Here is a 72,089-nt window from a genome sequence, read left to right on the forward strand (position 1 = left end):
AAGTCCCCGCCGATCCTCGATTTTCAAAACCCCCTTCTCAATTTTCAAACACCCCCACAGGGTAGGCCTCTCTCAAGACTAAGGGCGCTTATAGACCGAAACAAGCCTGCCCAATATGTTTTGGGATGGGTGTGCATGCGTTACAGACCACGTCCACTGCTCATCTGGTGCAAAGACTGAGCTGGCATGCGTGCAGCCAATCATCAACCGATCGCAGCTCCCACCCAAGCTTGGACAGGGGGTCTCCGCTGCCTAGCACCTTGTCCACCCCGGTATACCTACAGCCAATCGTACTCCGCCTCTTGGATTCAACGCACGCACACGGCCCTGCTGCCCAAGTTTGGGCAGCCGATGTGTAAGCTCCCTAAGTGGCACGAGCATGGGAGGGTGGGATCTACGACGGGGGCATTGTGGACTGTAGATCCCAGTGACGACGACGAAAGTAAATTAGGGTACCCTAGATTACTTTTTATTATGGCCGTAGATCCTAGTGGTGGCACCGAAAGTATATTAGGGTACCGTAGATTGGTTATGTAGGCTTTGGAGATGAATCACTTCATTATTTTTGGACCAAGGCTAGAAAAAATACAATTTTCCTAACCGAAGAAAATAAGGGCAAGCTTGAAATTCTCCCGGTTTTTAGGTCAAAAATTAAATCTTTTGCTGGTAGTTGCACTAAAGTTTGTGAAAACTTCTCAATTTTCTTCAAGGCAAGCTCAAAATCTAATAGGGATTTTAGGATTTCAACTGGTTAAAATACATTGGACCCCGGTTTTTTTCTAACACTATTTTGGACATAATCGCTTGTTTTGTGAGGTAATATGTGACAAATTACATGCTAAGCACTCAAAAATGCATCTCAATTGTCAAAAAGGAATAAAAAGTAGAAAAGCTTGAACAATCTTACCAAAGTAAATACATGGGTACTTTGGGAATTTTAAAAATTTGAAGGGTATTTTGGGAATTTCAACAATTTAGAGGGGTTTGAGCTTGGCTTGAAGAAAACAAGGAAATTTACAGAAGTTTTAGTGTATTTAGCAACAAAAGCTTCTAATTTTGACCAAAAAACCGAGAGAATTTCAAGTTTGCCCTTATTTTCACCACGCCATGAAAGTACTTTTTGATGCGCACACACACACACACACACATAGAGAGAGACTTACTAATGTATTTAAGGTGGCTCAAGTAGTTGAATGTAGCCCCAATGTAACCCCCCTCCCCCCCTCCTTTCCTTATGTGTACGGTATGAGTATGAAATAATGAGGGGCTAGCCCTATTGTATACGCTTATGTACAAAATCCAAAAACCCCCCTATTGTACACTCACGTGGTACTATACGGAAAAACACAGTGAATCCCCCGGGTGTGCACCCAAGTTCAACAATACCAAAAAGTACCAAATTTGGTACTTTAATGCACATATAGTGAGGACAACGGAAACACTAATGTAATGAAAGGTAACATACCAACACAGAACTAGATAGAGAGAACAGATAAATCTCAAGGCCAAAAAATCAAGTTGACTCAGTCACTAAAAGCACATAGCGTGGAATACACTTGGTACTGTTGACTACCAGATTTGGTACTATTGACTACCGGATTTGGTATTATTGACTACCGGATTCAGTTGTTCAATCAGGGCTTCTCATTGCCCTCAAGTAACATGGACGCACCTTCGTCGCTCTCATCATCATGATATGGCATGCTATTGTATATCCTCTCATATACTTCAGTAGACAACTTGTATTGTAAAATTTGACCTAGGGATCCTGCAATAGGCTCCATCGGGAAACGTATGGCCCTAACAAGATTTGAGTAGATCATTACCGGAGATGTGTGATCCAATAGCCGGTATGTATCAGCTTTTCCTTCAACTTTGCCATAAAAAAAGCCTTCAACAACCTTCCCTCCTCTAACAATTTTGTTATGCCACTTATCCTTTTGTGCTTTCACCGTTTGGTACAACACTTCTATGCATTTGATAATGTAGAAGTCTTGGTTTGCCTCAGCTGCTTTCACTGCAAAATTATCCCCTATGGACAGCATGCCACTTAACATTTCAGGGCATCCTTCATATAGTGGCAGGTTGGACACTTGGCTCATCGGAATCGATGTTGAATCTCCACCCTCCTCCTCGTCATCTGATCCGTCATCCGTAATTGTATCTCCGGGCTCTGGAAATGGTTTGATACAAACATATTTACATTCTTCAATGTGCATTCTGTTCTTGCATCTTCTCCACAACCCATGCATACACGGATCACAAAAGCATGAAAGTGATCGAAAGCGTATGGCGGTGCGGTTGTCCTGTGAATAGCCATCAGCACAATGAAATCAGCGGGATCCAATGATGCGCTCACAATCCCATTGCAGATTGTGTTGCACTTCATCCGTGCCAATAAGCCAAAATACTCTTTGCGTATTACACCTCTAAGACTGTTCTCTTGGCTGAAAAGTTTCTTTCAAAAAGTTGACAACATTGGTTGCACACTTTATACGCCAGCCATCTGGTTTCAATTCCTCATGCGTCAAAGTTCTCTTGATGACTGCCCCTTCCCCATCATGCTCACCTTTTCCATGGCCGGATGCAGAGAAGTTATGCATCATGTGCAAGCCTATCATTTGATAGTATCTGGCCACAAAATAGTAAGGTCTACGGGCCTTGAATTGTGAAGCAGCACCATCTGACCAAACCCAATGTTGTTGCAGAGAATGTCCTCGTTCTTTCATCCACTTGTCATGCAGCAAGAAACAATGTTGTACAAACAATGTGTCATGCTGCTTGTCATCCGATATGTAGAAGTGTAGCATCTTCTGTGTACCACCTGCTGCATTTCTTAAATAAGTGATGTGCACAAGTATTGTGACTTGGGTAGACCACCCATGCATTGACTGAATTTCATTCTAAACTTTAAAGGAATAATTCTTCGCAAAGTCAATAATAGATACTACAACGTTGCTAGGAAAATTCTGCAAACAGTCCTTGAACTGTTGGGCTTGCCAGCGGAAGACAAAGTTGTTCCTGATGAAGCCTGTCAGATGGGCTGAAAATAGGCTAAGAAAAGTCCCACTTTTCATCCGTTGCACAATCAAGTCCTTTCTCTTCTTCTCACTCCCACCTTCGTGAACCTGTCTTGTTACAACCTCCATGAAAACCTTCACAGACACCTCCTTGCTATCCTTTGCTATCTCATCGGGACAAAATGTCAACCTCCGTACTCCACATTGTGAGTAGTCCCCCATCAAGCATTTCTTTGCATGGTATTCACAATTTGGAGGCTTTGGGCACATGGTGGATTCCCACATATCGGTGATGTGCTGACACATTGCTTGGTTTGCAAAACAGGTTCCTCTCTCATCACCTCTGCAACAAACGGAGCAAGTGCAAAGGTGACCTTTCCCATGGTGCCCAAACTTTTTCTGCCGCATTTGATTAAGGGCCTCTTTGAAATAGAGCATCTGCACATGAACCACACAGCAGCAAGTATTTATGTCCTTCAACTTCCATACAAAGTATGGCTTCAATGCCTCGAAGTATCTAAGAGACACTACCACTGTTGGGTGAGCCTTCTTGAATCTTTGGTACAGCTCAACCTATGGCACAAAAACAAAACGATTCAGAAAAAAACCAACTTCATGGTACTGGTAAAATTCCACTACTGCAGTAGTGCCAAAACTGGCTTTAGACAGTTCCAAATATGGTGCCGTAGATTTGGTACTGTCGGTAGGCTTTGGTACTCTATAGATATTATTTGGTACTCTACATATAGGCTTTGGTACTATCAGAAGTGTGGGGTACCCTATAAATAGACTTTGGTCCTATAGTGGTAGGCTTTGGTACTCTACAGATAGGATCTGGTACTCTTCAGAGAGGATTTGGTACTCTACAGATAGTCTTTGGTGGTATCCGATGAGTTTGGTACTCTACATATAGGCTTTGGTACTATCAGAAGTTAGGGGTACCCTGTAAATAGACTTTGGTCCTATAGTGGTAGGATTGGTACTCTACAGATAGGATCTGGTACTCTTCAGAGAGGATTTGGTACTCTACAGATAGTCTTTGGTGGTATCCGATGAGTTTGGTACTCTGTAATAGACTTTGGTTCTCTATACATAGGCATTGGTACTGGATAAATAGGTTCTGGTACTCTGTCAAGAGGGTTTGAAACTCTATGGATAGGCTTAGGCACTCGATCGCTAGGATTTTGTACTCGATATACCGGATTTGGTACTCTACAGATCTGAGTTGGTACTCCATAGATAGGCTTTGGTACTCGATATACCGGATTTGGTACTCTACATATGTGCTTTGGTACTCCATAGATAGCCTTTGGTACTCGATAGACAGTATTTGTTACTCTACATATAGGCTTTGGTACTATCAAAAGTGTGGGGTACCCTGTAAATAGACTTTGGTCCTATAGTGATAGGCTTTGGTACTCTACAGATAGGATTTGGTACTCTACAGAGAATATTTGGTACTCTACAAATAGTCTTTGGTGGTATTCGATGAGTTTGGTACTCTGTAAATAGTTTTTGGTTCTCTATACATAGGCATTGGTACTGGATAAATAGGTATTGGTACTTTATCGAGAGGGTTTGAAACTTTATGGATAGGCTTTGGCACTCGATAGCTAGGATTTTGTACTTGATATACCGGATTTGGTACTCTATAGATCTGCTTTGGTACTCCATACATAGGCTTTGGTACTTGATACACCGGATTTGGTACTCTACAGATGTGCTTTGGTACTCCATAGATAGCCTTTGCCCGGGGCCCGTTGCCCGGGGCCCGGTCACTTATCAAAAGCTTCCTATATCATGTGCGTTCAAGAGTTTATTAATAATACCTCAATATACATACTATATTTACACTACGTGCCTATTTAAAAACCCCCACCCCCCTCTGTATGTATACATTTTGATACATTTTGATCTTTTAATAATCCTCTCCGGTTAACTCATGTGATAGCATACACATTCTAAAAAGTGACCGCCCCGAGAGCCTTTGGTACTCGATAGATAGGATTTGGTACTCTACATATAGGCTTTCATACTATCAGAAGTGTGGGGTACCCTGTAAATAGATCCTGGTCCTATAGTGATAGGATTTGGTACTCTATAGAGAGGCTTTGGTGGTATCCGTTGAGTTTGGTACTCTGTAAATAGACTTTGGTTCTCTATACGTAGGCATTGGTACTAGATAATTAGGTTTTGGTACTCTAGAGAGAAGGTTTTAAACTCTATGGATAGGCTTTGGCACTTGATAGCTAGGATTTGGTACTTTATAGATATTCTTTGGTTCTATAAACACCCTCTACCGTACAGCAGACTACCAAATTTGGTACTGTCTGGACCAAATAAGTCTTAAGTAGCACCAAACAAGATGTACAATTACTAGAAGTTGTTGGTACTTGAGATTCGTCGAGTAGATGTATAGGATGTTTGACGACACTTTCCTTCCAATTTTCATCTTGCATATGTCTTTCTTGTTGGGTGAAACTCTGCTCTCTGATGTCCAAAAGGCATATACCAAATCTCTTGTTTCATTGGTAATAACGGCTCCTTGTGGCAATTGTCTCTCATAAGCACTCTATGGCAACACTTCATCTTCATCTTAATTTTCTAGCCGTGATCTTGCTGCAGCTATATTCCTTCGATGGATCCCCAGGATACTAGCCATTTTGGATTGGTTTACTGATTGTGAGTTTGCACTATTGTTCAGAATCATTGCCAAAGAGCTTCTCTTTACAAAAAGTTCACTTGCTGAATGAGGGACCTTGATTTGAGTCAAAGTGTTGCACACACCCGATACAATAGTGTCTTCGACTTTGCTGAAATTTGATTTGCAGCAAGGAAAATGTTTGGTGGTCCAGGAGTTGCCAGAATATTTTCTTCTGCTCATTCTTTGCAATACCTACTGTTTGCCTGAACCAACATCGAGCCACCGCTGCACAAATGTTCTATCTTGACCTAGCTTCCGGTAGTCCAAGAGCAGACGTAGGATGCCTTTCCTTGCTTCTTTGTGCGCGTTTCTTTGCAACCCAATAATCACGAAGAAAATCCTGATTACCGGTACATGTAGCTGGAATACTAGTGCTAATGGAATTGATGTGCATCTGCTGAACATTGCTTAGGCCACCTTGTACCTCGTCAAAAGAGAGGAACTGTGCGTCACCTTCCATCTCGTCAATAGAGAGGAGCTGTGTATCACCTTCTACCTCGTTGAAAGATAGGCCCTGAGCATCACCTTCTATCTCATCGAAAGAAAGGTCCTAAGCATCACCAAGCCAGTAATCTCCTGTGCTACTATCCATTTGCAAATAGAGAGAGAGAGAGAGAGAGAGAGAGAGAGAGAGAGAGAGAGCTCTCGAACACAGCAGCTTGGTGGCTATGGAGGCGGCAAGGAAGGCGATAAGGTTCAAAACTAAGAGAGAGACACATGGAGAGGGACGTGAGAGGGACGTGAGAGAGAGAGAGAGAGAGAGAGAGAGAGAGAGAGAGAGAGAGAGAGAGAGAGAGAGAGAGAGAGAGAGAGAGAGAGAGAGAGGTGCTAGAGTGAAAGCTCCCAACCGTAACCCCACCCCCCGGCCCCGCTGTCACCCCCCACCTCTTCTTACGATTGCATGCTTCTAAAGTTAAAAAAACGTCCACTTAAAAAAGAACTTTATTTGCCCTCCCCAATTCCAAAAAAATGCCCATGGTTTTTACACACAAGAATCACCAAGCATATGTTGTGTCAAGGACACTCCTTTTTGTACCACCAAACCATGCTTTGACCCAAATGTGAATTCCAATGAGGCAAATGTATAGCCTATTGGGGTTTCTAAAAATGTTAAAAATTAGCTTATTACTGATGCAGATGTACATGATGTACTTGTTGAGGAAAGGGTGAAAATGAGCAAGCTAGAGGTATGCCTAGATGGCTGGTGCATACTTCGCGTGATAGTAAAATGGATGCACCTTTGTCTAGTAGTACTTGTTCAAGTTCTCACCATGCATCTATGCATCGTATTGTTATGCTTTGGCTGTCTGTAGCTTATGTGATGTTGAAGAACCTCTGTCTTTTGATGAAGCACAAAATTCAAAACTGGATGGCTACTATGCATTCTAAATATAATTCATTTATAGAAAATGACACATGGACTTTACGTGATTTGCCTCCTGGAAAAAAGGCCATTGGTACAAAGTGGGTTTACAACTTGAAACGCAAGCCGGATGGTGAGATTGATTGCTATAAGAATCAACTTGTTGCAAAGGGTTATGCACAACAAAAAGGCATAGATCATGGAGAGACTTTTGCTTCCACTTGTCGTATGAATACTATGTTGTTTCTATGTGCACTGGCGGCTCATTTTGGTTGGTATGTACATCAGTCAAACATTGATAGTGATTTCTTGAATGGTGACATATTTGAGGAAGTTTATGTAATGCAGCCTTGCAGTTTCGTCACTAAAGGGCAGGAAGATAAAGTGTGCAAACGTAAGAAAGCTTTATATGGGTTAAAGCAATCTCCTTGTGTTTGGTATGAGAAGGCTGACACTCATTTGGTCAAACCAGGATTTCGTAACAGTCCAATTGAAAGCACATTGTATGTAAAGTGTGAGGGTGATGTACTTCTCATTGTTGTCTCTATGTGGATGATATATTACTGGACCAAATGAGAGACATATTGTTGAATTTAAGACTGATTTGAATGCTACCTTTAAGATGAAAGATTTGGGGATGTTGCATCATTACTTTGGTATACAACTTAAGCAATGTGATGGTGGTATTGTCATTAGGCAGAGAATGGGGTCTAGGAGGGCCTCTTTATTTGGTAGTTCAAGGAAGTCAAACCTTTCATATTAAGAAAGTAATCAAGGAACAACTTTTTGATTTAAACATGCAAAACGGCTAGTTTTTTTGAATTTAAATTTTCCTCCAAAATGAAATTTAAAGTTTACCGGGTTAAACCATATCATATAGCATATCTATGGAAAGAGCTCGACGAGTAGATTACAAATCTATGATCTCCGATCAAATTGGAGATAATGTATGGGAGTTATGAAAGGCAAAAAATCATAAAATTGTCCACCTTTTTTTAGGGAGGGGAGGGGGGGGGGGGGGGGGGCGGGGGGAGTGCATGCTTTGACCACTCTTACACATCTCTTACACACCCACCATTCTTGCACACATGGAATATACCTATTTTTCAAGATGTTAATCACCTCCATAAGCTCATGAAAAATAAATAGGCCCTCCTAGACCCCATCCTCTTCCTAATGCGCTACATAGAGACATTGCTATGTAGTTTTGACTTGAGGATTGCAAACCTATTGCCACTCGCATGGAAACAGGTTTATATTTGAGTCTTCATGATGTTGGTCATCCTGCCTAGGGTCTAAGCATTGATAGGCTGTCAAGAGGATTTTTTTATACTTGAGTGGCACTATACATCTTAGCTTGTTTTATCCCAAGGGGGATCATTGCCAACATATTTACATGCTCTTTTGGACTCAGATTGGTGGGCTGGTTGTTTTGACACGCGAATGTCTAGAGTGGCTTTTGTTTCATGCTCAACAATTCATTCATATCATGGTTGAGCAAGAAGCAACCTACTTTGTCCACATCTAGTTGTGAGGCTGAGTATAGGTCAATCTTCACAGCTACAATTGAGTGTGGCTTAGATGCCTTATGGCTGATTTGGGTGTTGGGCACGACATTGCCAAGACTATCTACACTAATAGTCAGAGTGTATTGGCAGTTGAGAGGAGCCTAGTTTTTCATGCTTGCACAAAGAACATTGAGGTGCATTACCACTATGTCAGGGAGAGGCTCTCAACAGGAGAGATCATCTTAGCTTATGTGCCAACACAAGACAACCTTGTAGACTTTTCACAAAGGCATTGTCTTGTGAGAAGTTCAAAGCTTTCTGCAAAGCTTTGGGCTTACTTCCCTTTGTGGACTGATCATGGGGCCTCACAAAGCATGTCACTTCCCTATACTCTATGTGCCACTTCTTGTTCACTGCATCACTCCCCGGGGGATTTTTTACCATATACATGTGGTAGTGATGTGTGTGAACACACTTAGGACCGTCGAGGCATTTTTCCCCCACTAAGAGGTTTTCCCCCGTGCATTATACATATGCCCATCACTCTAGGGCTATTTTATCTTTCCATTGTACACTAAGTGACACACTCTATTGTGTGTCACTCTAGGGCTAATTTATCTTTCCATTGTACACTAAGTGACACACTCTATTGTATCTTTCCATTGTACACTAAGTGACACACTCTATTGTGTGCCTTGAGCTTCCTTCTTCTTCTCCAAGCTCTGTGTGTTTTCTTGCAACCCTAAGTCCAACATTATTAATACTACTATGTAAGCCTAAATTTGAATATGGTTCAATCTAAAGGTAAATTAAACATAAAAACACATACATATCCTTTATTGAATATTTTGTGTACTAATAATCAATCTCATCAATTATTAGAGTGGTTTAAAGAAAACTTTTAGCACCCAATGATGACAAAGTCCCATGCTCATATCTTTTGACCTAGAGAAGCTCAACAACTGTTCCTATATTTTAAATTCTAAAGAACTTTTTGAGTCAAAAGATATGCTCATGAGTCTAGATTTAATAAAATTATTCTCTAAGACCTAGTGATGAGTAATGTGATTCTATCATTTTGGAATTGGAATTTCTATTATGCAAACATACTCTTATCAATGGTCCCTACAATCAAACCTATAAAACTTTTAAAGAACTTTTTGAATAACAAACCTATACTTAAACCATGCCACATTCGAGATGCTAAGATATAGAGCTAAAGTATCAAAGATAAACTCAAACTTTGATCAAAATGTTTTATATCCTCTGATGACATAGCCTCAATTTTTTTTTGCTTTTGATATGGTGTGATATATATATGGATTTATTTCCATCATAGTTGTTCAAATGGACAAAACTTATTCAAGTGTTAAGGTACACATTTTGCAACCATGAAATGGTACTGTATAGAGCTAAAGTAGATAGAATACATAACTTAAGAGAATTATGCTAGCTAGTGAGAATTATGACCAAACCCCAACTTTGAAATTTATTGTTAATACAAGGTAACAAATCAATCTGAAGAGCCAAAAAATCCATAACAAATTTATGGATTATGAAATTTTGATATCATTCACAAGTGGAGATGATCATTTGAGCCAAAAAATTAGCCAGAATTTGAACTCACTTTTGAGCCTTTTAGGCTATAAAGTGTTCCATATGGACCAATGAGGATAAGGTTTCCTTACAAAACTTCTAAATTATGGGAGAAAGCCCATAATTTTTGCATGAAAGCTCAAACTTTTGTTAGATGTTGGCACGTTTGAATCTTTTATATAATATGATATAATTTTTGAGCAAAAAAAAGTATATTTTTCCAATACTTTATGATGAGATAATACTTTATGACGAGATTGAGCCTAATCAGAGGAATTACTAATTAGAGGAATTACTGAAATGAGATAATACTGTATGATGAGATTGAGCCTAATCAGAGGAATTACTGAAATGGAAAATTTGGAGCAATGATACTAGACCTAGAACACATTTTGAGGCTATGAATTGACATTTTTATGCATAGAGGCACGATCAAAGTTCCTTGAAGAATGAAAACTGTATAATGTTACTTCACATAAGGAAGATTAGGATGTGCCAATGCAAAATAGTCCTAGCAAGTTATATAGCAAGTAGTAGAACGATTCCTATTCCTAGAGTAAAAGATCCTAAACTTAATAGAATTTGTTGTAAAGTTGCACCATTTAGGGTTGGAAAAAAGGCCATCATTTGGCCTTCCAATGGAAAAGAAATGATGATGTGTCATTAAATTAGCCAAATAGAACATTCAATTTAAACATTTGTTTCTGTGAAGAAGACTTCAAAATAGTTCTTTATGCATACAGTAGATGAAAAACTGGATCTGAGTAAGGCCTTTACGTTCTAGACTCAATTTTAAAAGATGGCTATCAAAAATGGAAAATAGTCCACCTACATGTAACTTCATGAAGGAAAAATGGAACTATCAGATTACTCAACAAGTTTACATGCCTTTATGTCTTCGAACAAAAAGTTTCGGTTACTTCTAATGTTCATGCATCCATTTGTTGTTGTAGAATTTGACCTAGAAAACCTCGACTACTCTCACATTTTACATCATAAAGAATTTATGGAATTAAAGGACAAGCTCTTGAATTTTTATCCATCAGCAATGTTTTCTAAGACTAAGTGATGAGTTATGTGAATCTAAACTTTTGTAATTGTCATTGCTATAATGCAAGCATAATCCTGTCATTGAGCCACCTCTTAAGAAGAAGTAATATTTCTTAAGAAGAAGTAATAGAGCACAAACCTCGTACTTTGCTTGATCTAAGGAACTTGTAAAACTGTATCTAACCTAAGCAATTTTTTTCATTAAAAAATCTATAATGCAAGCATCCCTGCTAAGATTCAGGGTGAGATGATTTGAAAGATGGGATTAGTATACGAAATTTGAAAAAATAATTTCAATTTTCCAAGTGATATATTTTCAATTTTTTTGCTTTTGAGATGGTTGATATATCTATGGATTTATTTCTATCATATACAGTTGGTCAAATGGAGTGTTTTAGCTAACTATTTGGAAAAAGTTGTTCAGTTCTTGAATTACACATTTTGTAACCATGAAATGGTATTGTATAGAGCTATGCTAGCTAGTGAGTGCAGAGACCAAACCTCATATTTGACATTTAATTAAAAACTTTTGGTGTCAAGAGAAGGTAATACCATAATATTAAAACCCCAAAAATCAGGATGATGCACTCTATAGCAAAAACATGAGTGGATTTTAAAAGTTTGATTCTATCATAAGTGGAGATGTACATTTGAGTCAAAACATTTGGCAAAGTTTGGACTCACCTTTGGGCCTTACAAGATTCTTGAGATTCTATAGAGTATTCTCGAAATTTGAAGTTTCCTATCTACCAAATTTGTAATAATATGGTTAGCTGAAGAGAACTTCGCCAAGAGAGAACCACATTATCAAATTTAGCATGGATATATGTGTAGAAATATTGGAAAACGTTTTGGTATCCATTTCACTCAAAGTGTTTTATTGAGAAGCTCACTAGACCTCTCTTTACTAAGCTTCTCTTAATTGTACTAGATAATACAAGTCTTAATAACTCTGAGCAAAAGGATTCATGAGGATGTATAGCACTTACGTTACAATTCTTGACAAGCTCCTTGATCAATGAGATGCTGCAAATTCAATATTTCATGTTAGTGTGATGAGCATATATCCCTTGTGATAACCAAGGGAAGTCACAAGAGAGGAACAAGTCATTTGAGGGTTACTAAACACACACAATGGACCTCTCATGTGTATGCTAGGTGTGCAACAGACATGTGTAGTGCTCATAAAGACACTCCCTCTACCACTTTCTCTTCCTTGCCTCTCTTTGGCCATTCTCTATTTAAGAACTAGTCATATTGCCAATAAAGTTACACACCAATCTAAGCCCCCCTTTGCAAGGCTAAGTAAGGCTTCTAGTACTCACTCATAAACTAGCAACAGAAGGGAGAGAGCACAACCCTTAACTAGTGAGCAAAAAAGTAACAATATCTTGATCTTCTAGATAGAAGGTCGTGCTCTCTCTCTTCAGTAGCTAGTCATAGTGTTGCAACTCTTGTAAGCTATGTAGGTTCTTTGTTCAGTTTCTACAAGCCCTATGAGCAATAGCTTGGAGTTTTGAGCCCTTATATAGGTCATCAGGCCTAGAAATGGTAAGGATTGAAAATTTATAGTGGCATGATATTCAAATGTGTCTTTTCTCCGATGTTCCAAAAAGCTATAATGAAGAATCCTACATAGTGATAGCTCATAAGATAACAGAGTCGTTCCAAAATCTTGGATCGATGATATAGTTGTCAACATCCACTTTAGCTATCTACAAATAGAAGCAAAGGCTCCTTAAACTACAAAAAAGCAATATCTTCTCAATATCTTTGTGATAATCATACCATAATAAGACTAAAATATTAGTAGTCCCTCATCCCCTCTCAATAATGCTCCTAAAAGGAAAAGAAGAACATAGAAATGCTTACCAAACTTGTCCAAAAAATGGGGCAAAAGGAAAATATGATGGGGCAATCATTGAGGCAACTTGTATCAATTGTAGACCAAAGGATGGCTCTACCATATGTAAGGCCTCCATAGTCTTGCCCTCTACAGGAGCTCTTTCTTGTAGACAAAGGCTAGCTTTGATAGTTGTGGCCCACAACTTTATGTAGAAATGTAAATGCCTTATTGTGTGTGAATCTCAGCCAACTTTTGACCTCTATACCTTATGGCTCCATGATGGGACCAAAGAACATACATCTACTTGCACATCTCCACATGAATCTATATGAAACTTTATATGAAGCTTAATTGAGCTCCATTTTGATTGTCATGGGCTACTTAGTAGCAAGAAACGAAGCTTCCTTCAATGCCCCATTGCCCCTCTATGCTTTTGATTGAAAAAGTCACCAAAAGAAATGTATAGTTGATGAGAGACACATGGCAAGCATAGATTAAAAAGCAATCAAGCACATTATCATTGGCTTAAAAAATGAACTTAAAGGACTTTCTCATGTTCTTTTTTAGTTTTTGTAGTCTCCCAAAATATGATTTTGGGCTCTTGTATGTAAATATCTCTCATGAAAGCTTATGGTTCACTCTGATGTGCTTTACATGTGCTTCACTTTGCACAATCATGATGGGATGTTTACAACCATTAGCAACTCTTCTTTCTTTCTAAAAGAGAACTCTTTGTTTAATTTCCCTTTCAGGAAAAACATGTGCCATGGGAGAGCCAAAGTCTAAAGGTTTGTTGTGCTTCTTTAGAATCTGGTCAAATTATTGACCAACATTGATCATTGGCCCTTCAATATCTATTTAATTATGTGATTGTTAAAATCTTTGTATGTTGATTTGAAATGTGTTGGTGGTACTCAAGAAAAGATGAAAGTAGGTGGTTTTGAAATACATATCAAGTACACAATATGTCTAATTCTCAAAGAAAATGATATTCTTGATTGCAAAGACCCTTTTTGCTAGTGTTTCTTATAGTCTCTTTTTTACTTGGCTTTGGTAAGGTGCTATAATCAAATTGGTTAAGGAAGCTTCTAAATGACAAAATCATTCCATAAAGTCATGATGTCCTCTTTGAAGTTGCTACTAGTAAGAATATATCAGACTAGGAAGCTTTGATCAATCAGCAATCAGGAGTCCATTTTATTGATTTTTTTAATGCCGCTACATTTCCTTAACTCTTTGTTTTAAGTACTCTTACATTTTGAACGGCAATCGTTATTTTCCCTTTTGATTAGATGAATGCGATGTATGTGATTGTTAAAATCTTTGTATGTCGATTTGAAATGTGTTGGTGGTACTCAAGAAAAGATGAAAGTAGGTGGTTTTGAAATACATATCAAGTACACAATGCTTCTACCCAATATCTCTAATTCTCAAAGAAAGAAAATGACATTTTGATTGCAAAGACCCTTTTTGCTAGTGTTTCTTATAGTATCTTTTTTACTTGGCTTTGGTAAGGAAGCTTCTAAATGACAAAATCACTCCATAAATTCTTGCCTTGCTATTCATGTTGTCCTCTTTGAAGTTGTTACTAGTAAGAATATATCGGACTAGGAAGCTTTGATCAATCAGCAACCAGAGTGAATGTTTTTAATGCTGCTGCATTTTCTTAACGCTTTGTTTTAAGTACTCTTACATTTTGAATGGCAATCGTTATTTTCCATTTTGATTAGATGGATGTGATGTTTCCTTCACACTTTTTTTGCCAACTGCACCTTTTTTAGGTGTAGTTATTTTAGAAGTGGGGAAGTGGCAAAATGTGCTTTTTGAAAGATCTAGCCTGCATTTTCTTACTTACTCATACCGGCTCCCAAAGTGGCAGTCCTATTGGAACGTCCGTGACATGATTATTATTCTATAAAACATGCTTTTGTTAGAGAAAAACACTCCTACAAACAGAAAATGATGAAAGTGATGAGTGAAGAAAAGAGTAAAATAGAAGGCTTGTTTTTCAATGGAAAGAAAACTATTTGGAAATTAGAAAGTGTAGTAGCCTTCATCATGAAGTTTAAAAGGCATTTGTTTCTTTAGGCTATATTCACATCATGATGAAGAAGAAGGTGGAAGTACAAATGAATACTTCATGAGCTCATTTTGCAAAGGTGAGCACGTGGGAAATTACACAAAATGGTAAAGTTCTAGCATTGGCAACACTTACCAAATGATTTTTGACCCTTGCTCCTCGTATTTGCAAGATTTTATGGCATTTTATTGTATTTTTTGATGGTAGCTCACATTTTCACCCTTTAAAAACTGACAAAATATCCCCAAATTGATAAAATGCCCGTGGGGAAGTTTACCAAAATGAGGGATTAGAGACTAACAAAAGGAGTCTAAGCAAGTGAAAGTGAAGGCTTCTTTTTTTTGGTATTTTAAAACATAAAGCTGAAAAGTGAAGACCCATTTGGAAATGAAACTGCGATTTTAAAACAAAAAGTTGAAAAGGAATCATGGGGTACCTACTTAAACGAAGGATCCTCTTTAAAACTAAACAAGGCCTTCATAAGGCTATTATTGAGAGGAATTTAATATTGAAAGGTTTTTTTTGAGAAAAAAAAAGAAAGTGATATTAATATTTTAAAACATTTGTTATCATAATAAAATATTTTATTTTTTAAAAACAAAGGTAACAATAAACTATTTGGATTACAATAAATTTCAAAAGCAAGGTGAAAATTCATTATGGCTTACATAAGGTTATTGAAAATAATTTCATAACAAGAGTACTTTTTGCGAGAGAGAAAAATAGGAAAGTACACTAGCATTATATGTTTTTCTGGAAAAATTTGTAACAATGAACTTTTAGATTACAATATACTCCAAAAGCATAAAAAATAATGTTTGACACAATATTCAATGCCCTTCTCACAAGTACCTTAATGAAATAAATTATTATCAATTAGCTTGCCATGTGGCACTAATCCGCAAGATTTATCCAGTGGTCCAGAGATGCACCCAAAATCCAGCCCATTACTAAAAACTACTTGTGTAGTTTGTTTTTATGTGGGACTATCGGCTAGCTTTATCCAATGGTCCACAATTACAACCAAAATAGAGTAGCCCACAAAGTGAAAATATTTCTTTAACAAAGAGGCAACACATATCTAATGCATCATAAATTTTCCTAATGGGCACCAAGTGAGATACTTTGATGAACATGTCTAAAACTTGGCATGATGGAAATGTATCATCCTTGAACAATGGGAAGGCCTATAGCAAAGTCCATGCCAAAGAATCCCACTTCAATTAAGGAATGTGTAGTGGATGAAGTTCTTTTGGCATCATTACTCGCTCACCCTTAGTCCTTTTGACTGAAACGCTTTGCCAGATGTAGTGGAGTACTTTTCCTTCATTTCCTCACCAAAAATAGCTCCATCTTTGCATAGCGAGGGTGTCCTACTATGGGAATGTTGTGTCCATCATGTAAGATTAACTCCTTCAAGGTTGAATCCTTAAGAATGTATAGTAGATGCTTATAGCTGAGGTACCAATCTTCAATGAAATAGTACTTGATCATTTCCTTCTCCTTTGCGATTGGTCCCTCTTGACCAAGGATCTATAGAAGTTGAAGATAAATCTTATCTTCTAGGGAGGCTTCCTTATCTTTATCCAAAATTTAATTGCTAACCATAGAAATGGCCCCAAGAAAGGCTTTCCTACAACATTGTTCTTACTTGGTCCATATTTGATATCAAAATCATATTTTTCTAAAAGCTCTATTTACCTTTGTTGCCTCATGTTGGGAGAGTGAAGATTCACTTTAGTCTTTGATGGTCAGTGATTCCCTCAAACTTGCATCCCAAAAGATAACGTCTTCACAATTTGAGAGAAGAAGTGACAATCAAAAGTTTTAGATAACTAGACAATTCAACTCATGAATTCTTAATTTTTGAGAGGAGGTAAAGGCGATTGGTCATTCTTCTTGTTTTAGGACTCCTCCTACAACAAGACCGCTTGCATTAATTATGACTTCAAACTCGTGTGTGAAATCAAGAAGTTTGAGTACAGTTAATGTGAGGTATGGTTTCAACCAAAGGAAAAAATATACTCTCTCTATGTGCCACATAAGATTAGATGATGTCATAAAAATCTATATCTAACCAACCCAAATGACTTTTCATATTAAATTGATCATTTAATGTGGGAGAATAAACGGGAAGAAGGGTTAGAATATAGACATGTACTTACGGATCTGTATCAACACGGGGCCAAGGTTAAAGAGGTCCAAACAAGAGATGATCTGTTAATGAGAAATGCTACCTAATGGAGCTTAAATACCTTAGGTTTAGCTTCATTAAATAACTTCAAAAGTTATTGTTAAAAAGTCATTTGACCTTAGGCAATCTAGGGCTGACCTTGAGGTGGGAATCCTACCCAAGCATGAGGTGCTTCTTGTGCTTGCTAGCGAAAGTGCTTAAAGTGTTTGTGGGAACCTTTCCCAAGCTTGAGGTGTTTCTCATTCTTAAATGACTAAGGTTCTTGAAGTGTTCAATTCAAGCATAAACTCTCAAGAGGCATAAATAGTTTCGATGCTTAAATGACTAGGTGCTTAAAGTGTTCAGTTCAAACATGATACTTAAGAGACATAAAAGACACATGTCAAGATCTTAGCCCTGATGACGTGCTTGAATCCTATTGGATAGGCTCTAAAGTGGTCCAATGAGATGCATAAAAAGAACTAATTAAGCTCTTTCTCTCAAAGAGAAAAAAGGGGACACATGTCCAAATGATATAATGAAATAATACACACACACACACACACACACACACACACAGAATGAGCATGAGAGGGGGTATACTCTCCCCCACACGCACACACATACTCTCATTGTGTGGAGTGCAAAGTGAAAGAGCTCCATCTCCTTCTCTAAGCTTGTTGAGAAGTTGAGAGCCTACATGAACACTCTTAGCTATGGAGTGCAAATCCAACCAAGCGCCATGCTTCAATGCTTAAGCTTGCCATCTTCTTCATCTTCATTACTATGCTATTATACTATGCTAAGCAAGAAGAGTGATGATAAGTGAGGAACGTTTTCTTTCTCCTATGGATGATTCTTCTTCCTCTTCCCTACCCTCATTTCCCGACGCTAGCTCTCTCCACCTTTGAAGGTGTTTGAGGCCTTGGGACTGAGGCTTGGGATAGTTAATGCTTTTTGAAAATTTTATACTATGCTTTTCATGCATGAAGCTTTCCATATTCATTGCATCACCTAGGTCACAAGGAACACAAAAAATGTATTGTATCAAGTCTCTCTTGATGAGAGAATCTATAATATAAACGTCTTTTGGAGAGGGGACAGGCTCCAAGTAAATCCGGTCCTCAAAGACTCTCATGTTCTCTAATACTCTCTCTCTTGCAAAAGTATTGTTCATGCCAAGTTAATTAAGTACTATTTTTATGTTGCTACCATCAATTAAGTTCACCCTCTACGTTCTCAAAGTAATCTCACAAAAATGCTCATTCTAATTCTCTTAATTTCACTATTCTCAAAGTTCATAGGACATTTCTATTACATTGGTATCAGAGCATTTGGTTTCTCTTTTCTTGCTTAAGAAGAGAGGTCCTTAATGGTTGATTATTAATGGTTGATTTTGTTAATTATATTAGGATAAGTGGGATTGGAACGATTATTGGTTTTATTGAGCCCACTATGTGGGATACGGTGCACACCTCGAGAGCTTTCTTCTTAATAATGGGGTCTTTTTAGACTTTCATATGGCTTTACCATTGAGCCATAAGAAGTCCGAATGGAGCTATCCCTTGGTAATTCCGGTATGCTAGACCCACCCCACTACTCTCTATAATACACCAATTTGAGCCATGGGTGTAGATACTTAATTGCTTATTTTCAAAGTCTAAGAGGAGTAGCAACTAAGGTTTTGAATTTCCAAAGAATACACTAAGTAAACACATAAGTATAGTTAGCATGGATGACAATAACCAAGAGAGTAGAATGAACATTGATAATTTTGGTTTTTCGTATGAAGGTGCTAATGATGATGCCCCCATGTTTATCAATTATCTTGTTACTAGGTTGCATCAAGCTATGGGCAACCCTACTTTGCAAGCCAAAGTTACTCAACAACTTCGTACTTATGGGATTTCCCTTCCTCTCCAAGAGGAGAGAGAACTTAGGAGACCTCTTTATGAGACCCCCAAAATAAGACTCTCTCCCATACAGGAGGAGGAATCCAAAGAACAAGAAAGTAATGAATCCCTAAGTTCCTTTGAAGATCTGGATCCATGAAGACGGAAATCTAGACGATCGCCAACTCTTTCCATGAGGAAATGATCAACACACAGTCCTTCTCCTCGTCACTCCCTAAGGGAAGAGAGGAAAGGAAGGAAGAAAAGGTCAAGAAAGAGGTCACCCTCTTCTCCTTATTCTTCACCTTCCTCCTCTTCCAACAAAAGCTATGGCTATTCTCTTAGATTATACAAGCAGGGAGGACATCACAAATCATACCCTGCATGGCGAAGATCACAAAATCTCAAGAAGTTCAAAGAGGAAGGAAAGAGTATCTCTTTTCTCACCTATGGTGGAACCTTTGGTGCCACCGACAAAGTATCGGCCTTCATCCAGCAATTTGATACAGCCTTTGGAGATGAGGGCTTCACGGAGTCCTCCAAGCTACGCCATGTAGCTATGCACTTCCAAAAATTGGCTCGTCAATGGCAGACTAGCCTTTGTGGCAACGGTGAAGCCCCAAAGACATGGAAAACTCTACGAGTTTCCATCATGAAGAAATTCCTTGCAAGCGATGTAGAGGACAAAGTACTTACCGAATGGCGTAGTTTGAAGCTTCTCTCACATGAGTCTATTCACAAATATGTGGACAAGTTTTGGGATTTACATCTCAAGGCTACTGTCTTCTAAAAGATAGACTTTGTCAAGAAAAAGCAATAATTTTGTGCAGGATTACTTGAAGAAATGACCGAGTATGTCAACTCCCAACGGCCTAGTTCTATCACCGAAGTAATCCACCACACCATGGTTGCTTTGCGCATCAATTTTCAACAAGGGGCTCGATGGAATGTCAAGCCCATGGAAAACAAAGACAAAAGTGATGCAAAGGGAAAAACCAATACCCAAAATTCTTTCCAAGGCAATTTCAATGACGACAACAACAACAATAGGTCCAAGGAGAAGGGAGTTTACAATGGTAAAAACAAACTCTCTCCTGAAAATCTTGAATCTTTTTGCAAGGAACATAAGTGTTTTAAGTGTGGGGAGCAAGGACATGGCTATCGTTCTTGCCCCAAGAGAAATGCCCGCAGTGAGACTCTTAGAGCTTCCACCATCGAATCCCCAAAAGAGGATGCTCATTGCAAAGGATCACCTCTCTCCTATGCTTGGGGAAAGGTAGGCAAGATGATGCCTTCATCGTGTTTGACCCTGGCTCTACTCACAACTTCATATGAATGAAGTTGGTCCCCAAGTTGGGCATTTAAGCTTAAGATGGGAGATACTCCAACTGCTAACATAGGTTTCAAGGGACATCAAGCCTCCATTACTCCCTTGATTGGGAAGTTGAGACTTCATGTCCAGAGCTATGTTGACAATGAAGACTTTTTCATCTCTCCTCTCCAACATGAGGATGCTATCCTAGGGGCACCATGGTTCAACCACATGGCTGCCAACATGAAGTTCCCGGAAAGGAGAACCTACTTCACCTACAAGGGAAAAATCATGTATATAGATGCTATTGAGTCTAGTTGTACTATACCACTTGTAAATTCATCGGCTTTTGATACGTCAATGAAAAGCTCGATTTTTGCATACATGATTTTTGTCAAAGAATCCACTAATGACGCTAATGACTTATCAAATGAAAATGGTAGGAATGAAGAAGAGTTAGACTTGTCTACTTTTCTAAATGGATTCCAAGATGTTTTTATCGATGATATCCCTATGGACTTACCTCCAAAACAAGGAGATGATGACCATCGAATTGAGCTCCTACCAGGAAGCTCACCGCCTAACAAGCCTCCTTATCAAGTTTCCCAAGCTCAACAATATGAGATCATGAGGCAAGTACAAGATTTGGTTGACAAAGGGATGGTGAGGCCTAGCTCCTCTCCCTTTTGTTCTCCAGTCCTTTTAGTGCAAAAGAAAGATGGTACATATCGTATGTGTGTGGACTATCGAGCACTAAACCATATCACTATCAAAAATAGATTTCCCGTGCCTCGAGTAGAAGATCTGTTTGATAAGCTACATGGCTCTACCTAGGCTTCAATAGGATTGACCTTAACAGTGGCTATCATTAAATAAGTATAGTGGGTGAAGATATCCTAAAGACCGCGTTTTGTACAATGTTTGGTCTTTATGAATATCTAGTCATGCCTTCTGGCTTGACCAATGCACCAACCACATTCAATTTTTTGATGGAGAAAATATTTAGACCCCACCGCAAGCTCATTGGAGTGTTATTTGATGATATCATCATCTACTCCAAGTCCTTGGAGGAACACAAGCAACATCTCCAAGTGATTTTTCAAGCAATGAGAGAGAACAAGCTTTTTCTCAACCAAAAGAAAAGTGAATTTCTCCTTCAAGAGATTCAATACTTAAGATGATATCTGTATGGATCCATCAAAGTTAGAGGTAATAAAAGCATGGCCTAATCCAAGGAATCTACATGAGCTAAGAAGCTTTATTGGTATGTTTGCATACTATAAACGCTTCATAGAAAAATTTTCTCAAATAGTAGGACCATTACATGACTTAACAAACAAGAATGTTAAGTATTCATGGACTGCTAAGGAGAAGAATGCTTTTGACAAGCTCAAAGAGAAGCTTACCTCTCAACCAGTCCTCATGCTTGCGGATATCTCAAATCCATTTGAGGTCCAATGTGATGCTTGTGGTGATTGTCTTGGAGCAGTCTTGCTTCAAGAAGGGGATGCCATAGCATATGAGAGGCGAAGGCTCCATACGGATGAACGGGTCTTGGGCATTTATGAGAAAGAGCTTTTAGCTATTCTACATGCCCTAGACACATGGAAGCCGATGCACTTTCAGGACGACCAAAATGCAATGCGATGTCTATAGAAACTCACAGTGATCTATCTTCTATGATAGATGAGTGTGCTATTGACCTTGAGTTTAAAGATGTAATGTCAGCCCTTGCTTTAGGGAAGAAAGAGAAACCATTCACCTTGGAGGATGATTATCTTCTCCATGGAAATAGGCTGTGTGTTACCCACTCCCTTCGTGAGAAGGTCATGTATGAATCCCATGCTCCTCCCTATGCAGGGCATAGAGGCATTCAACCTACTCTTCGAGGAGTAGAGACATACTTCTATTGACCTACTATGGAAGTAGACATACAAGAGTATGTTTCAAAATGTGCGGTATGCCAAAAGACTAAGTATGATAAAGGGAAGAAACCTGGATTACTCCAGCCATTTCCAATCCCTAATTCACCATGGGAGAGTATATCCATGGATTTTATCTTTGGATTACCCAAGTATATCCATGGGAATATGGGAATATGGACAATAATTGATAGGTTTAGCAAGCAAACACACTTTATTCCTGTGAAAAAGACTATTAAGGCACACCAAATGGCAACCATCTTCATATCTCAGATTTTCAAACACCATGGATTACCAACATCCATTGTGTCGGATAGAGATCCTAGAACGACTATTAATTTTTGGAAAGATCTCTTTGAGAATCTAGGTACAAGATTGAATTCCTCTTTGGCCTATCCCACAAATGGATGGCCAAAGTGAGATAGCCAATCTTACGATACTCGGTCTACTAAAGGCTTATGTTACAAAAGTAGATCAACAATCACAATGGAAGAACTACTTACCCCTTATAGAGTATGCATACAATAATATTTTCCATACTACTATAGGAAAAGCACCATTTGAGATCATAGAGGAAAGACCTAAAAGTCCCTTGCTACTTAAAGTACATGGAAAGATCTTCATTTGCTGATGAGGATAGCCATGACCTACAAGAATCTTTTCAAAAGGTTAAGGAGGCTATATCCATCCCTCAACAAAGGCAAAAAGCTATTGCTGACAATCACAAATGGGCCTTAACGTTCAAAGAAAATGATTGGGTCTTACTTAAGTTTCCCAAGGCTTAGTTGAGACAAATGACGATAAAAAATCCTACGGGCCATCAAAAGTACTATGCTAAATTAGCAAAAAGATACTATGGTCCTTTTCAAATCTTGAAGCCACTCAATGACATGGCTTATCAACTCAAGTTTCCCAACCATTGGCTTATACACAATGCTTTTCATGTGAGCCTACTTAAGCCCTACAAAGGAGATCCACCAAGAGAAGCAATTATAAAGACCCTCCATAATTCAAAGTCCAAGAAGAGATGATACAACTTGAAGCTATCCTTCAGCATGAAGACAAGGTACTACGGCATGATAAGATTATCCGACGGTATCTTATTAAGTTCAAAGATTTTCCTTTTGAAGATGCTAGATGGGTGCAAGCAATATAGCTTAAGGATAGTATGGACCTTGTCAATGCTTACAATGCTACAATAGAGTAAGCAAATGTAAATGCTTTGTAAATGAACAATGCTTTTTTCTTATATGACTAATCCTCTTTGTGCAGAAATTTAAATAGTATGCATGCTTAGAATCATGTTTATGATGACAACGTCACTCAAACACCAAGTAGAATTTGTCACTCTACTTTGGGTATGATATAGACCAAAGAGCAATATGCATGCGGAAGCTACGTCTGCCAAGCACCAAATGGACAAGTCATCCATTTTGGAATGATGTCGTAGGGTGAAAAGGGATCCTCTACCCGCTAAGAAACATAGACTAATGACTAAAATTTTATCTCTTCTATCTCATAGTCTAGGACGACTATGATTTCAAGACACAGGTAATGTCATAAAATGTAATATCTAACCAATCCAAATGATTTTCTCATATTAAACTAATCATTTAATGTGGGAGAATAAACGGGAACAAACATTAAAATATAGACATGTGCTTACGGATCTGTCCCAACACGGGGCCAAGGTTAAAGGGGTCCAAATGAGAGATGGTATGTTAAAGAGAAATTCTACCTAATGGAGCTTAAAGACCTTAGGGTTAGCTTCATTAAATACCTCCAAAAGTTAGTGTTAAAAAGTTATTTGACCTTAGGAAACCTTAGGCAAGCTAGGGATGACCTTGAGGTGGGAATCCTACCCAAGCATGAGGTGCCTGTCGTGCTTGCTAACTAAAGTTCTTAAAGTGTTTGTGGGAACCTTTCCCAAGCTTGAGGTGCTTCTCATGCTTAAATGACTAAGGTTCTTGAAGTGTTTAATTCAACATAAACTCTCAAGAGGCATAAATTATTTCCATGCTTAAATGACTAGGTGCTTAAAGTGTCCAATTCAAACATCATATCTTAAGAAACATAAAAAGACACATGTCAAGATGCTCCCCATGTGGACTTTATGATGTGCTTGAATCCTATTGGAGAGGCTTTAACACTAGGTTGGTAACCTAACAGGACATAAAAGTGTCCTTTCAGGGTTTTGAAAAAAACCTTCAAAACCATAGTAGATCCACTCATTTTGTAAAATCCTTTCATGAGGTTATAGTACAAGGCCTACTACACATGGAAAAAATAAGAAACTTGTAAAATTTCTCATCTTTTGGTCACACCAAGCCTCCAAAGTTGATGGACCAGTACATTTTCACCAAAACAGTCATTTCTTACGTTTTGTTGCATAAAAATAAGATTAGGGATTTTTGTAGGACTTGAGATAAATTCCCTAGTTAACTTCAATGGGTTGGTGATTAGAACATATGATTGCTTGTCACTCACTTTTTTTTGTTTTTCCAAAAGAAATAGGTACGAAAAAGTTGAATTTTTACCATTCTACAAACCTATCATCAAAGTTTCTATAGCCACGCTCAATACAAATAATATATGCATGTTTTCTTAGTCCCCTATTGTCCTTTAGGTTCATAAGGAGCCATGAAGCATGTCAAAAGAATAATACATCTCTTACCAAGGGGAATCTTGGGGACAAAGATGAAGTGCCAAATACAGCAAACATGAAAAAACTGGGTTTAACATTATGAGTTGTAGAATCCCATAGAAACTATTCAATATCTAGCCAAATTTGATCCTTATGACTAGATATGGTTACTACCTACAAAATGCATGTAGTTGTCACAAGAAACTAACAATATTGGAAAAGCTATACTTGATATACTAGAATGTTTCGTTTTCTTCTATAATTGAAAAAATCAATCATCGTTGTCTACTATGCAAAATAGGGTATTAGGTGCCCCAAAACTCAAGGAATATTAGCTTTATGTTACAATATGAGACATAGAAAATCAAAAATGCATTTGGATATCATGAAAGCCACCAAAAAAATCATAGAAGAGCTAAAATTGGCTAAAAAACAGGATTTGATAATTTTTGTAATTTGGTCATAACTTACGACTTTAACATTTATTTTTCCCTAGAAGCATCAGGACATGTTGAGGACTACTAAAGATAGTTCTCTAGCATTATAGACCTCACAAACATAAATTCTAGAGTGGTATAGTTGCAAAATTTTGAAAAAAGCCAAAAACAGGACCTGTTTTTTCACACAGATTAGGTTGTGAAATGTTGTGCAAGGACAAGGTTAAAGATGGAATTGATATTCCAAAAAAATGTCGAGTTTTTTTCAGCTCATGAGACAACTTTCTAGACAGATAGCACCTCAAAATCCATTTTGAAACTCTTGACATAATTCAAGGAAAATGGTCACTTAGCAGGACATAAAAAGTGTCCCAGGACATAAAAGTGTCCCATTACCAACCTAGTGTTAAAGGGGTTCAATGAGAATTTAGATGCATAAAAATAAATAATTAAGCTCTTTCTCTCAAAGAGGAAAAAGAGGACACATGTCCAAATGATATAATTAAATAATACAAAAGAGAAAGAGAGTGTCTAAGGAATTATACAACGGGCACCCACCTAGCCGTACATGTAGCCGGACACCATATTTGTAGTTTATTATTTTGCCAAGCTAGTGTAGTGATACTCTATGTAGATCCTGATTCCGGAGTAGTGATTCCGGAGTAGCAGGTCAATTCCCTAAGTTGTAATGCTGTCATGACATTTGTAAAAGTCCTTGTGAACAAGCCATTGGCCATTTAGAAAGCCCTAGGTATAAAGGTCAATAACCTTAATGTGAAAGGGAGGCTTATCTTTAGAGAAAAAAGAGCTCTACTGTACGTACGCTCGAGCTACAAAGCTGCTCCAACTTGTAATCGTCGCAACTAATGATTGGGTAATCCATTTTCAGTTTTGAAACTTGCATTGTGTTCCTCTTTCCTTGCTCTTCCAATTAAGTGTAAGCATTGTCAGTTTACTTGAGGTTCATGACTACACGTTTGTGACCCTAATCTTCAGATTTGAGTGCTTAAATCATTGTTTATCATCGTTTTGACCATAGGAAAGTGTTTTTAGACTATAGAGAAACATTTCTGGACTAAACAGGTGCAATTTTTAGGACCTTTTTCATGATGGATCGTGATTTTGGTACCTTGTTGGATTGCAACCAAACTTGGTAGGATAGTGCTCCTAGGTATCCTAGACCTCCTCCTAAAGTTTCATTGCATTTCAAGTCCGTTCAAGTGCCGAAATGGTGTGATTACCTAGAACTGTGAGAAAGGACATAGGCAAATTTCCTTGACCATTGAGTGTTGATTTTCTTGTTGAGTTAGTGTGTTTGCTTATTAAGGTCCACATCTTGAGGTTGACGATCTCAAGGAGTCTCCGTGCCCCATCCAAGTCACTTCCCTCAGTATTGACATTATGTTAATGCTCGATAGCTATGCTACAAACGTCTGTCGTGGCGACCCGCTAACATTGGCGTCGCTGCTGTCGGGGGATATGATCCCTAGATGGTGAGTGACCTACTGGTGTATTTAGAGCGTTCTTTTTCAAATATTTGCCTGTCATTCCATTTACACTTTAGGAGTGAAGCAGCTAGATACGAGGTTTAGTGTTTGGTAGAGTCTAAAAGTTGAGGACTTGCTAGATCTATTCTTGAGAAGTAAAGAGGATTGTGAGTGAGATAGCCAAAAGCATTTCATTCTCCAATTTTCTCTATGCTTTTAGAGTGCTATTCCATTTGCCATTTTGACTTTATTTTGTAACGTTTTGTTTCATGTATTATTTCAGTACTTAAGAGTAGGGTAAGTAGAAACTACCACCATCAAATTTGGGCTAAAAGATTGAGGGGAAAAAGGGTGAAAACCATATTTTGGCTGAAATGATCATAACTTTGAAATTCTAAAATTTTTATGGTAGAGACCTCAAACGTGATCCAAATTCAAAAATTTGTGGATCAAGGACATCAACAGACTCTCTAAAAGCAATCTGGAAAGTTTGGCCAGAATTTGTGGAGGAACATGGATCGCGATCCATGTACCCTAGAGACCACTTTTGGGAAAAAGTGGTCAGTGACACTATGCATCAGTGGAACATTGCTCTCATCAAGTTTTCTTGAAAGAAAAACTCAAAAAGCACATCAAAATTGACTATTAGTGCAAAAATAGTAAAACAGACATTTAAGACACAAAATTTAGGATTTTTTAACTTTTTGGGATCCAAATTCAAAAAGGGGTGAGATTTTCCTTCTAGAGGGCATAGAGAACCTGCAGAACAAAATTCATTAAAAAAAGGATGTCAAACATGGATCATGATGCATGTAGCTTTTGGCATTTGGGTCTGATATTTGATAACTACATCCCTGATAATTAGTGAAACAACTTTGTCAAAAGGAGCATAGCAAGAAATTAAAAAAAGTTGATCAAAATACCAAAATTTTACTAGATAGCCAAAAACCACAAGGCAGACAAAAAAACTCAATTTTGACTAGAAATAAGTTATCCAAATTCAAAAAGAAGTGTTGGAATAGATTAATGATACTGCTAGTAATCAACAGGCCAAATTTAGTATTCAGATTTGATGGAGCATGGATCGAGATCCATGTACCTCATGGAGAAAATTTGGAAAAAATTTTGCTAAGATTTGAGCAATAGGTAGCTGTTGTCATTTGGAACAACTTTCCCAAAAGAACTATATGCAAAAAAGTTACAAAAAGTGGTCAAAAGAGCCAAAAATAGAACACTTTCAAAAATGTCACAGCAAACTATAGAAGTCAGTTTTGTTTGGGCAAAATTAATCCAAATCTAGAAATTATTTGTGGAGCAAGCTACAAAGATCATAAGCTATCACCACACCAAAAAATCAGATCCAAAAGGAGTGGAACATGGCTGAAAAGTGACAAAAGAAGTTCAAGGTGAAACCCTTAAAACAGACCTAGGGATTGACTTTTACCTGACCTAAACAAGTCCAAATCATACAAAAACCATATAGCAGGGATTAGTGGGCCAAGGGGAAGCTGTGTGCCAATTTTTAGTGCAATTTGACACATAGGTACATGGATCGTGATCCATGCTCCTCTGCCACAGACTGATACAAAACTTGCACCATAGTTAGAGGACATCACAAGGAGTTTAGTGGTCTTTTCATAAGTGAATTTTGATATAAAAAACCAGATGAAAAGCCTAAAACTATCAAGTACTCTCACAAAGTGCCAGAACTGACCTAACTTGCAATCTAAAGGTCCATTTTCAAAAAATTTAATACCACAGGACCTCCAAATCATGCTGAATTTGATGGTACCAAGAGAAGTCATTTTGGCCTCCAAACATGGATCGTGATCCATGTACCCATGGTGACAGCTTGACCTACAAATTTCTAGATCAATAGTGCATACACAAGGAAACATATCCCCAATCCTAGTTGTGAAAAAATCTAGCAAATTTGGGTCAACAAGGAGCAAAACAGATGACATACTAAAAACCGCAGTGCAAACCTTGTATTGGGCATTTCACCTATCACACCAAGTCCAAATCCAAAGAGATTTGAGATTTAGCTTATGGACATAGTCTGCAAAAAACTCATAAGAGATGAAGTCCAAATGTGGTTGAACATGGATCGCGATCCATGTATCTCAACCTCAGAATTTGATGAAAATTGGTACATACCGTGCAGATGACCCTATCTACATATTGTCAAAATTTGGGAAAATTTGGAGAGAAAAAATTGACAGAGGAACATGGATCACAATCCATGTACCTCAGCATAGTGGGGGTATCTGAGTTGGTGATCTTGTAGCCATACATGAGTACATCCTAAATCTCAAGTTTGAGCTAAAAATACCTTCCGGAGACCAAGATACTAGCAAAAGCTCCATTGTTCTAGTCCTAAGAATGTATTGAGTGTTGTTTCAAGTGCAGTTCACCAAAATTGCTCAAACTTTTGATAGACAACTCCAAATTGAGTCAGCTATAGCCAGGAATAAATCTTGTGGGCAATAGGATACACCTAGACCTGAATTTTTATAGGTTTCTTCAATCCAAACTTTTAGGGTACCTATAACCAGTTTTCAAAGACCAAAAGAGTAGCAAGTTCCTGACTTGTGAGGAGAGACCTGATCAGGGGCAACAAGGGATAAGTTGCCCTATGCATTAGTGGGCTTGTAAAAGAGTACCTTGAGAGTTTTGAGCGATCCTTAACCATGAAAAATATCCACCACTAGGGCTCTATAATCTACTCAGAGACATGAAAAACGCTACAATGTTGCCAACAGGGGGATTGAGAGAATACATAGAGGAGAAGCATCCTCTGATCAACAAACCAAATGTGAGATTCATCAGAACCAATAAATCCATGTGCGTGCTTACAGATTACACTTATGAGGGCTTATATATGTTCACAAACAGGGACCAATACATCTTCTATAGGTGTGTAGAACCCAATGCTGGAGAGTTGACATTCCATAAGAATCTCTATGCATTCACGTATACAGATGCTCACGGAGTGCAAGTTTTGATGGTAGATAAGTATGGAAGAGAGTACAAACTTGTTGACCCAATTGACTTAGAACGATACACATACAAAGGTACTCCAATCTCTACTTACTTTCAGACAAAAAAGATGCTAGAGTACACTTCAGAGAGGATTTCACCGGGATTTTCTCGAAGACTAGAGTAGAGGACGAGAGACGTCTTTCCAAGAGACCACAAGTTGGTTAGATTGGTGGCTGAACCATAAAGATTAAGACCATATCAAGTGGCTCAATGTGTCAAGACAAATTACAGTGGGTTAGACAGGGGATCCATATGCTCATGTCTCACTCTTCAAACAAGTTTTGAGAGCTAAACAAATTACGGATTTCCATACTCGGTATGAGGGATTTGGATTGACATTAGAAGGGACGGCTTTGACGTGGTTCCAACTTCTAAACAGAGATGATTTTCCAAACATAGCACAACTCTTACAAGAGTTTGTAAAGGAGTTCTCAAAAAGGGGGATCAAGCACAACACAATGTCATAGATCTATGCATTCAAACAAAAAAAAAGACAAAAAGGTTAAGGAAGCTCTTCTTCACTTAAAATGATACATAGAGAGATGTCTTGTGAGAGAGTTACCACAAGACCAATTCTCTTCATAGAGGGCTTGGTGAATGAAACTCTCAAAAAGGACCTAGATTTGAAAGGATGGGCAACATTTGAGCAAGTCATTGGAGAAGCTCTATATCTAGTTGACAATTACAAGGCCTACAGAGAGGTGAGTGAAGATACAGATAATTCAACTAGTAGCACCTCATCCTCAAAGAGTGAACCCACAACAAAGCAAGATGTTCAAAGTCCTTGGGAACCAATCATTGATCAAGTAGTCAAGTCGGTGATTAGAAGAATAAACCAAGGCTACAAACAGAACCTCAATGTATGACAACCTCAATTGAGGAGATGTAATACTTGTGGAGGGGATCACCCTACTCCATGGTGTAACATTCAACCAAAAACACAATGTATGCTAGGGAAACAACCGCCTCTTCTGAATGATGGTAGAGTTGTATTCAACTACACTCAACCAACACGTGTGCCACAACCTACAAGAAATCACTAATCCATGGATAAAAATACACATCCATGAAAAGCTAAACGAGACAAAATGAAAGCGAAAAGGCTGTAGGAGAAAATAGATTCAGATCCTGAAATGAATCAGACAAGAGAACATTTTAGACGAGAGCAAGAAAGCCAAAAAAATGCAAAGGGATCTAAAGAGTCAAAGACTAACTCAGGAGGTTCAGTCTTGGTCGACAAAGTCTTTGAACCCTTAGATGCAATTTTGAAGGCCTATGAAGCTAGGCTAAAACCCAATCAAACTCGAGAGAATAGATGGCTGACGTATCGTCATCCAGGGTATGAAAAAGAGAGGTTTCAAATGTGCAACGAGCTCATTTGGGCGGCCCAAGCTCTTATGAAACCACATGTTCTAGGTGCTCCAAAAAGGGAGATGCTAATCCGCAAAAAAATATAGGAAATGGAGATTCATGGTATTGTAAACAAAGACGAGGAAGAGCCAGGATTTGAGGCACCTTTAGATACAATGGAAGTAGCCAATACCACAGATGGGGTGGGATCACAAGCAGTGATGCCTATTCCGGAGGTAGAAGAACCATGGCCACAATCCTTATGGGAATTGATCAGAAACCAAAAAGATGGTAGTGCTACCTTACAGTCAGCACCTATCCCTGATATAAACATGGATCATGTATTTTTCCAAGGGATATACGGTCTCTATATGGGGATGTTGTGTCTGTCGCATCTGAGGAGATAAAACCACACTCTTTATAGACTTTTCCATCTTTCATAGGAGAGCTAGAAACAAAATTTGAGGTTTAAAATGGTACCTTCTCAATGGAAAACCACAACAAAAATGATGGACACCCAGAGCTTGCATGAACTGATGTCTTCTCCTATACAATGTACACTTTATCTCTTAGAGCTACTAAAAATTAGACCGCACCTATGGGGCCAAATGGACAAATACCTGGAAAATATGGGGTTGAAAATCCCTTCACATGACTAGCTTGCGGACAAAAGCATGGAGGATACCTTGCCTAAGAAGCCACATACAAAGCTAGTACCAGTAAATAAGGTGGGTGACTACTGTGAAGGAGAAGCAGGAAACACCACCTTACTACTTGAGTATAAAGGAGTAAAGACAGTTGCTATATTAGATAGTGGGGCAAGAATTGCCATTGCAACCAAATAAATATGGAAAAAATGGGGAAAGCCTTCTCTTACAAAAACTCGATTGAAATTGCAATTAGCGTATGGATACGTGGAGAGACCGATAGGAATATTAAAACAATTCATTGTATCCTCGTGTGGCATAGAGTATGAGCACACCTTTGCCATAATAATTTTTAACAAGAGCAACAACTTTAATATCATATTGGGTCCATTCATACATCATCTCAAAATGGTACAATATTGGGGCTATGACTCTATCTACTTGAGACACAAAGAGGTCACAACAAAAATCAGTGTCAAAGATCAAAGTTATAGAGATGTAAAGCGGATCCCAAGAGAAGAACTAAACTTTACTACAAATTAGGAAGATGATATATCGGTCAAGCTGCAAGATAAAGCACATATTTATAAGTATGGAGCTTCCAAGAGTGTAAGTCTAAGAATGGAAGATTGCATCTTAGAGCGTTCAATAGAAGATGAAGCTTACATTAAGGAACCATTTCCATAGGAGTTATTTGAACCTTTTGGATGGGAACAAATACTGGTGACTCTTGATGTTTGTGTAAATGAGGTAACCATTACCAAATTTTGCGATGAAGATGGCTATGATATAACTCCCTTATTTACCATAAAGTTGTTGAAGGAAGCTAATGAGGTTTTGAGTGTGAAAGCACAAAATGTGAGACAGATGGCTACATCGGAGAGCATGGTGCCAAAGTGCAAACGAAGGAAGGAGAGAAACCACAGAATATGTCATCAGTGATATACATGAAGAATTGACAAAAGTTATTTCAAAGAATCCAACTCCAAAAGAAGCACAAATAAAAGCAGATGAAGAAGCAAAGTTTCCAAGATTAGCATCAAATGTTAAGAAAATGCAAGATCAAAAGAAGAACAGAGACAAGGAAGAAGATCTACTATCTCTATGACGATCAAATTGAGCATATACGAAGAAACAAGACTCAAAACCACATGTTTAGCTGTGATAGATCCAGAAGCAACAAAGAATCTAATGAATTATGGAGCATGGATCATGATGGGAAAGCCACAAATCACCGAGCTAGAGGAGATAGTGTACACAAGTTCTAAAATAGAAATTTCTAGCTTTCTAGAGTGATAGAAGTTGTACTCAAGTTGAATACCGGAGAGTATAAGGATACTTTCCACATCATTGACTCCCATCACATCAAGGAGAGTCTAGTCCTGACAGAAAGATGGAGGAACATCTTCTTTCAACCACAAGGAAAAGCTTCAACAACACCAAAAGCCCCAGAAAAAACCTAAAATCCATGCGGAAAAAAATTTCCAACCATCGTGGAAAAGGATAAAGAACAGGTAAATACTAAAGTATACCAACCTTGCTAACAATTTTACCTTCAACGAGCCTCCATCAAACTTCACATGAAGCCTCTACATCAAGAACCAAACATCCTTGAAGCACCCATCAACTCCATCTCTTACACTACATGCTTTTGTTTGACAAATTTCTCATATGCATATAGAGTGTCCCATAATTGACACTTTCATTAGGTACTCTTCCTTTGTTTCTCCCAAGAACTCACCATGCATGATAGGTACTTCAAGTCAAAATGCTCAACTCCAATAAGAGCATATACCAAAGGTACTTTTTTCCCACCGGGTTTTTTTCCTTAAGTCATCCAGGTTTGTAGACACTAATCTTGAAAACCATCATCATCATCTTCTTGTATATATTACTTCTACATCAGCAATATGGAAATGGCTACCCAAATCAATTGACAATGACTTGGAGAAAAAATTGAAGGGCTCCATATGCATATCAAACGAATCTTTTATCTCCAAGGTTGACAACAAAGCTCCATTACAAAAAGAGACAACAATGGCAAGTTAAAAAATGGTCTACAACAACAAGCAATGAAAAAATCAGCAAGCAAGCTATCCACAACAGCCACACGTAGCTCACACAGTGCTTCAACATTGGCTACCTGTTGTGGAAAACTCAAATTGCAGTGGACCTTGAAAGAGAATCCATCATAAAGTCCATACCACAAAGAGGATTAGTTCTACAAGCTCAAACACATTAACATTCATCTTTATGGTGGCTAAGATTAGCAACAAAGAGGCGAATACACAATAAGAAGAAAAGTTGCCTCAAAAATGAAAGATCAAATCATGTATCAACAACATGGCAGATATGAATCACTCAAGGAAGGGGGACGTCATCAACGACAACACACTTCCCAAGATGAAGACCAACCTTGAATCCAAAGCTGAGAAACAACCTACGACAATACTGCACAAGGTCGTGTCAAGGGACGACAAGATCTAGGAAGGGGGAAATGTTTGAGGATTGATCAAATGGGTTCCCACTTGGTCGGACACGTAGCCGGACACCACATTTGTAGTTTATTATTTTGCCGAGCTAGTGTAGTGATACTCTATGTAAGTCCTCATTCCAGAGTAGCAGGTCAATTCCCTGAGTTGTAATGTTGTCATACATTTGTAAAAGTCCATGTGAATTGGCATTGGCCATTCAGAAAGCCCTAGGTATAAAGGTCAATAACCTTAATGTGAAAGGGAGGTTATCTTTAGAGAAGAAAGAGCTTTGTTGTACGTATGCTCAAGCTACAAAGCTGTTCCAACTTGTAATCATCACAACTAATGATTGGGTAAACCATTTTGATAGGTTTGTGAGATCTTTTGGAAATATATCTGAGAATTCATTAAGCCATTTTGGAAGTATGTGAGACTCTGAATCTTCAACCTTCTTAAATTTAACCACATAGATTTTTTGCACTTATGTAAACCTTCTAGAAGTTGACTAGCCTTGAATAAATAATCCTTAAATTTTTTATAAATCCCTTGTACTAACACTTCTTCACCTAGGTCATTTTTGAAAGAGAAACTACCATGTGCACACCGAATGTGTGCTTGATTCTAGGATAAATAATCCATTTCTAAGATGCCATCATAGATCCCTATTGGCAAGGTGCAAAAGTATAATGAGGAAGGGATTCCTCTGAGTTCAAACTCTACCTTTCTAGCTACGTATTGAGAGAGAAACTCTTTTCCATTTGCTAGTTCTACCACTAGTTTTTTGATTGGATACTAACTTAGCCTTAGCTTCCTTAACAATAATTTCATGAAAACCTCCTAAAAGTACTTTCTATCTTAATTTGGCCATTTAAGTTTGGGGAAAATGAAAGAGAACAAGTGAAGTCGACTAAAGTGCTTATAGATCAACTTGGCTTGGAACCAAAGGAGAGAAGTTTATAAAAGAGTAGGGATAATTACCATTTAGTTATTTTGGTCAAAGGTACATGTCAAGAAAGTATGAATCTACATGGACAACTTACAAGCCTTGATCAATGATACATAACAAATGATACAACTTACAACAATTATAGGAGTCTAAAAATAGATACTAGTTGTGTTGATTTTAAGTAATAGGAATTACTCATTAGACTCCAAATAGAAACTACTTGTGTTAATTTTAAGTGATAGAAATTACTCATAGACTCCTATAGAAATTATAGGAGTCTAAAAAGTAGAAACTAGTTGTGTTAATTTTAAGTAATTAAAATTACTCATTAGACCCCAAGTATGAACTTTGAAAAGCCTTAGGATAAATTTCTAGCGTGTTGCTATTGATAGTCTAAATTTGGCAAAATTTAGGACCAACTTTTTGGTGCCTTAGAAGCACTATGATAAGGTTTTTTACAAGAGGTGAAGCTCTAAAGGCCAAGCATGAGTCTAACTTTTTCCATTGTCTATCCTAATTTAGCAAATCCTAAATTAGCAGGTAGGCTCTAGATCGAGTCAGCTTCATAAGCCTCCAAAGGATAATACAAAGGTCTTGCATTTGAGCCAGCAAAATTAAAGATAATTCTATGGTTTCTAATTAATAAAAGGAAAAATATAAAGTCTAATGTTAGAACAGGCCATCCTTAATTAGAAAGTTGACCCTAGTCCTTCTCTTTTATTTTTGGCTAGGCCACATGTCCCAAGTATCTTGTACTTGATTTATTTGAAGTTAGCAAGTGTGTATGCGTGTGTGTGGTGTGCACACTTACCAAGAAAATTCAAAAAGAGAGGAGGGGAGGGGGAGGGAAGTTGTTCAAGTATAGCAAGGAGAACATGTGTTTGAGCATGCACTTAGTTGCATTTTGAAGGTTTACTTTTCATTGCACCATGTGATAGGAATTCCATTTGGGGAATCTAGCAAATGTGCAAGAGGAAAACAACGAGAGAGGCTCGTGGGTTTTTTGCACTCCTAGTGAAAAATCAAGTCTTCTCTCTCACTCCCTCTCCATGGGAGCTCAAGAGGAGGTTTCTATGCTTAAGATCTTGGCTATGGATGCAAATCCAAGCAAGTGAAAGTAAGTCATCTTCTTTCTCTTATCTATTATTCTAGATATTCTTAATATTTCTCATGGAGTAAGAATACTAGAAAGGATTGCTTCTTTTCTTAAGAAATACTTCTCATCACACTTATCTACATTTTTTCTTGCATTTCTTTCTCCCTGCTAGGGTGTTTAGGGCTTGGAAAGGAGATAAACACCATGGAATCATGAAGTTGATCATCTTCTTGGTTTGAGAAAATCTACACAAAAGCACAAGCTTTTATTGTAAGGAAAGCTCTCTTTGTGAGAGAATTATAATACAAAGTCCTTTTGGAGGGGGGGGGGGGGGGAGATCCAAGAAAATCTATTTATCAACAAGTTGTTAATCTCTTTGTGAGAGATTATAATACAAAGTCCTTTTGGAGGGGGGGGGGAGATCCAAGAAAATCTATTTATCATCAAGTTGTTAATCTTAATTATGTTATTTTCTTCAAATAATGTGCATGATCTATTGTTCTAATGTGTAAATTTGTAATGAAATCATCCTGGCACAATCTCTAGTCTCCTCTAAAGAATCCTCTTATGGAAAGACTCTCCTTTCATAATTTAATTTTTCTAAATCTATAAGAAATACTAGATGCTATTACAAATTTTGTAGAGAGAAAAGAATATGTACTACCACAATCTACAAGAAACTCAAACTTTTCACTTTGTTGGTTTGTTGTGATTTAGATTACCGCAAATCTTTGATGAGCTATAGGGTTGTGAATTGTGGCAAAAACTACCTTCCTCCTTCATTAAGGTTGGTTCTCCCATGGCTTTATAAGCTCTTACTCCTCTACCTCTTCCTCTACCATGCTCTCCATTTCTACTACCTCTTTGGTTGTTCCCTTGATTTATTTTGAGGTTGAGATATAGCTCATGTGGAAATTCTAGGGGTTTGTTCTTTTGGACATCTCTTTTTAAAATATTCCATTTTGTTGCATCCATAACATCTGACATTGGGAATAGTATGCTCTAAGGCTGACATGGTAATTACACCATGTAATTGCTTTTGATTAAAAGTTTCCCTAGCACTACCTTTAGCATTGTTGAAGTTACTATAGTTTTTGGTAGGGGATTCCCTCTGTTGCAAGAAGTTTAGCCCTAAGGACATCCTTAATGGAGGTTGGCCTCATAGCTTCAAGATATGTATAATGGTCTATTAAGACCTTGAAAAAAGAGAGAAATCTATTTCTCCATTGTCATCTGGGGTGCATAGCACCATAAATAAATATACTTTGTGTAATAGGCTGAAAGCAAAGGATGGTGGTACAAAAAAAGGGCCAATTTTTTTTCCACCTGTTTGGTCCTTTGGAGGGAAAGTTTTGAGGCCCAAAAGTTTTGGAATTTTTATTTTTTAGCTATAATTGTATATCAAAAATACAAGTCGTGCAGTTTCACAATGGGCCAGCCCGTGTGAGAGTAGTGGTGTAATTAGTAAATTTAGTGGCATCCGTTTGAATTGAGCACTTTCTGCCAGCGCTTGGGCTCTCTCTCTCCCCCCTCAGACTCGTAGTAGAGTTACTCTCTCTCTCTCTCTCTCTCTCTCTCTCTCTCTCTCTCTCTCTCTCTCTCTCTCTCTCTCTCTCTCTCTCTCTCTCTCTCTCTCTCTCTCTCAACATTGTAGCAGAGCTGCTATCGTGTGAGTTCTCCCACCATGAGGACCCCAAAGGCCAAGGGAGTTGCTGCCAGCAGAGCGTCACCTTCAACATGCAAACAGAAAGGGAAGGCCAAGGAGGGAATTCCCACCCATGGGAGAAGCAACAGCAAAGGTTCTTCCACCCCCGCCTCTCAACAAATAGAGTTGGAGAACAAAAGCAATCCCAACACAAGGGCTAGTGCAAAATAGTTCAAGGCTTCTGAAGTCGACTCCGAACGGACTTCACACCATGTCGATGAGGATGAATCAAAATCCTCGAACAAGTCAAGACATGGTAAGCTATTCATTGGAATCAGGCTTGTGTTAATTAGATGGTGTAAAATTTTGAATTTAAATGTTCAGTGTAAAATTTGATACCTTGGAGCATCGCATTTGTAATCCATATGCATATGAGAGTAAAATTAGAAAATTGACTTGGACCATGCTAATTATCCAGCTTGCTCTATAGTATTAAGTGTATTTTTCTAGGATATTCTAGAAAAGTGGTTGTGGAGCTTCAATGTTTGTGGATAGAAAGGTTTAGCTGAGACAATGTACATGATTCTATAGTTTCCCTGCTTTATGTTAGAGCTTTGTATATCATATGCTAAGGATTAAACCTGAAGTTATTACAGACTATTGTTGAAGTTTCGTGGAAATAGAGTATGGATAAATCATATTGTAAACACATTAGTTATTAGTTATTAAATGTACAGTAACAATACTTTGGATTTGTTTCACAATAATTTCTGATTTGTTTGACATTTTAGGTAAGAATAAAATGGAGCAGTACCCTCAACAAACCAGGTTTTTTTATACAGCAGAGTACTTGCATGAGGAGTATGGCCTTAGTCTAGAAGGCAAACTCCCTAAGGACCTGACTGATGAGGACTTGCCATCTGAGAAGTGGTTATCTGTTTTCAAGTACAAGTTCCAAAAGAACAGCAAAATTTATTTAAATCATTTGCAACCACATCTGGTGGATGACTGCAGATTTCTATTCTCCAAAGTTTATCAGGGACCCCCTTCATGCGGTGAACTGACCACCAAATTTGCTAAGGGTTATGCATTCCAGAAATGTGATGCAACGAGAAAAGACCCAAGAGGGCATAGAATAGCATGGGCCCGGTTTGGGGAAGGAGTGTTGCAGATGATATCATTTAGGACTGGCGGTCTTGACCGTAAAGTTGAGACATGGAGGAAGCAAAATGCTTCCTCCCCTGGAACTGTCCCGCAGTCAGTTAAGAAGGCCCGCATGACTCAAAGTGGCAGCAACATCTGCACAGAACCAGAGCAAGGTGTCAGAGGGGCAGTGGTTGACTACCTACCTGACTTAGAGGCATTGCTCCAAAGACTCCAAAAGCAGGTGTCACATCCAGGGTCATCAAAACTAACATACCTGAAGGCCTCTATTCAAGCAAACAAGGACCAGCTACTGGTATATGAGGATAAAGAGGGCGTGGCGAAAAGTTTGATGGAGGATATTGATACCCTGGAGGCGTGCATCGGTGTGCTATGGCAGCAAATAACTATCTCTGATGAAGAAATCAGAGAGGTGGAGGCTGAGCTGGGAGCAAGTCGGTGCTTGTTACAACGGCACGGGGTTTCCGAAAATATCAAGAAGCTCAAAGCTGAGGTTGAACAGTAGGAGGTATTGTATTTCTGGCTTATTGCATTGTGTACGACTGTTGAAAGTTTTTATTTTGCACAAGGTTTGGTGATTTGGCATGTTTCACTTCTTGAGTGGTTTATTTGCTAACATTTTTATGGGTTTTAGTACTATCTTGGACTGGTTTGGTACTGTCTCTAACTGTTTTGGTACTTTTATTTAACACTAAGGGCAGTGCTGGAACTTTCCTTAGTACTTTATGCTGCTGCTTCATTTCATTTGGTACTCATTTGAACTACTTGGTACTATAATGGTACTTCCTTGTTTCTAACTTTTGAGTCTTACATTGTACTATTTGTTTTGTTTTGGATTCTATAATGGCACAATCCATGGTACTTTTGGTGCTTTTCTTATCATTTGGTCTTTTTCAATTCTATTTTGGGACTGCTATGGTACATGCTGCTTAGTGCTTTGGTATCTTCTTTAAATGTCTTGGTACTTTCCAGTTTTTTTTTTAAAGTGGTTTGCTTATTTTTGGATTGTTTTGGTACTTTTTAAATTGATTTGGGTATTTAATCGAACACTAACTACTATGTTCATACTTCCCTTGTAACCTTTTGGTGCTTAGTTATTTTAATTGGTTCCCTCTTCGATCATTCTGGTATTGGCTTGAGAATTTTTGGTACTCATATAGTTTACAGATATTTTCTTGGGTGCTATGTGGCACAATCTTTGGTACTCTGGGTGCTTTTCTGTTCATTGGGCACTCTTATTACTTATTTTGGAACTTTCTAGTTACAGTCTTATACTATAATGTTGAGTTTGACTTGGGTAATTTTGGTGCTTGATACTGCTTTGGTACTCTTGAAACATTTGGTACTTCAACCTATTTTGGTACTTTTGGTACTTCCCTTGTAATCTTTTGTGCTTCTTTATTTTATTTGGTTCTCTCTTTGACCATTTTGGTACTGCCCTGAGAATTTTTGGTACTCATATAATCTACAGATTTGCCTTGGGTGCTATGTGGCACAATCCTTGGTACTCTGGGTGTTAATCTGTTCATTGGGTAGTCTGATTACTTATTTTGGTACTTTCTAGTTACAGTCTTATACTGTAATGGTGAGTATGACTTGGGTACTTTTGGTGCTTGATACTGATTTGGTACTGTTGAAACATTTGGTACTTCAACCTATTTTGGTGCTTTTGGTACTTTCCTTGTAACCTTTTGTGCTTATTTATTTTATTTGGTTCTCTCTTTGACCATTTTGGCACTGCCTTGAGAATTTTGGTACTCATATAGTTTACAGATTTGCCTTGGATGTTGTGTGGCACAATCCTTGGTACTCGGCGTATTTATATGCTCTTTGGGTAGTCTGATTACTTATTTTGGTACTTTCTAGTTACTGTCTTATACTGTAATGTTGAGTATGACTTGGGTACTTTTGGTGCTTGAAACTGCTCTGGTACTGTTGAAACTTTTGGTACTTTAGGTACTTTAGGTACTTTAGGTACTTTAGGTACTTTAGGTACTTTTGGTACTTCTGGTATTTCTAGTACCTTGATACTACATTGGTATTTTCTTCTAATAATGTTTTCTTTGCTAATTGTTTGATTTGGTACTGCCTTGGTTCTATTTTGTAACTGTTGCAATAATATTTTGGTATGCATGTGTTATTCCTTGCTAGCAGTCAATTTTGGTACTGTTTTCATGCCTGTTGGGTACTGTTTTGTTCTATTTTGATACTCTTTCAATAATTTTTTGCTATTGCATGTGTTCTTCCATGCATCTTGATTGTTTTGGTAAGTAAATTACGAGAGCATTCTGTTTTGCAGAGAGAGTATGCCAGGCTCTACAACAAGTCCCTGGAAACCCAGGACCAGTACGAATTTGTAAGCAAGCTCTCTGCTGCTGATGTGAAGAGAGGGATAACTCACATGTTGACTCCAAGGCCTCATGTTGTGGACCCTAAAAACACAATACATGTGTTTTGTTCTTGTGTTGCCTATGGGGAGGCTTTGGAGGCTTCTTACGTGGTTGGTACCTTCATGCTTCTCTGCAGGCATCAGTACCATCCACTGTGTTTTGCAGGTGTATTGAGAATGGAAGATACGTGCGTGAAGGAACTTTGCAACACTGAAATCCCTTCAGAGACAAAGGCTTGGATTTCAAGGAGGTCATTATTGAAGTGTTAGTGGGGTGTTTGTGTTGGACACTGCATGCTTATAATATCAGTTGAATTTATGATCTAATCTTCTCTTTCATCTCTGTGTATATGTAGGGAGAGGATCTTTCGGTGCGGACACCCATGATAACACCAACACCCTTGTGAATCGGAAGGATCTTCCTAGATACGGCAAGTCAGATGCGAGTCACATGTTCCAAGAAGATCCTTATAAGTCAGTGCATGAAGTACTGCATGACATTGGTGCCAACACGATGGAAGGCAAAAAGGGTGAGCCTGCTCTAGACTCCAGTTTGGAGGAAGATAACACTAAAGCCGAAGTGCAGGAAAGCGAGCAAGGCCCTAATTCCAGCACAGTGGAAGGGAAAGGGTCTGAGGCTGGTGTGGGCTCTGGTATGGCAGAAGCTAAACTGAAAATTGAAGTGCAGGAGAAGGATAAACAGGAAAGCGAACCGATTGAGGAAGTTGATGGCATAGAGATAGAGCTAGGCAAGAAGAACAACGCAGAAATTCAGGCTAATGAGGAGGTGGCAGTGGAAGTTCCCTCGGTGGCCGAGTGTTTGGATGCAACTCCAAAGTATGTAGAGGAGAAGGCAGGCAGAAAGACGAGGCAGCGGGCAAAGAGTGAGGCGGAACTTGCTGACAGTGCAAAGGAGGTGGAACCTGCCGAGGGTATGAAGGAGGGTGCGAAGGAGGCTATGAAAGAGTATGGCATGGAGGAGGCAGCTTATTTTGCGGAGGAGACAAAATCCATGGAGGAGGATGAAGGTGCGGGGCAGGCGACAACCTTAGAAACAGGTTATAACATTGACTGTGCCACACTCTCCGAACTCTTCCTTATGAAATGTAAAAAGCGCCCCAAAGGTCGTGGTCTCAAGCCGCGAACCTCCAAGAATTATCTATTTAACAGCATTTTGTACTTGCTTCTGGCTTATCATTAAATACAATCCCATTTTGCGTTTGTCAATGTTTGGTGTCATGTTAGTCAGATGTTAATGTGTCCGTTCCTTGTTATGTCATGCTGTCAACAATTGGTAACCTTTAATGGTGCTAAATGTCCACACTTTCTATTGCCAAAAGGCTGGGTGTTCCTTTACTCATTTTGCTTCATGGTACTTCAGTGAGGGACAGGTGGTGGCTGAATGAAAAGTGACTGGATACATCAATGCCACTAGACGTAAAGGCAAGCACTAAGCGCCTTGTCATTCTGGATGTGAATGGAGTTCTGTTGAAGGATTGTCATGAAGAACCCGAATATTTATGGAAAATCCCATTTCCAGAGGGATGTAAGCCCCGATGCATGCAGGTCTCCCGGCACAAATATTGCGTGGTCAGACCTGATGCGGAGGATTTCATCCTTAGCTTGAGGAGGCGATGCGACGTGATGCTTTGGTCCTGCAGCCAAAGACACAATCTGATGACCATACTGCATGCTTGCTTCCCTAAGTTGATAAAGATGCAAAGTCTCTTTTTAGGTATGAATCCCTTAACTTCCAAACTAGTTTGGCTGATTTTGGTACTGTATCTACCTTTGCCTGATTTGTACATATTCTGGTACTATTGGTTCTTTTTGTACTATTTGGTACTATCGTGTATAGGATTTGGTATTTTTTGTACAAATTGATACCGTCCACACAATTTTGGTAATGTTAGCACAATTTGGTACTATTTTCACAGTTGGGTACTATTTGTTTCTTTTGGTTATTTTTATTCATTTTGGTTCTTTGGTACATTTGGTACTTTTGGTACTGTTTGCACAACTTGATACTGTCCATACAACCTGGTACTATTTGCACAGCTTAGTTTGGTACTGTTATGTATAGAACTTGCTGTTTTTCTTTTTTTGGTGATTTAAGTCCTTTGGTACTTTGGTACTATTATGTACACAACTTGCTGTTTTTCAGACTGTGGTGATTTAAGTCCTTTGGTACTTTGGTACTGATATGTACAGAACTTGCTGTTTTTCTTTTTTTGGTGATTTAAGTCATTTGGTACTTTGGTACTGTTATGTACAGAACTTGCTGTTTTTCAGACTTTGGTGATTAAGTCCTTTGGTACTTTTGATACTTTGGTACTTTGGTGCTTTGGTGCTTTGGTACTGTTATGTACAAAACTTGTTGCTGTTTTTCAGATTTTGGTACTCTGAACTGTATACCTGCTCTAACAACTTAGTTTACTTGACACAGATATTTTTGACCAGTCCCATTGTGAAAAATGGGCTTCCTCTATGAAGGATGTGGCAGGTCGTTTGGGGCAGTTCGGCGACAAGCCCATTTTTCTGAAGCTCGTGTGAACAGTTTCGCGCAAGCATCCTCAATTTAATGAAGCCAGCACGCTCCTTGTGGACGACACAAGATACAAATCATTGAAGAACGATTATGAGTCGTGCTGCTACATTTGGACATATGAGCCAAAATATTACGATCAAAACAAGCCGAAGTATCTCATGGATGTCATTCTGCCATGGATCACAGGATGGCTAGATGAGAAGTTCCCCACCACTTATAGCCGGCGCACACCCCTGTTTGATGTAGAGGACGACATCTCCCTGTATGTTGCTGACTACTTTGTATCTTTGGAAGGGTACTCGTACCAGTTTGACCCCCCTGATGTGTAAAAGATTCTGTAAAAGACTGGCATTTTTGTGTAATAAGAAATTATTGCTGGTCATGAACCTTCGTCTGCAAAAGTTTTACACATGCACTTAATTTTTCTGCACATGATCTTTTTCTTGCCACTTCTTTGGTAATTTTTATGTTCCTATTTGCATGCGAAGCCTGAATCAGCAAAAATGTCAAATAACCCACGAGCATTGATTACTCCTTCCCACTTTAATTTATGTCCCATTGATAACTAAACCCGGATTCTTGCACCTGCCTAAGATATTTTCAACCATATTAAAGTATCCTGCTATCAAACAAGGATTAGACAGTCTGGCTATCAAATTTGGTACTACAAGAGTCAGCTGAAAACAAATTAGCGAGTACACACTACTGATCACAAGTAAGATTCTATTCAAGAGAATTACAATTGTTGCTGCCAGTGGCTAGACTTGTAGGGGGTTTACGCTGTATGGATCCCCTCGTGGTAACTTCCTTCGTCATATGGCATACTGTTGTAGATATTTTCATATATCTCTGAGGATAGTTTAAAATGGTTATGCAGGCCCGGTATGACCTCCATGGGGAACCGTATGGCTCTAACAAGATGGGAGTAGATCATGACCGATGGTTTCTCATTCAATAGGGTATAAGTATCAACTTTGCCCTCAGCCAGGGCATAGTACAAACCCTCAACCAGAATTCCACCCTTTACGATCTTGTTTTGCCACAGGTCCTTCAGTACTCTTGGTGCCTGGTACATGGTTTTGGTGCACTTTAGAAGGTAGAAGTCCTCTTTCTCCTCGGCTACTTTCACTACAAAGTTATCCCCAATGGACAGTAATTGGCTCAACACCTTAGGGTCTCCTTCATACATAGGCATGGTTAAATCCACACTCACTTGGGAGGAAAGCAAATCGTTGTAGTTCTCCTCATCACCCTCGTCCTCATCACTACCTACTTGTACAGACTCTGTCAATGGCTCAATGGAGAGATATTTCCATTCTTCAGTGCGCTGTTTATTATTGCATCTCCTCCATTGCCCATGCACACAAGGATCACAAAAGCAAGCTACAGTCCGACTCACTACAATCCGATGAACTACAATCCAATTAACCAACAAAACAGATCCCATTGACCAACCTATAGTGTCTGTCAACAGCCTTTTTTTGCCTCGTCTGACCCCGTTGGGCATCGTCGTGATCATATTTGGTCCGATCGATCCCGTACGTCTCCTTCCTCGTCTATAGCGTCCGAAAACGCACATCACATGGATTGTGTGTTGAGTAGCCGTCAACACAATGGAATGAGCCAGACCCTGCAATTGGTTTGCAGTCCCATAGTGGAGAATGCAACACATCATTCAATGAAACCAACCAGAAGACCCTTCTTGTGCTGGCACCCCCACCTTCCCTCGTTGGGTTAAACCTCGCATTTAGAAAATTGACCACATCAGCTGCACACTTCATGGGCCAGCCATCGGGCTTTAGCTCCTCAAGCGTCAAGTTTCTCTTGATAACAGCACCTGCACCATCATGCTCTCCTTTTCCATGTCCTAAAGCGGAGAAGTTGTGCATCATATGCAATCCTGTCAACTGATAATACTTGGCTACAAAATAGTATGGTCGTCGTGCCTTGAACTGTGAAGCGGCACCATCTTACCAAACCCAATGATAACGAAAACACTGTCCTTGTTGTTTCATCCACCTGTCATGCAAGAGAAAACAATGTTGAACAAAGAGCGTGTCATGGAGCTTATCGTCTGATATGTAAAAATGCAGAGTCTTCTCAATGGCTCCTACTGAATTTCTAATATAAGAGATGTGCACCAGTATTGTGACCTATTTTGGCCACCAATGCATGGACTGAATCTCATTCTACACTTTAAATCTGTAATTCTCTGCAAAATCAACAACAAAAACCACAACGTCGCTTGGAAACTTTAGCAAGTAGTATTTAAATTGTTGGGCCTGCCACCTAAAAACAAAGTTGTGCTTGATAAAGCTTTTCAGATGATCTGAAAAAAGATGAATGAAAGTTTCACTTTTCATTCTTTCCACGACTAACTTCTTTCTCTTCTTCTCGTTTCCTTCACCATTAACCTGTCCAATATCCACATCCTTAAATATCTTAACAATCACCTCCCTGCTATCTGCTGCAATCTCGTCTGGGCAGAATGACAACTTCTTTACACCACATCTAGGGCACTCTCCCAGCAAGCATCTCTATGCATGATATTCATGATCCTTAGGGCAAGGGCACAATATGAAATCCAGCAAGATACTTATGTGCTGAAAAACTGTCTGGTTTGCAGAACACTCACCTACTTCACACTGTGTACCACAAATGGAGCATGTACATGGATGTTCCTTTGCGTGATGCCCAAACTTGTTCTCGTGCATTTGATTGAAAGCATCCCTGAAGTATACCATCTAGATATGGTAAATACAGCAGCAAGTATAGCGCTCCTTTAATTTTCGGACAAAGAATGACTTGAGTGTCTCAAAGGACCTAAGTGACAACTCCACCGTAGGATACGTGCTTTTGAATCTTTGTAGAGCTCCACCTATATACAAAAATTGATCCACATTAGAGCTCGGAATATTACTATAAAACAGTAAAGCACCAAAGTAGTTTACAGTACCAAAATTAATAATGTAAACCACCAACTCATTCTAAAATACCAAATTTGGCACTGTATTGCCAGATTTCAGGCTATAGTACCAAATTAACTGCACAAAAGCACCAAACTGGATTGATAGTACCAAACTGGATTCATAGTACCAAAGTGGGTACATTTCTGTACATTGCATAGAACCAGCTTGTATTCATAGGACCAAGCAGGGTCCATAGTACCAAATTATGTACATTGCATAGTACCAATTTGGGTACTTTTTTGTATACTGCAAAGCTACAAAATGGATCCATAGTTCCAAAATAAAAACTTCCAGATACAAAAAAGTACCTAATTGGGACTGTGCATCTTTACTTTGGAGCATTTCTACCAAACAATGGTACTATGCATCAGTTTGGTACTATTCAAAATCTAGAGAAGCTTCAAATTGGGTACACTTGAGGTAGGAATTGGTACCAGAATGATACCAAGTTTGGCATGATGGGAATTGGTCAAATTTTGGCATGATGGAAATGGTACTATGGATCTGAGTATTCGTACAATGATTGTTGGCTAACAAGTTGTGGTATTCTGTGTTAATACAAGAGTAAAAAGGCGAGCAAGGATTACAGTGTAGGCACAGCACATATTACCTGAGAATCATGTAGAAGATGTATGGGATGTTTGATGACACATTTTGCCTCGATCCTATGCTTACAAATATCCTTTTTGTTAGGAGAAACTCTTGTCTCGGATTTCCAGAAAGCGGCCACCAAATCTCTAGTTTTGATTGTGATATTTGTATTGGCAGAGGCAACTGTCTATGACAAGCACTAAGTGGCAACACTTCATCCTCATCTTTCATTCCCAGTCGACTACTTGCTGCCGCTATATTACATCGATGAACACCCACGGCAGTAGCAATTTTGGACTGGTTCACAGTGGTTATTCTCTGATCACCATTGTTCAGTATCATCGTCCAAGAGGTTCTCTTCACAAAAAGCTCAGTTGAAGAGTGGGGCACTTTCAGCTGAGTCAATGTGTTGCGAACGCCGGAAAGAAGACTCGATTGCACATCCGAACTCCTCAACTTGGAAAATGGCTGATGATGCATGAGATGCTCTAGAATTTCTTGTTGTTCTAGTGTTATTAGTCCTTGGGTCTGCCGACGCCAACATCTAGCCATGTCTTTGCATATATTGTTCCTTGTTCTGGTTGTAGCAAGTTCAGCTCTCTTAGTAGGGTTGCGCTCCTTGTGTCATTGCTCATGCTTATTTTGTGCCCAATAGTCCCGCAAAAATACTTGGTTGCTGACAGGTTCATGAATGCTCGTGGTTTCCATCATAGCACCCTTTGTAGATGGAGGTACCCCTGATTCGAGATAGGTGAAGGAATCACGCTCAGTATCCATCGTCATCTCTGAAGATATGGTACTTGCCTAAGCTGCCATGGATGTATGGTGGGAGAGGGAGAGAGGGAGAAAGAGAGAGAGAGAGAGAGAGAGAGAGAGAGAGAGAGAGAGAGAGAGAGAGGGTGGGCGGGAAGGGTGGGTGCTCCACAAAGAACAAAATAGAGAATGTGTGTGTGTGAGTGAGTGAGTGAGTGAGTGAGTGTGTGTGTGTGTGTGTGTGTGTGTGTGTGTGTGTGTGTGTGTGTGTGTGTGTGTGTGTGTGTGTGTGTGTGTGAGAGAGAGAGAGAGAGAGAGAGAGCGAGCCAGCCGAATCTCCTTCCCCACTTCTTACACCCACGTCGTTTATCTGTTATAACCCGTTTCAAGAAAAAAGAATAAAGTAGAGTAAACTATAAAGCCTCCAAGAAATCGGTTTTATTTTTTCTCCTTTTTGTCAATTTTGCATCTTTTACTTGGGTCTGATTCTCCTTCCCACACCCGCCAAGCCTAGGTGGTGTCAAGGACAACCAATTTTGTACCACCATCCCTTGCTTTCAGCCAATACTACTCTAGATAAATTCCTAATTGATGTAGGGAAAAATCATCTTTGAGCTTGATGTGTAAGCGGGAGTAGTAGCAATCTTTTATTGTCTATTTCATCTTCTTCCAAAATAGTCTACTTATTGGGTTGTCTTGACAATGCTACTTCCACTAAATTTTGGCATCCCTGCCCAGTGACATGAAACATGCTTAGAATAACTTGATTTTCTTGGCAATCTTTGAGCCAAGCTTCAGGGTCACACTCTAAGTTGGGTTCCTCTCCCTTAAAGGTTGGGAGTTAAACTTGTTTTAAGTTTCTTTTGTGGTGTAACTATGCATTGGCATTCATGCAGACAATAACTTGTGAATACATAGGATGTTTAAGAAGATTTGGAAGGACTTGTTAGGTGACTTGGCCCAAAATAAGTCATAGGTGAAATGATTCTCCTTGATGATAGATTTCACCACATCATTGGTATCTAGCAAAATTTTAATTTTACAAATGGAATTTTTCCAATGTCTTCGAAGATAAAATTCAATGTATGGGTTTCACATGGTACCCACATCACCCAAGGGTACTTCTTTTGAATGGCCAAGCTTGCACTCTTGGAGTTGGAGGCATTGTTGTTCATAATTGATGTGGCATTATGGGGCCCCTTTGTGTGGATGGAGTGCTCATACACCTTTTTTAAAAACTTAATTATTTTCTCTTTTAGAGAGGTATCCATTGCCTCCATTAGGAAGATAATGGGGTCTAGGACAACGTGAATCCGGCCTTGCAATGGTGTACTATGTTTTGGATGGTCTACAAACTGTTAAAGTAGCATTCACAAAGATTGTCATTGCTCAAAGATGGGAAGGGTGGCTCTCAAAGTATTCAAGTTATCAAGCAGTTGCCCATATATGTGTGTCTCTTGTCTATTCCCAAGTTTTTTGGCATAATATAGAGAAGTTATGTGGTATTAGAAAGGCTTATGTGGAGCTCCTAAGGATATTTGACACACACAAAAATTGTGATTGTGGCAAGGTGCATTAGATAATGTTTGAAGCTATTAAACAAAAAAAAAACCATTTTACTACTAGAGAAAAGGTACAAGTAGTAGGGGCTATAAAAAGATGTTGGGACCAAATTCATTTGTTTTGGACCCCAAATTTCAACTACATAGTCAAAGCTAATGGGACACTTCAAAAGGTTTGCAAACAGTTTCTCCCAAGCGATGAGGATAGAGAGGCTTTCCGCCAACGTGTTGATTATGCTAATAGAGAAAGGAGGTTTGGATATCCATGGCACATTGATCGAAGGAGGAATACCAAACTCCGAGCGAGCCATTCCGAGCTAACACACAATCGAGTAATATTTGTTTCTATGCCCCAACTTCACATATGCATCTTCTTCATCATCTATTTTTATAGCATCCAAACCGTGTGCTTCCAAAATGTCAATAGATGCAAAGATGTATGGTCTTCAATGGCATCCAAATATTTTTTCAAAGAGTAACCTTGATCTCAAACATTGTACATTCCAACATCAGAGGACCAAGGATATATAGGGATATGCCTATCCATGTGAAGACAAAATCTAAGGGAGTTAGATATTCAACAATGAAAGTGAAACTTTTTTAGGGGCCGGAAGCAAGTAACTCTCATGATGACAATTCTAAAGGCAATAGATGGCACATCATAATGCACAGATAATACTTCTTTCAAAAAAAGTGGATAACCCCTACCAAGGATGTACACATGACCTTCAATTTCTTTCGGTTTTTGGTCATCCTTTATAGTGGTGGTTGTTTACAACAACCCGCTAATAGCAATCCTCATCAATCTTCACGAAAATCCCTTAATAGGTAATACTTAAGTGAATTTTTTGGTAAATTGGGCCATATTTCTAACTATATTTACTATATTTTCTTGATAAATCTAACAGATTTTTTTGGGTTTCACTTTGCTCTCATCTAGTTGTACTAAATTCCTAACTAGCTCAAGGCTAAGTTGACATACTTTTTCGGAATAGTGGTCCGGCCTCCTCATCAAGAAAGCTACTTCATGTAATTGAAGAAATAACATTTTTCCTATGTTGAAGTTACTCAAAATGTAAACACTAACAAGACTGAAGCCCTTGACATATGAGTACGTCAATTGGACGAGGCTCGGTATGAGATCGCCCTATAAAAGATGGCCTTTCTCTATCACACATGATCGTGGTCACTCAAGTGTGGGTGTCATCTCATGTCCAGCAACACCCTCCCTAATATTGGTGATCCCTTCCCATTGTCCAGCACTCACCTGCAGGTGCACGTGATTCTTTAACGTACTGAACTTTTGGACTCTTTTAAAGTCTCGATGAGGATAGTCCATCCAGGGTTGATCAAACCCTTTTATAGGGTGCCAATATGCCATGCAAGACATGCGTCTAGAGAGTACTGAAGAAAGATTTCTCTCTCTGTCTCTCTCTCTTTCTTTTTTTTTTTTGATTTGCCTTTCAAGTGGCCTGAGTAGCAGGCAAAAGTCAATTTATTTCCAGCTCCATTTCACATAGACTTGTTCAAATACCGATCGGTATCTAAGAATCTCAACTGGTATGTACATGTTTTATGTATGCTTATTAAAAAACTAAAGTGGAAAACTTTAATGCCTAGTTTACTTGGCAGTCCTCATCAGCACACCACCAAAGCCAGGTCTCTGCATCTCGAGTTATGCACTCTCGAGGACCCAGATCACATTGTTGAAGAAGACGAGATGCCATTTTGGCCATGCGCTTTTGTTGGCTTTCGTACGGTGACTCGCGACCGGAGTTGGGATACATGTGGCGGCCCCGACCACCATAAACCTGTTGTAGAGCACGGTATTGATCGTCGGAGGAGATGCGCTGCAAATTCTGACAGCATCGCTGGCTGCCCTACAATAACACGTAACACAGTAGCCTGCACATGTTGTTAATCTTGGTCCTTGGATTTGTCACACATGATCGCAGATACCGCATGTACAGCTGTGCAAGGAAGTGGGAAAAGGCCAGTGCATGTTCAGAGGATGTTGATAATCCACCTTTTTGTTTGCATGCAAAATCTTGAGGGAGAAAAATCTGTCCAGAGCTCGCGAGAGAGAGAGAGAGAGAGAGAGAGAGAGAGAGAGAGAGAGAGAGAGAGAGAGAGAGAGAGAGAGAGAGAGAGAGAGAGAGAGAGAGAGAGAGAGAGAGAGAGAGAGAGAGAGAGAGAGACCGGCGCACTCTCCATCTTGTACTAGCCTACACCAAGCATGGCCTACAAAATGATGATTGTGGTTTTGGCGCTGCTGGCAGTAAGCAGTACTGCTGCCGTCAGTCGCGAAGGTGAGTGCTGAATGCGCCTTCAGGCTTGTGACTGAGCAGCGCGGTGGGCAGTAGCTTGAACGCACCAGCCAACCCGACAAATGGGTACTGGCGACCTACCCTGTGGGTGCCGGCCTTTTTGGTGGAAGATCAAGACACCTTCTAATCAATCAGATTGATCAGGTCTTGATACACAGCACTTGGCGGCTCTGTAAGACGAGGGTGCCAGATGCAATGCTGCAGTCAGGTCTCGATATCAAGCACCTGGCGGCCCTGTAAGATGAGGGTGCTAGATGCAATGCTAAAGCCAAAATTTCCCAATTTCCACAAGAAGCGTGCCTATAGCCATCCACACCGGCGTGGATGGCTATAGGCAATTGGTACTAAGAATGCAATTTCCAATAAAAACGTACCTCTAGCCATCCACGCCGGTGTGGATGGTTAGAGGCAGTTGCATTTTCTACCAAAATATTAAGTATCATCCGTTTCATTTCCATGGTTCAAACCATATAATAGATTTATTGAATTTTTTAGTGCATGAAGACTTGATCCCTTTTAATATTCTAATGTAGTTTGCTTAGGCCTCTGTCACACACGGGCGGCGGACAGGATAGTAAAAATAAAATTTGGGCGCCTTGCTTGTCACACAGGGCGGACAGAGTTCATATTTATACTTTCCAATATATCGGACACCCAATATCCGTAAACCAGGTGGTAGATAATCCGCGATTGATGGTTGCTATTTCGAGTTCAAATCCCCTAACTGCACCTCCCGCCACTTCTTTTGCAGACGTCTGCCACGAGTCAAGATGGGAGAGGGGTCTGCCCTGGTGCTAATCGCAGAGCAGTGGAAATATTCTCTATCCAACCGTCTTTTGCCACGACATCCCCACTCTAGTCTGGGCGGATGTGTCTAACAGGGGCCTTATTTAGAGTACTTTAGTATGGAACAAGACCATCATTTTTTTCACTTGAGCGGTTGCGAACAATATTAGTCGGGTTGCATAAAGTGCCATACAAAAATGTTTTTGTCCTTTGATTGCATTAGAAAGGATGACATCATAGAGAGAGAGGATATAATTTTGCCGACAGAGATGGCTAAAGACACAGCAACATAGGAAAGTATTTTTGACATACATCAAAAATTACAAAGTAAACTTAATTTTAATGCCCTAAGTTGGCCTATGATGGCTATCTTCTACCATAAAAAACTGCACATAGGTATTAACGGTACCTTGAAAGGTTGCTAGTTCTCTTCACCCAAAAACCAAAGCTAGTGCGTACAATCTCTTTCTTTGTCACCTTCCATTGCATGTTTCCATCTGTGTCTCCATGGACGGCTACAAGCAATACAAAAAGATGCAGATAGGAACTTTTTAAAAAAATTATGAGAAACCATGCATTGTTGCTCTCAAATATCTAGATAGAAAAATGTGACATGCTCTCTTTTCATTGTATAAAACACAAAAATAACTAGACATATGAATCTCCATGGGCATGTGTCATAGCAACATACAGCGGGTTGTTCATTCCAATTTTTGAATTAAGTATATAGTGATAGGAAAATACATAGCTTGATTATAATGAAAACATTGCCCTTGATTTGTTGCAAAGATGATGCACTAAGGTGGGTGGCAAAGTATATTCCATTAGCCTTGATTATTGGTCATTTCATTATGGTTCTTCTCCATATTTCTTTTGGCTATCTTGATTTCTTGGGTGACTGCACCTAGTAAAGCATGTTTTTACTTTTATTGAAAATTCAATCAATACCGATGATAAAAAGCATTTCAAGCTATGGTCATTGTTTTTGTGTTTGTAGTGCAAATATTTTGTGATCTTCATGGGACATAGGAGACATGTGAGTCTACTTGATTTCACTCAGCAGAGGAAGCAACTTTCCAACATCTTGGAAGTATGACCAATTGATTCATTTATGTGACACGAAATACTTAGTTTAGCTCTGACTAGACATCTTTCATTTGAGGGAGTTAGGGAGAAGCCCAACTCTCTCTCTCTCTCTCTCTCTCTCTCTCTCTCTCTCTCTCTCTCTCTCTCACACACACACACACACACACACATTCTTATTTCTTGCTCGGTTATTTCCTTGCTCGAAAATATTTTCTTGCCATGTGGTAGGACTGTGATCGAAGCAGTCAAGTAGCACTAAGATCTAGTCGTGGAAAGAAAATGGGGGAGGCAAAGTGGAACTCCAGCATGTGGCGATTGCTACCTCTAGTGCAATTGCAAATGCAATTGGTCTGCCTATGATTTCATTCACTTCAAGCATAGAAATCATCTGAATCCTGAGTCTGCCAAAGATATTGTGTATGTTTTTCTAATCATTCATTTAATTCATGCCACATCATCAATTCCAGTAAAGGCACTGCATGATCACTTCCACCCACCACAAACCCATGAAAGCCTTGCTTCAAAATGAGTGAGTGATGATGAAATGGATTGAGAAGTGGCATCAAATAATTCCAACAAAGATGAGGTTGATGATCCAATGCACGTGATAAGCGTGTCATACCCTAAACATGCTCCTACTTTTTAAAAGCAATGTTGAGCACTCTTTGACTTGTTAAATCTTCAAATTAATTGGCACACCAATATACAACCTTTTTTATACTTAATTGTATGCTCAAAAGAATTTCTTGGGCTTGCATGAACCAGAGACTTTGTTCAAAAACTCATTGATGTTTACGAGAGAAATAGGCTCGTTGTAAAAAATGGGGTTCCCTAACAAATATGTTGTTTTCAATCAAACTCATCACTCCCTTTTGGCTTTGAGATATCCTCATGACCATACAACCAAGAGTTGTGGAGCGTTTCTTAATTTTTCCACATAAAGTGTTGTGTTAGCTTAGAGCTTAAGTAAGGACTTCTACAAATACATACATATGATTAGAGTATTTAATTTTTTTCCAAAACCCTAAAAGAAAAATAAAACAATTTTGATTGCTTTTTTAGAAAAGAACACTAAAAACAAGCAAAAATTGTAGATTTTTGACCTTTTTAATGATATTTACACTATATACACACACCTAGGGGGTTATAATATTGCATTTTTTCCAAAACTTGGATTTAGAAGGACATATTAAGTTGAGGTTAGCTAAAAAATGACATGTTAACATATAAACACTTTATTGACTCTTTAAACATTTCCATTTTAATAGCAGTATTTAAACATTTGGATCTACCTGTAGAATGCCTCCCCCCCTCCCGTTGGAGTCCTCTAGGATGATAGATTGTGGCCCAAATAGTGCAGGGCATGGATTAGAGAATTGTGTCCATGCATAGTGAAACACTATACTATGCAAGATGAGGGCCTTAATAAGTTTGCTCAAGGGACTTCACTGTCAAGGTTTTTTGTATGTTATTTCTCTTGATTAGAAGATTTTGGAGCATTCAAGCAAGTTCTTTGATAATAAGCTATGAACAGCCACTACGATGGATTTGATGAGCAGCCTATTGAGAAGTTTTCTATTGGTTTCACTGTTGAACATGTCAATGTTGAAGCCATTGCACCCACTTGCGCAATGTCTTGGCTAGTGTTATGACTTGTGGCTAGTTCTTTGGCTTCCATACCCATTTAGTTGCAAGCAATGGTATGCTCTACTTGCTTCTTCCTATGTAAGATGGGATCTTGGGTTTATATGTAGCATGTTTGCAATTGGAGTAAATTTATTTTGACACCCAAATCTATTTATGATTTGATGCAATTGAGCGTAAATGGTACTCGCAACTATGCACCTTTGAATGAAAGTTCTAAGATTGAGTGTCCCAATCTTGAGCCACCTTATAGGTTCTCATCCACGGAACTCCATGTCTTCATTTATATGCTCGTATAGAATTCAAATAAAATTGTGCATGCATGGAAATCCATTCATTAGAAGATCTAGGTTAATTATACCCAAAGTGGAGTGAATTCCTTGTGACAAGCTTTGATCTTGGCATGATAGTATTTCAAAGGTGGTGTAATGGACTTCTTGTAAGTGGAATAGCTAATAGGATTTATTTTAGAATGTGTCTACTAATTCATTAGCCTTGATTGAATCTTTTAAAGCCACTCTGATGTGCATGTCAAGTTTGTCTAACCATTCATCATCCATATCTACGTCATCTTTTGATAGGGCTTCAATGAATTCTAGAGCTTGGATCTACAATGTCTTGATTATAATTGGTATTTTCCATGGTCATATCACTACTTTTTTCTCAATACCCTAATGTAAGCTTCTTTTCAATAACCTAATGAAAACTTCTTCTTGAGTGATTTATTGTTGCTTGCATGCATTCTTCCTAGAAAATCAATGGTCAGTGGTACATTATATTTGCATATCAACAGCCACTTTTCCAATTCTCCATGACTTCCCATCTAGAGTGATCAATTTCATAGCCCCACTAGGTGAAACACTTTTAATCACAAATGGGCCATGTCCTTTCTTTATGAATTTGGGAATATGTTGCTTCAAAGAATAAACCAACACAAGTAGATGTGAATCAAAGAATTGTTTTTGTTTACTACTTTTAGCATAAATGTGTGAAATGACATCAAATCAAGTCTCTGCTCATCCAATTGTTCAAGGTTCTCTACTATTTTAAAAACTTTGTGGCCCATCCACTTGAGATATTTCAAAAATTCTAAGTGCTGGAAGCAACAATTCTATAATCCATAGAGTAGATTTAAGGGTGTTTCATTTGAAGGTGTTTTGAATGAGACTATAATCCTTAGATTAGATTGAAGGGTGTTGCATTTAAATAAATTTTGAATGAGGCTCTAATCCATAGACTATATTGAACAGTGTTGCATTAAACGGTTATGAATGAGACTCTAATCCATAGATTAGATTGAAGGGTGATGCACTTAAAGTGACTTTGAATGATATGCTATAAGTGCACATATCAAAATGAATGTTCATTTCAGTACACAACTGAGAATATTGTTTGTAGGATCTACCTTGGACAGGTCTTTATGTATAGATTGTGTGCATTCAGAGACTATTTCTAAAATTCCTAATTTGTGTGTTTTTGATAAATAAAATACGACATTTTTCTATTCAATCTACAAATTTTTTTCTTAGTTAAATTTTAAGGTACCCTTATGTATGTGAAAATGTGAGAAAAGTGAAATTCAATAACCCCTTTTGTTGCACTCATGTGATACAAATGATTATTAAGTGAACCCTCCGAGTTCTGTACCTAGCCATTATCTTGAGGGTGATATCGTGTATATTTAATGTGGATGATCATAAAGTCATTTAACAAGCTCTCTATCACATCATTAAGAAAAGGAGTGCCTCGATCACTTACAATCTCTATTGGGAGTTTATATCTTGTGTGAAAATACATCCATACAAGAATGCAGTAGTGGTTCTTGCGTCATTCTTCCTAGTAGTCCTTGCTTTAGTCAAATAATTTGTGTCTAATATTGTGCCTTTTTTCTTAATCTAGTGGTTAGAAGTTCCTACAAAGCCTATTTCCCAATTTGCAAATGATCTAGCTTCTATCATTGGCCATAATGGAATTGCTCTTTCTTGCATGTCATTGCTCTTCTTGGTAGTGCATGTGCTTTCTCTAGAATTAGACTATATACATCTTTGTTGGCACATAGTCTTAGCTCTTGATTTTTTCTCTTCTATAGAACTCTTTTTCAATCATCATCGAATCTACCAATGCAGTTTCAATAGCCCTTTGGTGATGTTTATTCATGTGTTCAAGAACACTCCTACTTGTTAAGTATACCAGATATTTGCTCCATTTGGGTACAATGGATGGTTTGGAATGAAGTAGCATGAGTTATAGGTGATCTGCATTTTTTGTATTGAGGGCATTGTTCTATATAAGCATGAACATATCCTCCCATGGATGGCCAATATACTCCTACCATATAAGCACCTTTACCTTCTTGTATCTGCCAAAAATCTCTTAAAATTCAAAAATATGAGTCCAAATGAGATTAAATTTTGCAAATAGGCTAAATCATCATTTCCCAACCTCTTGTTTGGTCAAATGTGCAATTGGACCTTCAGATGTGTATGATGTCTATGTGCTCAGAATTGGATGAAACTTGGTCTAGAAGCTTGTTTTGTGGTGTTAAACACCCTGGTAAGATTAAATGTAAACTCTGGTCCCTAAAATTTCCCTTTGGACATCATTGACGTATGATGTCTAACTGATCAGTTTGAAGTGAAACTCACTCTAGAGGTCCCTCACTACACTGGTAACCCACAACAACTTTCAGAATTTGAATCCAACACTTTTTGTACTAGAGATATGGTCAATTTAAGCAATTGCGTTGCCAAGATCCGTCTTATGGCCATTACAAGCCCAAAAATGCTTCAAATTCAATGGAATTTGGCATATATGCTTCCTAAATGCTCTAGATCACAAGGATGTACTCAGATGTAACTTTTGACCCAAAATTTTTCCTCTAAGACATCATATGCGTATAATGTCTAGGTGGTCATAATGGACTTATGTTTCTACCCAAGGCGCCCCTTGATGTGTACAACAAGAATATGTGATCACGTCAAATTTTGGACATCAAAATTTCACAAAATCATCACCTTTTGACAAGGAAATTCCTTGAAAGAGTAAAGTCCCTCCTATACTCAATCTATATGTCCAAATGAAATGAAACTTGGTGCATGTGCTCAACACAACATGCAGAAAATGGGAATAAAGTCAAAAGTTCACTTTCGCTCCTAGAATTTGCCCTTCAGACATCATAGCATATGATGTTTGTTGATAAATTTTTGGTGAGAATTCATTCACAGACATCTCCAAGTCTTCAGCATTGGTTTTCAAGCACTTCTACCAATTTTCATGCAAAATTGTGCTCAAAATTTCTGGTTAGAATTCATTCACAGACATCTTCAAGTCTTTAGCATTGGTTTTCAAGCACTTCTACCAATTTTCATGCAAAAATGTGCTCGAAATCACAAGTTTTTCTTTCTTCTGTTTTTGACACTCCATCTTTCGTCTTTTGGGTGCCAAGAGTTGGTCAAAACTCTAGTGTCAAGGTGTACTAAGGGTAAAACCTCCCTTTTGAACACTTTGGTGCAGTCAAATTTTTCAAATTTGGTCTCTAGATGCCTCTTGAGACATCATACGTGTATAATATCCAAGTTTACAAGATTGTAGTTTTCCTTCACAGAATCCTTGCACATGCCCTCTTATATGCTCAGGACCAATGCAAAAATGTCAACGGAAACTTGTTTATTATTTTTTTTTCTTCAAAAGCAAATTTTTTAGAGATCTTGAATGCAAACAAGCACTTCAACAAATAAATTAGTAATGAATAGCTCTAAATCAGAATCAGATCACTTACCTAAAGCTACTCTTGAACATCATATAGAGTTTTGTATTTATGACTAGAAAAATGCTTCACTGCCACACACGGACTTGCAAGCGCTTTTATCACCTCACAAATCACTTGACCACCAACATTGACCACCAACAACTTCTCTAATCTACAATTAATATTACAAATCCTAATTAAATTCATCTAGTTGCAGACCCTCGGCAAGACACACGCTTACTGGATGTCCACTTGATCTTGGAATATCCTCTTTCGGATCCACTTAAGAAAAATGCTCTCTTTTGCCAAAACTAAAGCAAGCATCCATCACACGAGTGTTAGTAGGATTACCTACTCAAGTCCTTGTGTCCTTGACAGTGGGAGCATATCACACCACCCATAATGTGCATGCACTCGGGGGGTTCACCATTTCAGTACCCCCTATATAACGTGCATTCACGGGGTAATAAACAAATCCCTCTTTGAACATGTTTAAATGAATAAAATGACCCCTTATTTTATTTTATTTTTTCAAAATTGAATATAAAAACTCCTTATTTTGATGTATCTGTGCTAGATTGCCTAAATTTTTTGTATTTCAAAACCCTTGCTTTCAAACTCACATTATACATTAACATGATTACATAGTGTACCCCCCAAGTGCATGCAACACTACCTAGATCAACATAATGTCAATCGATGACACAGATGACACGATAGGCGCACGGAGGAAATATCTTTAGCTTGTCAGATTGAGACCATTCCACACATACAACACTCTAGAAAGCTAACTAAACCACAATCAAGAGTCTCACTGCTCTCAACTACACCACCTAACTCACATACACACAAACGGAATGAAACTCATCAAATCATACTAGAATTGTATGAGACTTAAGGAACACCATTCCCTCACTAGGATACACCTGTCCCAAAGCCTCTACACACAAAACCCTCACTCTAGACCCATATATGAAAACGTGTATGAAGATAGAGTAGAATTTTAAAATTGTCGAAAACTGAAATCTATGACTTCATATGCATAGCTTATATCGCCACAATTCTAATGACTACTTGCACGCAAAAAATAGACATCGTTTGATATACGTAAGGCCATAAATTTCTCGTACATGCGAGAGCATGCGTGCTCCATTCCGTGCAGAATGCTTGGCATGGATGTGGAGCTCTCTCCGAGCGTATGGCGATGGTGCAATCAAATCTCTAATGTGATGAACGAGCGGGGAGTAGTGTCAGGATGAAGCTCATGCTCTCTTTCTTTCTATCTCTCACACAATCAACGGTAACTTAAAACTTGATTATGATATAAGTTTTCATTACAAGATGACCTAGGTACCTTATATACTAAGGCTGCCATAGGTTAAACCTAAACTAGAGTTCAAGGGGTCAAATGGCTTTGTATTTACAATTTGAAATTGACATTGCACCTTGGCTTTTGCAACTAGAATATCTACTCATTACAAGTGGTGGTCTTAACGGTAATCCGCATCATTTCATAGATCTCAAAAATATAAGGCTTTGCTCGGTTATGTCACACTGTTGACCCATGGATCAACACTTGGTAATCATACTTTTGTTTCAAGAATTGCATTGTGTTCCTTGTCTTGTGCTCTTTTAATTAAGTATAATCATTCTCAATTTTGATGTGGTTCTTGAGTACTTGTCTGTCAGAAAAATCTACCATTTTGAGTGCAAAAATGGTTATTTTTTAACATTTTGACCTCAGAAGAGTGTTCCTAGACCATAGGGCAACCTATGTAGCCTATTTTGTTGCAGTTTTTCGGACCTAGACTATGATGGATTGAGATTTTTGTACCTTGTCGGATGACCTCCACACTTTGTAGATTAGTACCCTTAGGCCTATTATAGCTCTCCTAAAGTTTTGTTGCATTTCAAGTTCATTTGGTTGACAAAATGGCATGATGAACTAAACTCTAACTGCATATATAGCACTAGCACATTAAACTTCTACATTATTTGCCATTTTGGCTCGGCATGATGCCGGTCTAATCACCTCTAAACCCAGATGGTGCATCATTTTTTCACTCATGATATATATTTGCGTGCCACCATCAATGTAGATATGGGAGATGTGTTGCCCTTTGATGTGAGCATCTATCACAAGTAGTATATCCTCTAGATTCCTCCCAAAGATAGCCCTCACAACAATCTTTGGTTTTGGTCGTCTTGTGCTAACCATCTTTGTCCATTATCTCCTTACCCTAGGTGCTAGGTGAAGTAACTGAGGCCAGGTGATCTTTGGGCCCTGCATAGAGACCTCTTGAGCCAAATCATATGGTTTAGAACATTCACCCAAAGAGCAATCTACAATGTCAATTTTACGTCATGAATTAGATAGATTTTTGATAGATTCCCCTTTAGTTTTCATCTTTTCTTCCTTTTGGGAAGGTTCACCATGCCTAGTACGCTTTTCCCCCATGGAATGTACGCCTTCAACCTTGGTCTTACCTTTTTCCATCTCTTTGGTGTGTTCCTTCACCTTTTCCCTTCCCTTAACTTCAAGGCTAATAACACTCACTAGCTGGTTGACAGGTAGTGGTGAGGCTAGGCTAAATTGGAATAAGAGGCTGTGGTGGTGGTGCTGGTGGTGGATGTGGTTGAGCAGGTGGTTGTAGAAATTTCAGGGGTGGTGCTTGTGAGTGGTGGTCTAGGTGGGGGTGGTCTTGCTCTCAATCATGAAATTTGTCTTTGCCTTGCTCCTCTCTTGAAATTTTGCCTCCTTGGGTGTGGTCAGTAATACATGCCATGGCCATCTTTGTAGCTGTGGTACTCTTGGTTTTGCCTTCATTTTCCTCTCCCTTGATCTTGATTGAAATTGTGTGCATGCCCTTGTTGAACCAAATGGACCAAGAGATTCTCAAGCTAGCTAGTGATTCAATTGAGCAAGGTTCTTGCTGATCTTCAACTAAATTTTGTGGTTGAATCCTCTAGGAGGCTATTGCAGGTAGTGCTAGAGGTGGTCCGGGTCCGATTAGATTCCTCTTCATTGGCATTTCTGGCTTGTAGGTGCAACTTCTTGTCTTTAAGACGGGCCACTTCAATTGCTAGCTCATACATAGCATGATACCTTGCCTTCACCTTCTCTTTAAGAATTGGCCATGACCCAACCACAAACCAATCCTTCTTTAGAAAATTGGATGCCCCTTCATCCTCTCTCAATGATGCAACCCATCACCCTCATATATCTACAAATTTTGACTCATGTGATGCGTACTCTAGCATACTACCTTGCTTCAACTACGTCAACAATTTCCATAGTCTCTTTGATGTTGTGCCCTCTCCAAAACACTTGACAAAGGCTACTCTTAATAAGTGCCACCTTTCCTTGGTTGCTTGTTCCAAGGCATTGTACCATGACCTTGCCTCCACCTTCATTAGAAGTGGGAATATACGCAAGCACAAAGCATCATCATCTCTCCCAGAGATGGCATGGGCTATTTCCAAGTTGTCTAGAAATTCTGCAACATCTTCACCCAACTTACCTTTGCTTAAATTGTTTTGAACCTAACCATATATCTTGAGATTTTCCGTTTACTGATCCAAAAAATTATGAACTTACCAGACAAACTGATGCTTGAACTATAAACAATAATAGGAACCTCAAACATTCACAACCTAGACCTAATACAACGCAGTAAAATGTTATCAAAATCAGAGACCACTACAAAAGCAAGGAATGCTTGACCTAATTATCCAATCTTTACAAGAAATGGACCACCCAACAACAATAGACCACCTCGTTCAAGAGGAAATCAAAAACCTCAAGGAGAAATTCAAACCAATAGAACTCATAATGCTTAAGGTAGAGGAAATACATTAAATGTTCATGTTCATGTTCATGCAACCACTGTAGATCAAGGAGAAAATAAAGAACTTTTGGTACCTTTTGGACTTGCTAATACTCCAACATTATTCCAAACTATCACAACCAAAATCTCTCTAGAGCAGGATCATAACTGAATATCTTATAGAATTGTCAATTTAGCTTATACTTATAGAGGGTTTTATACTTACTTATTTAATATTCATATTCAAGTGAGGACACCTCAAAATTTTCAAGTGTGGGAGGATGTAAGATCCTTTTTTTGGGTCTCTTTCAAAAGTAAGAAAATTAGATTCCAATATTCTTTTTTTTTGGGTTTAGAATGACCGTTTAGTAACGTTGTGAGTTTTAAAATGAAAAGCAAGGTCGTTGTGTGTTGCAATAGGTCAAACAATGATTTGATTTAGTTTTGCAAAAAAAACTTTCTTTTGTGCTTTTTGTGCTTTTTGGTGATAAGCAGGGTCGAATCCTTGATCTATGAGTTTTGAGGATGCTATGGTTCAATTTTGTAAAAGTCGATTTTTCGAGTGCTTTTCCTGCTACCTTTTTATGAAAAGCGACTTTGTTTTCTTGTTCGGGTGAACAAGGAAAAGTAGTGGTTCAAGTTTAGAATTTTTTTCTTTTTACGTGTTTTTAGGTCTTTGTGATTTTTAGTGTTTTCAAAAAGCAATGTGCTTTTTAAGATGACCTAAACCTAAAAATAATATTTTTACTCACCCTTTGGATGTAATATAGCCATACGATGAAGAAACGAGATTAAACAAAATCCTTACAAGAAATATTTTTATAACAATCAACACTGTACATATGCCAAGACAGTACGGAGAAGTCATAATTAAGCCAAAATATCACGGTGCAACATAGTTCAGTTACAATCACATTAGTTCTTAGGATGTCATTTCAATTAATTAAATTGCAATAAGAATTGAAGGGTATGACAAGAGTTGACTTCTAAAATAAAAATCCTTGTTTTTTAAAAAAATTGGAGTCTTTCCTCAAAAGCAAGATCTATTCCTAGCACGAGAGGGGGTGCCATCTATCAGATTGTAAAAATATCATACAAGGATTAATTCTACTCAATTTTTAGTGATGACAATTGCATCTACTACCTCAAGGCTATACATATGTATTATAAAAAGTGGTGTAAGCTCTCCATCACCATCTCAATAGAAAATACGGTTTATGGAAAAAGGATTGAGGTTCCCCATGGGTTATGGTTGTAATTTTGATTGTAGAACTCGATGTGGCTCTTGGGCCCTTTTTTTTGTTATGATTGTGCTACCAAAATTTTTGTAGCCATGTTATGTGCTAAAGTGGTTTTGCAGGTTGGATGTGCATCACCCCAGGTTGGGTGGAGTGCTCACCCATGTGACAAGATTGGATTATGGTTTATGGTAAGTGTGTAAGGGTAGATAACTTGTACCATATTTTGACTGATTTTGGAAAGAATTGTTTGTGCATATGCAAGATGCTATTTTGATTGGACTCATGTGCTATGTTTCTTATAGCAGAGTTGCCACAAGATTAAGATTGCCTACATTGCTTAACTTATATGAAATAATTCATGACTTGGGGCTTTGCTGGATCAAGCATGTTGACGAGATCTTTTTCTTTTTTGTTAGGCTCATCTACATAATTAGTGCATCGAGGGTTGAACGACCTTCACGACCGACTAATGCACCAGGGACCTTGACTTGGCTTTGCCTAAATATGTAGTGTAGAGCACCAAAGAAGCATGGCACCTAATCTAGTATGGTTGGTGTTGATTTTCTACCACCTGCTGGTATTTAAATTCCCTTTAGAGCTCAAGTTTATGGAGGGAGGCAAAGCGATCTCGACTTATCTCTGGCTCAGGTAAGTTGGAGGTGTTCTGCTTGCTCCTTGAAAAAGGGAATTCACTCTATTGGTAGTAGGAGCAGAAGTGGATGGGTGCATTGGCCGATCCCTATAAAAGGTCCGGCGCTTCTATTAGTCATTTATATATCGAAGTTATAATTTACCTAGATTTTGTCATTGCATTAATTCATGGTTTGTCTATTTCATTTAGATGAAAAAATTTAAAAATTATCTCTTATTTTGTCGTCCTCATGTGTCTCAGTGCACTCTACCTCACCCTCCATTGTCTTCTCTCTCTCTCTCTCTCTCTCTCTCTCTCTCTCTCTCTCTCTCTCTCTCTCCACAATGCAGTGTACACATGAATTCACTCTCCACTTGGTCATTTTCTTGAGTACTCTTTCGTTCATACCACACATTCAAGGGTAGCACTAATCGTTAGGTACCTTTGGAGGCAGTGCGCCTCATGGTTTAAACTCCATGCCTCGAGGGGGTGCACTATGTAATCATGTTAATGTATAACGTGAGTTCAAAAGGAGGGGTTTTAAAATGCCAAAAAAAATAGGCAATGTAACAGAGATACTTTGAAATAAGGGATTTTTATATTCAATTTTGGACAAAAATCCTAAAATGAGGGAGGAAAGAGGATAGTGAAGCCTCTCTTCCCCAAGGAGTCAAAAATAAAGGTATAGCCTCTGCTCCTAAGTGGCCGAAAGGGGTTGTTCATGCTAAAGGAAAAGCAGAAGAAACACCTAGACACGCGAGTGCTTCGAGTTTGGAGAGTATAATTGTACCTACGCTATCAAAAAGAAGGTCATCCAAAGCAAAGTGGCGGAAGATTGCCTATGGATTCGGGGTGTGCATGCGAGTGTTGCTAGTTCACTTCAACGACCCCAAAGCAGAGCTGGTAAGGAGGTTCCCATGACCTAGAGAGGAGTGGTTTGGCTACTATCCTCACTATTTTGGAGGACGAGTAGAAGGCCTTCCTCCTCTCCCCGTACAACTCATCCTGAAGAAACTGTCTACCACTGGTGAAACCCAGTGGGTTGGAGATGAGCTACAATTAAATGGTGTGGAATTCATGCAACGAGCTGATTATGATAATTACTTGCTACTTATTCTAGCTAAAAGGCTAGGAGTGGTCAAACGCATTGCCATCACTCCATATGTGTTGGGAAACAAAGGGAAGGTGGAGCCTATGAAGGGCGATGACCTCCTGTGGATATGCTGACTTGTCAATGACAGCATGGTAAGAGTATAAGTGAGTACTATACACTTTGTGCATCATGGATAATCTACCAACCACTTTTTCTTTTAGGTTTCTGCAACACATGCACGTAATATATATATGTAGATAGGAAAATCTTCTATCAATAGAAGATTGTGTATCTGTTTGGTGCTGCGGTGTTAGAAGAGATCCTTAGCTGTCCAAACCCCATTATCTTCCCGGTGTTGGATTACCATCACTCCTTCAATGTTTCCATTTTCATCATGTTTTGATCTATCCACCCAACCCTATAAGAAACCGTTATAAGCCGCTAAGCTACTTATTGTTTTTTTTTAAAAGAAAAAAAGGTTTGAAAAATCCTGTTTTTGGCAATGCCAAATGTTTCCTTCCCAACCTTCATGGGTAAGGTGGGAGAAGATGCTTCGGATTTCCTAGATAATCTTGAAATAGCATGTGTCGTCTTTGAAAGGAATGAAGATGCTTCATGTCTGCATATTTTCCCACTGTTAATGAAATTTGAAGCAAGATCATGGTACAATGCCTTGGTGCAAGCCACCAAGGAGAGGTGGGATCTGCTAAGAGCAGCATTCCTAAGGCGTTTTGGAGAAGGCCCCACATTTGAGAAGCTATGGCAATTGTTGATGGAGTTGAAGCAAGGAAGTATGACTGAGTATGCAACATACGAATCGAAGTTTGTGGATCTATGGGAACAATGGGTTGCATTGCTGAGGGAGGGTGAAGGGGCACCCAGTTTCCTAAAAAAGATCCAGTTTGTGGTTGGTTTATGGCTAATTCTTAAAGAGAATGTGAAGGGAAAGCTTCCTGCTATGTATGAAGTAGCAGTTGAAGTAGCCTGCCTTAAAGATAAGAAATTGCATCTACAAGCCAGAACTACCAAGGAAGAGGAACCGGATAGGGCCCGACCACACCTAGTTGCACCTGTAGTAGCCGTCCAGAGGAATCAGCCACAAGAACCGATTGAAGATCAACAAGACCTGCTCAACCAAATCACCAACCAACTAGATAATCTTTCAATAAATCTAGTGCAGCAAGTGCATGCACCTGTTAGAAATACAGAGCAAGGAAGAGGACAGCAAAGACATAATCAAGACTACCATTATTACAACTGTGGAGAGGACAGCCATGGCATGTACTATTGTCCTCATCCAAGAGGTAGAACTTCAATAAAGGAGTAAGGTAGAAACAAATCTCTCCACCAAGGGCGATACCACCACCACCCATGCAACTAGAGTAGATTCCACCGGTCCAAATCCTTTGACCGCCTATACAACCACCACCACCACCACCGCAACCTCTCATTCCACTGCTACCTCCACCACCTGCTAAAAACCAAGCAGTGAGTGTCATCAGCTTTTAAGCTAAAGGAAAGGCAAAGGTAGAAGAGCATGGCAAAGAGAAGGACAAAGGGAAAGGAAAAGTAGAATAAGTGGATGCCATGGGAGTGAAGCATGCTAGGCATGAAGAGGCCTCTCAAAGGGAGGAAAAGATAAAGGAAAGGCAAAGGTAGAAGAGCATGGCAAAGAGAAGGACAAAGGGAAAGGAAAAGTAGAATAAGTGGATGCCATGGGAGTGAAGCATGCTAGGCACGAAGAGGCCTCTCAAAGGGAGGAAAAGATAAAAGGAAAAGGAGAGTCTATCAAGCATGCATCTTAGTCTTCATAGAAGATCAACATCGTGGATTTTTCACTAGGTGAGTATGCTAAACCATATGATCTAGTTCAAGATGTTTTGATGCAGGGTCCAAAAATAACTTGGCCCAAATTACTCCATCTTGCACCAAGGATGAGGAGACAATGGACGGAAATGGTAAGTACTAGAAAGTCAAGATCAAGGATAGCTGGGTCTATCTCTAGGAGGAATCTAGACGACATCCTACCTATCATGGATACCCACATCAAGGGGCATCATATCTCAAAAATCTACATAGATGTGACACACAAATATGCGTCATGAGTGAAAAAATGATGCACCATCTAAGCCTAAAGGTAAGTAGGCCGGAACCCTGCCGAGCTAAAATGGAAAATAACGTCAAAGTGAAATGTGTAGGCATTGTAAATGCAGTCAAGGTGAAGGCATTCGACCAAAAGTGGAGGTAGACATTTTTTTCATGCCACACAAAGGGTAGGGCTATCATATCATTCTCAGAAGTCCATGGCTCATGGCTATGGAGGCTAAGCAGAACTGGAGTATCGAAATGATTCAGATGAAGGATGCTAAAGAGAAGCCCATATTCTACAACATGAAGATTGGGAAGCAATGCAACATGATCTTGGAGTCATCAGAAGATGAGTTCACCAGTGACTCTTCGACCACCTCAGGAGAAGAGATGACAACAATTGAGAAGAGCGACAGTAGCATCAAAGTGATGGGAGTCATCCTCAAAAATCCAAAAGTATTGACACAATCTGAAGCACCATTGGAGAACCAAGAGGGACCGTCAGGTACGCAACCCTTGGTGGATAACAATAAGTTACATCGGATGCTCTCCAGTGACTTAGCTAGTGAAGAGAGAGAAGAGTACATCTCTATGCTGGGTAACTTCACCACACTTTTTTATGGTTATGACAAGATCACAGGCATCACAGTGGTGCAAAACCACATAAGACTCAAGGAAGGAAGTAAGCCTGTAGTGAAAAATCTCATAAGGCTTGGGGTAGAGTTCAGTAAGAGGCATTGCTCAAAGAGGTAAGGAATTTTCTAGGAGGTTTCATTTACCCGTCAAGGAATTAGAGTGGGTCTCTCCAGTGGTGTTCATGCCAAAGAAGAACGGTAAGTGGAGGGTTAATGTAGAATACAGACCTCTCAATGCAGCAACAAAGAGGGACCAATTTCCCCTCCCATTCCAAGACGAGATTCTTAATGAGGTAGTAGGTCATGAGTGCTACATAGTATGTGATGGCTACTTAGGCTACTTTCAGATTAGCATTGCAGAAGAAGACCAGAAAAAGAAAACCTCCATAACACCATGGGGATGTTTTGCTTACAAAGTGATGCCTTTTGGCCTCACCAATGCTCCGACCACATTCCAATGCTATGTAACTTTTGTCTTCCAGCCATAGTTTGGTAAGTCAATACAGGTTCTCATAGATGATTTTTGCATCTATAGCTCTCGTTCCTTCCATTTGAGCAAGGTCTATGATAGCCTGGCTAGGTTGCAAACCTTGGGTGGCCAGCTTAATGTAGATAAGTATCACATTGGTGAAAGCAAGGTCACTCTTCTCGACCATGTAATTTCAGCCAAAGGAATTGAGGCTTACCCAAGCAAGGTTCAAGATCTAGTATCTTTGTCATCACCCACAACAGCTAAGAAATTGGTCTCTTTCCTTCAGAAGGTAAGGTATTTGAGCAGGTTCATTCACTCTCTCTCAAGTGGTTCTCCCTTTACAACAAGTCACCCATAGAGGTGTCTTCCCATGGAGTGAAGAGAATGAGCAATAGTTTAGCGAAGTGAAACAAATTCTAGTTTCACTTCCCACAATTGCACCCCCTAGATGGGACAAGCCATTTTATGTTAACCCCAGTGTAAGAAGTGATACACTCAGATCCATACTAATGCAAAACAGCCCCCAAACCTCTTTCATGCATCCTATCTACTTGTCTAGTCATTTAATAACCCCATCGAGAAAAAGGATTCACCACGGTAGAGCTCGTGGTGTTTGCATTGATGTTTTCCACTGAAAATTTCCACTCCTATCTATTGCCTAGGCCCTTTATAATTCTAACTAAAAGGGCGGTGGTAATGAGTGTGCTAGTCTCCAGCCAACTGTGATATCTTGTAGCCTCCCCCTAGCATACACATTGTCTGGCTGTGCCAATGGCCTTGCCCGTAGGACCCATGTCCTTACATTACCCCCCCCCCCCCTTAGAGAATCGTTTTTGTCCTTGAAAGCGAACGTAGGAAAAAGTTTCTTAAGTGAGGAGACATTCTCCCATGTAGAACCTTCTTTAGGTCTATCTAGCCATTTTACCAACACCTGCCATCTCACATGATGTCTGGTGAAAAGATCATGAGAATCCAAAATCTTTTCAGGCTCATGAGGGATGCTTGGCAGTTTGATAAGGTCAACTAACACACATGTGTCAATGACATTATCGTTCTATCCTAGCTATTTTTTGCAAATGGCTAACATGAAAAACAGGATGAGCTCGTGAGTGCTCTAGAAGAGCTAGCTTATAGGCCACTTGACCTATACGTTTGAGAATGGTAAACAGTCCACAATAGCATGGTGAAAGTTTAGAAACTTTTCCCGTCTTCAGACTTTTTGAATGCTCCGGAACTTTGAGGAAAACCTTGTCTTCTTCTTAGAAAGTAGCTAGACGACGATGCTCATCTGCGTACTTCTTATATTAATCTTGAGCTTGATTAACATTCTGTCAAGCAACTCGAAGCATGTCAAAATGATCTTGGAGAAATCCTTCACTTGTTGTACCTTCTCCTTAGCCAACCCCACCATAACGGGTGATCTAGGTTGAAATCCATACAAAAGCGTAAATAAACTAAACCATGTAGTTACATGCTTTGAACTATTGCAAGAAAATTCCAATATAGGTGAGTAGTCTTCCCAATTGGTTTGATTCTTGCTGACGTACGCTTGTAGCATATCCTCTAGCACTTGATTAACTCTTTTTGTTTGACCATCCATTCCTAGATGATCATCCATACTTAGATTAAGTTTAGTTTCAAACTTTTGGAACACAGCTCTCCAAAAGTGATTATCAAACTTTTGATCTCTGCCACTAATGATACTAGCTAGAAAACCGTAGAGTTTATATATATGCTCTACAAATAGCCATGCTAATCCTGGTGTCTTAACTATAGTCTTAGTGGAAATGAATCTACCAATCTTTGTGAGACAGTCTACAATTACCCATATGGCATCATGACCATGATTTGTAGTAGGTAGCCCTACTACAAAATCCATAGAGATACTCTCCCACTTACCTTGTGGATTCTCTAAAGGATGTAAAAGGCCACCTACCTTGAGGCGCTCTGCATTATTAACTTGGTAGTGTTGGCAGTTTAGTACATACTCTTGAATATCATGATGTTAGTCCGACCAATAAAATTGCCGTCGAACTAAGGCATACGTCTTACGAATACCTGGATGACCAGCACTTGGACTATCGCGACACTCAAATAAGATTTGGCACCTAGTGTCTAAGTCCTTTGACACACATACTCTACCTTGTGGAGTAAGTAGCCATCATCAATGGAAAAATTCTTCCATCGCTTAAGCTCTTCCTAAGTAGGGGTGGAGCTCTGTGTGTTGGAATTTTTATCTGTGAGTGCAGAGACATGTTGATCTCGCTGTACATAGACATGTGAGTGTGAGGGATCCATTTT

The sequence above is a fragment of the Adiantum capillus-veneris genome, chromosome 25, assembly GCF_014529385.1.
Source record: "Adiantum capillus-veneris isolate H3 chromosome 25, ASM1452938v2, whole genome shotgun sequence".
Lineage (NCBI taxonomy): Eukaryota > Viridiplantae > Streptophyta > Polypodiopsida > Polypodiales > Pteridaceae > Adiantum > Adiantum capillus-veneris.